The following is a 72,089-nucleotide window of genomic DNA, read 5'->3' as shown; positions in this document are numbered from 1 at the left end:
GAGCTTACAGGTAACAAATTTAGTTTTACGTGCTGCACTCAAATCTGAAATCATTATTATAATTTTTTTTGTTGGCTTCGGTGGGCAATCATTTCCACCACTAAATATCATTCACAGATGTAACAAATGTGCAGCCGACTGAAAAGGTCACTGTCCAAAACTCAAGAATTGCGAAGAAGAGGAATCTTAACCTGCAAAATATCAGGTCATTCCTGTTTTCGTTAAGTTCAAATTATGATTTACATGTATAGCGCTGTACTTATGACGTATAAAAAAACATCACAGTTTTTTTAACTTATAGGGTCGAAACATTTAGGATCACCTTATGGGGAGAAGCTGCAACGAGTTTCAAGGACATCGAAATGCAGTCACTTCTACCACCCATATTCGTTGCTTTAACAAGCCCCAAAGTCAAACAACACGAAGATTATACCTCAACCTGCTTAAACCTTCAATTTGTTGATTGTTATGTTTTATCTATAGGAAACCCTATTCTTGGAAGCATGGGATCAACTGTTTGTGTTTTCAAGCCGAACATTCCACAACTCTCCTAATACAAACAAAAGTAAATCAACAACCCTCCTTTAATAACTTTGGCGTTTATATTTCTGCGATTGATCTTTCTCAACCTAAACATGCACGACACAGGTTTGGACATCTAAGATCACCTATTCAAATCCTGCGCACCTTAGCTGAGATGTATGCATACCGTGTTGTCAGTCCTAATTATGAGTCCAAAACAATTGATGAGTTGCTTATGCTTGATCCTACTTTACACAAGGTTAGTCTCTTATCACCAACCTGTTAACAAAAATCACATCTTTTTTAAGAATAAAATTTTAGTGGTCCTTCTTCCTTGGTTATCTCTTGCTTTGTTTCTTTATTCATTTATATTCCATGTTTACAAGGTGATGGTTAAATGAATTTCATTATTTAAGAACTGTGTGATTCCATAATAGAATACAAGTTTTGCATGCGAGGCGATTGTCGTTAGATTCGATTTGACTAGGGGTTGGTGGTACAAGTCGTGCCCGTCCTACAATAAAGCTGTCAAGAAAACGTCTGGATTGTTTGAGTGCAATGAACATGGTTTGTTAAACAGATTACCCGAACCATGGTAATTTTCTTTTACACCTGTTTTACATCTAACTGTTATATTAAGTTGCTTAGTCATTTTTAAATTTCTTGTAATTATAAAATTGACGATTGATGATGCTTTTATACCTATCATCTTTTGAGCAACAACAAGATTTAATGCATGACAAAGCTTGCGTTACGTATGTCTTTGCACTTAATAAAGAGATTGGTGTGCATGTGTTATGAAATTGCCTTTTTTGTGTTTATCAGTCGTTAATTTTGCTATATTGAATAATGTCTTTCGGTTTATCTTTATACTTCATGACTCAATCTACAACCTCTTGAATTGACTCTGATATACATATGGATGGAAGTGTCTTTGGTTGATAAAAGTTTTGGAATACTCATGGACTTTTATTCGAAGTTGTTTTTGTAAAGAAAGCGTCTTTGTATTTGGAGTTCAAATTGTTGGACTTGCCGTAGATGTCGGGCCATCGAACCTTCATCATTGCATGCAAAATTAAAGCAAAAATTAAATTAAATTGCATTTGTTTAATGCATCCCATCTGGAAAGTAAGTGTCTTTGATGATTCTAATGGGGTTGGGCCATCAAACCCTCATCACTCATGGATATTTATTAATGTGGTGCATTTTTTGTGAATAACAAGAGGAAAACATACATCATATATGTGTTTAACTGTTCTAGGTCCTTACATTTGTGGTTGAAACTATTTAAATAATTCGTTGTATGCTACGTTATCCACAGTGGTGCATTGAATTGTTAAACATTCAATTCAAGGCTTTCCAAAAGGGTATTTGGTGTTTCCAAAGTCTTGTTGATGGAGTTTGATGTGGGGTATGCATTTTGGTTGTTGGTTGCTACAAAAATTAGGGGATTCCTTATTCAACTATTTACACGTGTTTATAAGTTTAGGATCCATAGAATCCCCTCAATTTGAAAAGGTATATTGTTGCAACTATTTCAATCAGATCTTGAACTTCTTCTGCTCAGTTTTACAACTTTATTATTTTCATTTGCTTTTTGTAATTTATTTGTGCTTGATTTATTGAGAAATATTGAATTCAACTGCTTGACTGATTATGGATTTGATTACTTCAGTGTCTTTAAGAGTAGCAGATTGAATTGATTTCTGGTACTCTATATATGTCCCACACACAGTGTCTATGCATAATTGTGTGTCAGTGAGATCAGTTTTGGTGGTGTTTGGTACCCGAGAATGTTGCAAGAAAAAAATGTGCAGAAAAAGATGAAATTGGAATCTATGTTTGTCTAATTTTTTAAGTTGTACTAAAATCCAGAGGTTTATTTAACCGTCCATATATTTGTTTGGAGTCTGCCATGGTTTTGCATTTAGTGTGCATCCTTGAACTGAGAATAAGAAATTTAGCTTAAGAAAGTTAACATAATTACTCATATTTCACTGTGAATAAGAAATTTAGCTTATGAAAGTAAACATAATTACTCAATTTAGCTTATGAAAGTTAACATAATTACTCATATTTCACTGCGAATAAGAAATTTAGCTTATGAAAGTTAACATAATTAGTCATATTTCATTCTACAGAGTAAAAGATGATTATGGGTTTGCCTTTTTTTTTGGTTTACATTTATTGTAAAACTTGCAATGTTTTAGTTGAGTGATATCTGAATTTGTGTTCCATCACATTGTAAATCTAAGATCAAGTGGCATCAGTTCATTCATTTTGTTCCCATTTTTCTTGGTGGATTATAATGCAAATCAGTTTTTTAAATGAGATGAAAAGGGGCCCAATCTAAAAAAAGCCTGAAAGATGTGATGGTTTCCTATCTATGAGGATGTGAGAGAATATGAAAGTTCAGTGAGTTTTCTAACTATGCTCTTAAATGAGTTTTGTAGTAAGAAGAACACCTATAACTTGGTTTTGTGAAGTTTGAGAACCTCCCCACAGATTAGTTTAGGAACAAATACATCCGATGTAACCCTTACCCTTCTACCGTTTGGGTAAACTTTGTTTTCAATTGTTGTGATGTCTATTGGGACATTGGTTTTTTGTCTTAATTTTTGATTGACATGCTTTTGGCAATCTCTAGTTTCATAATGTTATTAGTAGTAATGATTACCTAACATGAAAATATCTAACCCTTGCATAGGTTCAAAATCAATCTTATTGTGGAAGATAGAACGAATCAGCACAACTTCCTCACGTTAGGAAGGCACGCCGAAAAGTTACTTCGTGTTTCTTGCCACACTTTGGTAATAGAGGACATATATGACGGTCCTTTTGTGGTGCCACCAGCTCTGAAAAAATTGATGGGCGAGACAGAGATTTTAGCCGTCTTCCAGGAATCAAAACAGTGACTTCCAGAAGACGGACTTTATCATTTATGGACTACTTTAAGATCAATTGCCCTTGAACCCAACAATTTCCTTAATTGACCTGCAAACGCATGCTGCCACCGCAAGAAAACAAATTATGAATGAAGCAACCCCCGCCCCGATGACACCTTCCTAGCTGCTAGATCGACAACCCCAATCAATTGCACTTGCCAAGACTTCAAAGAGAGCGTTGTTCCTTGATCAAGCAGACAAATCTGACAGGTTAAGTTTTCCTCTCGGTTATCATCTCATGTGTAAATCTTAATGAATATGCTTGCTTATCTTAGGTATACATATATGTTATGCTGCTTATCAAAAACTATTAGTCAATCTTTTCGCACTGCTCTTTCACACTCTTTTCCATGCCTATTATGATTCTCTATAACCTTATAAATTGCACCTTCATTCACAGCAAAACACTCGCACCGGGCAAACGGAGACAACCAATTCTGCTAGAATTGCTAGAGAATTCCATAAACTAGTTGTCCCTAAGATTGAGACAGCGGACAAGGAGCCGATAGCTGCACTCAGAAATAAAGTCTCAAGCCAAAAAAACTATAGGAAAATTACAATTTGTTTTTTGCATGCACGCCTGCATAACATCTGTCATACCAATGTTTGCTAAACTATGATTCATGTTTTTTACTATAGTGTTGAAGATGTCCGCCCACCAAAAAAATGAATAACCACAGTCTTCATTATCAGTTGCTACAAAGCTGCTCTCCATTTTTTTGCCTTTAAACATGTGTGGTTGAAAACTTACTTGCTGAAACAACAACAAAACAGTTTTTTGGGGTTTTTGTTAACTACTTAAACAGGTGCCTGGCCTGCAGGGCATGTATTTTACCACCTTAACTGGAGGGGCAAAATATGTGGAGACTACATCTTCCTTCTGTAACTTATGGAAACAGGCATCTTGCATCTTTATTGCTTTGAACATTAGTGCTTGAAAGATTAACTGCTGAAACAAAAACAACCCACATTTTTTGCTTTTTTTTGTTTAGCTATTAAAACACATCCAAGCCTACAGAACATGTATTTTTCCATCTTAACTTGTAGGCCAATATATGTGTTAAATGCATGTTGCTCCTGTTTCTTAGGGAAAGCCGAACCAGTTATCTATAGACACCGTTCACTCATCTATCCTTTTTATTCGTTCATGATTATGTTGAATTTTTTTTCAAGTTACATGTGTCTAATTCATGTGGTTAAGATTGGTGCATTCAAGTTCCGCAGCAACACGCGGGCATTTTATCCAGTTAAAGTCCTATTGTAGTAGATAAGGTTCGTTTGAAGTAATTGTAGAAAGAATCATATTCTCAGATAACTAGTTTCCTCATATAATCACTTTGAGTGATTTTTTTACTATATATAAAGCGTCTTTCTAACCAGAAATGATTATAGTCCATTTCTTAATCACTTCCATACGAGTTCTAAATAGTCAGATAGTTTTGCTAAGTTATCTAAATATACCATGAAACTTAAATGATGTTTTTTTATCTTACAAACGAGTTTTCATATCAAAAGAAAAATAGTAAGGATACGATACATTTATGTAAGTCCTATCTCTATTAAAGACGTAGTACCATATATTACACAGAAATATGGTTTCCCATATACTACTATAAACACTAAGAATTCAAGTATTAAGGGCAACCCAACGTTCAATGCGGTACATTTTAGGTGTAACAAACCCTGAAAATTCTACAATTAGTGACTTTTGTGAAGGGGGCTTGTGAATAGGGGGTTCAACACTGGTCTTTGGATCTAAACCAATGGACCAGATGACAATGAGGATTAACTTACAAAGAAATGGGAAAAATCCAAAGTTGCTGAATTGTGGTCGTCGTTATGGTTGCTGAATCGTTGTTGCGATATTTTCAGTGGTGGTTATCATGTCTTCGGTGGTGGTGGTGGTCAAGATCTACGACTTGCATATTTGCATAAAACAAAAATTACGATTGTTGTAGCAAGAATCTGCCATCTTCAATCTTGATAAATTTGTACCTACAAAACAATTAACACCTTGATTAAAGACCAAAGCCTCATGCACCCACAAGGTGGGGTAGGGGGATGAGTTTGGCCAATGGATCTTCGATGCCTAAGTTAGTAACTCTGAAAAGTGTGAGCGTTTAGGGTTTGTATACATAGCAAAAAACTTACTAAATTTGGTGAAGATGGAGGTTTTTATACAAAGACTGGTGGCCCATAGTGTTAAGATCTTGCCCTACACATGACAGCATCCTATTGGCCAAGGTGTGCCATCCATTGGATAAATGATGAAAATGATTCTTAACATGTTAATTAGGAGATAATATCTTAGGATGATGATGGAAGCATCCATGGTTGAGTGTGGTAGGGATTCCTTACTTGGTAGAGTTGAACCTCAATCGAGAATGCATAAAAAGTAAGATTTTGTAATTAATCTTATCTTTAATGCCTTTGACTTTCCACGCCATGAGCAGGGGAGTCTTGACCAGTCGTAGTCAGTTGTTTAGACCTTTAGGGATGCTGAGTTGCGAGTATGATATTTGAGAAACCTGCCCATTTAATAAAGGCAATCTTGTCTTTCTTGAGAAAAAGTTCACGTGTCATCTTATGCATTTTTTGGTTCCACAAATAGCCCCACACTTGCTGGGTTGCAAGTAGAAAAAGGCAGTAGGTGTAGAAATCCCAAGTTGCATAGGTGAGCAAATAGTTGGTTTCCAATCTGATGTAGATCTTCAACTTAGACTTGGAAATAGAGTCTTCTTAGGAAAGGGAAACCAATTAACGCCAAAACCTATTTAAGCCTGCCTTAAACAGAGGGTTAAATCGGGGCTTGATGGAGTGGCTCGGCGAGGGTCGAGGAGGTGAGAAAACGTGGCTGTGTAGTCACGACTGCTATAAGGAGATTAGGTAGCTAAGGGAGCTACCTGATTGGCATGGCGTGATTGGCTAACTAGGGTTAGAAGTTGGCTTGGCTCGGGCCGAGGAAACTAGTGTGTTTGGGCACAGAGTTTAGCATTAAGGAATGGCCAGCGTGAAACTGGCCCTCTCATTGGATTGGGCTACTGGGCACGAGCCTATGTAGGAGAAGAAGGAAGGCGTGGGGCATGTGTCATCTCACTAGTCGATTGGGCCATGAGGCCCTCTTGGCTGGACAGGTGCAGGTTGCGTTCTAGAGGAGATAAAGGACTAGGTTTTGGGGTCTGGCATATGCTGCTAGGTTCATGCAGTCTTGCACCTATGGTAGGACAAAAAGGTGGAGGCTAGGCCCTCTGCGAAGGGTAGTGCACTAGGTGTTGGCCTGGTGTGCTGCCCCTTGTATTTTTTTTTATTTTTTTTTTTAATTTATTTTCTCCTCTAAGCTGACTTTAGAATATTTTATTCATGTAGGATTCATGAGATGTCTTCCTCGAATAGCAAAAGTGATGAATATCCTCTGCTTTTGTAGCATCAAGGCATGTCTCTTGGAAAGGTAAGCTAATTTAGGATTGCTTACGTCAAGAACAATTATAATGAGTTGTTTACGTCTAGCGGGTGAAGGATGAAAGCAACCATAAACCATGCAGTGAAGCAGCCAAAGCTAGGAAGAAAGATATCAAATTCCACCTACACTACTTCGTGTTGGGATTTACCTTTTCCATGCCTCGCCTCTTCCAGGAGGTGATCTGCTCCATGAAGTACGCGTCTGCTCAATGCTCCCCAAATGAAGTTCGCGTAATGGTGGGTTTTTGAACTTAAGCAGGCTCTTTGATCTCGGCTTAACCATTAATGAATTTTGGCACTTCTTTGAGACTGGCCATAAGGATGGCGTGGGGCAGTTGAGTCTCGCCATAGCTTACTTGATGCTTCGAGCAAAGGTGATCCTAAGTGGGCAAGGGGCACCTTGAAGATCAACGGAATGTCGAAGTTCAACTCATTGTCTGAGTTGTGCATTCTGACTGAATTTATTGATGGTAAGTGTTTCATTTTTTGTCTGTTTGGATTTCTTGTTGAGCTATTTTTTACTCCAAATTTATTAATCGTCCACTTTACTTTGTGTAGATTTAGAATTTGGCTCAACTCTAAGGACTACACCTGATATGAAGAAAGTGCATGTCGCCCTGGGCATTCTTACTAAGTATTGTAGGTGCACTGGGTGCTTAGTCCTATTTGTCGGGAGAACATTGGACTGTTTTTTAAGGTAGAGATTAAGCGAATCAAGGAAGAAGCGCTTGCTCATCCGATCGCGGTTATGGAGTCTACTGTCAATGAAGGTGGAAAAAAGAGATTTTCTTCACTTGTTCGAGAGCCGTAGGTTATGAAAAAGCCAAATATTTCCTCTGCTACTTGTGAGGGCTTGTCTCTTGCTGAAAAACTAGTCATTGATTTGACTTCTCCCAATAGAAAGATAGAGACTGTTGAGTCCGAGTTTGCGAAGCCTACCGCTCCAAAGGTGACCACAATCATTACTGAGAGGATCGTCCAATGTAGAAGTTCTGTGGTGCCCCATGTGTCTAGGTTTGCATTAAGACGTCCGTCTGGAGCTAAGTTTGCTTTGGCTTTCGAGAGGCTCGCTGCTATGAAGAGAAAAAAAGTAGATTCTACTACTAAGGGGGCGCCCATGCCTGCTTCTCCTTCTATTATTGCGTCTAATTCTCCTGCAAAAAAGGCAAAAACAGCTCATTTGTGAAGTTGTGAGAATCTTATGAGTTTGCTTCAGGAAAGTTCCTGAAGATTTATGCGCCGCTGAAGGCTGACCTACTTAAGGACCTTGATGCTTGCGCCATGTTTGTTAATAATGTTGGGAATGAAGATTGCTCAGATTTCTTTGCGAAGTGTCCTACTAGCTAGAGAAGGGTTTTTCTAGCTACTATGCAGAAGATTTTGATCCTAGCTATTAAGTTCATGCGTCTTTACTAGGATGCTACTGTTAAAGCTGTTAAGAAGGTCGAGGTGGCGATGGTAGCTCAAATTTGTTATGTTGTTGAGAAGATTGAAAAGTTAGTGTCTAAGGTCATCTATTTGAAGGGGTTCAATGTCTTTGCCCCTATTTCTTTGCAACTGTAAGTCGTTTGCTAAGAAGTTAACGACTTGAAGGTTAGGCTTGTTTCTTCTCAAGGGATACTGGAAGTTGTACAGAATGATGCTTACCTCAATTTGCTTAAGATATAGAACCTTGAACATGTCAACTCAAATCTTCAATTTGTCTGTTATGCCAAGGATACAAAACTTATCTCCATGTACAATGAAGTGATTTGTGTCTAGAAGGTTGCTAGTAAGCTTGAGTCCAAAGAAGTGGAGCAGCAAGGTGCGTTGTATGCTAGTGAGAACATAAAGAATGAGCTAGATAAAGTGTCCACATTAGCCTTGTTGAAAAAAATAAGCAGCTGAAGAGTGAGAAGGTCAATCACGAAGTTGCACTTGCTCTAGGTCAGGCTGATTTCTACAAGTTAGGCTATGTTGACCATCTCTAAGGTAAGACGTTGGATTATGAGTTTCTTGAGAATGACTTCGAGACTTTCTCCATTTCTCCAGAAGATTTGCTTGACTTCTCTTTAGGTTGTCGTTGGTGGAACAACTGAAGGTCAGACTGCTCAGGCCAAGGCAGCTGAAGATAAAGTAATGGAAGGTGTTACTGTTGAGAGCAGTGCAGTTGTTAAAGGTGTGCTAGCTAAGGAATCAGTGATCATTCATGCTACTGATAAATAGTCTTCTTTGTTAGACTTTTAGAAATTTTCTTTTCTTTTCTTTTTGGTTAGCTTTGTTTGGACCATGTTGGCCTTTGAACTAGCTTATTAAGTTGCTAGAAATTTAATAAACTACATTCTTCGCTTTACTTCGTCTTCATAGCTTTGCCTTGTCTTTGCAAAACTTTTATCATAGGACTAGTGGCTGGTCGAGCTGCTTCAAAGAAGTAGATGATTAGGTGTCCTCACTTTAGGCGTTAGTCATGGCTTGAATGCTCTATGAGGCTTTTTCTTGCCTGAGATGACTTGTGAAACTTTTAACTGTAGAACTCGCAGTCAGAGATGTTGTTTGTAATAAGCAAGCAAGTTCGCGTAGCTACTACAATCATGAACTTCGACTTGACAATTTGTAAAACTTTTAGCCATAGGGTTGGTAGTCGGACGCACTGCTTTTAAATAAGCAGACAGGTTCGCATAACCATTATGGGCATGGGTTTTGGCTTAGAGATCTTACAAAGTTGTTAGAGACATGGTCAGCAGCCGAACGTTTTACTTATAGAAGCATACACCTCTACGTGACCACCTTGGTCGTGAGACTTAGCCTTTTGAAGATTTGATTCTTTAATCCCTTGAGCTGCATGGCCTGCATCACAACATACTAAAGATTTATGGGACAAAATTCGCTAACCAATCACGTCATAAGTGTGCAGTCGTATGGAATTTCATGGGCAATGATTCAAAGTATACATTGCACTTTATGTAATCAATTTCATAGGTTGCGTAGCCTCACAACAATTTTGGAATCAGTGTGTAGTAATCCAAGGGGCTATTTTACACTAGGCAATATGTAGTAACCCAAGGGTCTGTTTTGCATTTGTAAACTGCGTAACATGTCGGTAGCGGATAGAGCTTTATATGAACACGAAGATTCTAACTAGTCACTGCAAAAATGTGCAGTTGTGTGAATCTTCATGGGCAAAGGTTCTGCACTTAGCTTCTCTTTCCGTAGAGACCCAGGTTCCCACGAAATCAAATAATTCAATTAGCTAGGACTTGAAAGAGACTATCATGGCCAATTTTAGGAATGACTTCTTAAATCTTCATTGAGAATAATGATATGTATCAACTTTACGAAAGGTAGAAACTGCATAACAACTGGGAAAATCATTGTTTGCGAGGTCTTGTTTGTCGAGCTACTTAAGTCTTCAAACTTATTTGGCTTGAACAGGGTTTAAGGAAAGATGGGGAGCTCACGCATAGTCATTTCTCAGGTTGTAGGCATTCCACTGCTTCTCGATCGCCTTGTTGTTTATAATGGTGAGGGTGTAGCTGCCATTTCCACCTACTTAGCTGAAGTTGTACAACTCTTCTCAGATCGGATCCATCTTTTTAAAGCCTTCCCGTTGGGCGATGATGAAGGTTTTTATGATGACCAAATCTTTGAGCTGGAACTGCTGAATTTTCGCCCTCCTATTGTTGCTGGAAATGAGCTATTGCTGGTAGGCCACGGTGCAGGTTATAACCTTCTCGCATACTGATGGCTTGTATTTATAAAAGCAGAAACCCTTCTAGGCTCCAGTTGAGGAATCCCTTGGTCTCTTCTCTGTTTCCAAATCAATTAAGTCTTCCCTTCATCTTTCCATGGCTATAACTACATGTTTCCTTTTTTGTATAACACCACAGGGACTACAAGCCATGTGAAGGCTGTTTGAGCACATTGCCCAAAGTTTCTCCTTTCCGAGACCAAGTCCTACAGTGCCTTTCCTAGATCATTTCCCATAACATGACATATCTTTGGTGACGCTTCTTCTTGCTTTCTCTCCTTTTTTTCCTGTGTGAACTTGGAAAAGAAAGATTCTTTTTTGCACAAAAAAGGAGCACACGACTCTAGGTAAACATGTAATTTGTTCTGATTTGGTTAGCTCAGTTTTGGGTTTTGGTCAGTTCCAAAGTTTTCTAGTTGGTTTGTAAGGGAAATGGGAAAGATAAAGCTATTCTTCTCAAGCCTTCCTACTGAAGCCAAAATCATGGGCTTTGACTTTTGGTTCTCCCAAGTAGCCCAAAAGTCTTCCACAATTTTAATTCAACGCATGCCTGGTGAATTTTCGTAACCATCCATACCACGAACCACTCGGCAAGCCCCGTTATGTTGCTGACGTCATTTAAGTGTGTCGCATATTGGGCATGACTTGTATTATAATATTAATGTATTAATATCATAATACAGCTTGGCATGGTAGATATGCATGATTTGCATGGGCTTGCCGTCTAATAAACTATTATTTTATTGACATGACATGATCGTAAATTGGCATATTCTCCATTTTGTACTTTGTGTATAGATTTGAGCTCGGCTTGTGGCGCTTCCACAACTATTTGGCCTTGAGATATGATTGGGCTTCTAAGTGACATTTTTGGGCCCCAACACCTATAAATAAAAGAGGTTTCGCAAAAATAAAGCGATATTCAACTGAACACTCAAACCAATGCTCTATGCGAAACCATTTCACATCCTAAGAAAAATAGTAACTGCTCACTAACCTCCTCCCAATTGGCATATAATCAGTTTGGTTAAACAACACTTTCCTATCCTTGTTGGTTTCCTATACAAGTCTTAGTCGGCGAAAATTTTCTGATTCTTTTGCTGAAAGAAGTCACTTCATCAATCTCTTAGCGGAGTAAGGTGTTCTACGATTGACTACTCCCAAGTAAATTTAGAGTTTGGTATTCATCTGGCCGAACAACTTTCACCATAAGGACGCTAATTTCCTTTGAGTATTTTTCCCTTACAGTCTAATACTGATTTGGCACCCTTATATTCTCATAAATATAGTTGAAGCACCAAACCCGGTCCAGATGATCCTGAATCGTAGCGAGATTTGCAACCATATGTTTAGGTTCTAAGAACCCAAGGCCAAGAGTATTCTTTCCTCGACCATAGTCGCTCGGTCCACAAGTTTGTAGCGCGATTTGACACCACCACTGCATTCATCTTACTCACCCGATTCACCTCAATGGCGAGTTGGCACGCCTTCATCAATCACAGGCTTTTATAAATACAAGCCATCAGTATGCTACAAAAAAGGAGAGACCAAGGATATTATTACTAAGATGTATCCACCATGCCTTTGTGATAGTACAACGAGTTGTATTTGTAAACCTGAAGTTAGCATAGATGTGACTAGGATTAACATGAGAAATTATAGACCATGACATTTTAGTTATGAGTATCAAGAAAAGCATAATGTGGTAGAAGTTGCCCCAACCTTATTGTTAAAGTTTGGCTATATTGATAAAATATTTATTAACCATGTCTTCCAACTAGAATTATTTCCTGAAAAGCTTTTAAAAGTAGCATAAGATTATCTAGAAAGATGGAAAGAAATTTGCATAAGTTTTATTAGTAGTCCTCCATATTGGTATGTACATATGCATAAGGAGAAAGCTAGGCATATAACCATGATTAATGAAGAGTCCTTTAAAGTATCCCCTATCTCCTCACATAGATGGACCCCTTTATATTAAAATATTCTAAAATTTCGAGGGATCCAAATGCTAGTCTTAAATGAGTTTGAAGATTTTAGGTATGATATGATATTAGTAGCAGAAGAAGAAGAAATGTATATTTACAGTAAGACAAGGATCATCCATCAACCCTATTGGAAACCTCAAAATTTCAAAGAAGAAACAGTAGAAATGTACTACAAAGTGAAAGAAGATAGAGAAAGAGATGCACAGCTAGTAGAAGGCGATAAACAGTACTGGAATAATTTGATAGAAGAAGAGCTGCATAACATCGACAACATGATAGAAGCATGAAGAGCTGGTAGTAAATTAGTTGAATAGCATCATGTAAAATAATGTACTTCCAGGCAGAAATGTCAACATCATTGTGGACCCCCCAATAATAAAAATGGTATAAGAGTAAATAAAGAAAAGAGCTTGATCCATTATGGACTTTTCATACACAAAATGTTCTTTTAATTAAAAATAAATAATGTCAAACCATTTTCTTTAAAACTCTATATTAAATAAGAAGCAATGACATGACGTCCATCACATAAACATATACTAAACAAACTCACAAAGAAAATAGAATAGTAAAATACACATCGCAAATTAATTAAGTAAAACAATAAGAGAGGGATTGACTTGGAGTCTGGGATCCGACAGATCAAACGCCACAATATGTCTTGATGGAAAAGTTAGGTCCAAGTGTGGGGTAATTCTCCATGAAATATTGAACATATTCTAACAGATGCAATGGCTTATACTTTAGGGGGTGGTCCTTGTCTACAAGCTCATTGGGTACGCATGTTTCCCCTTCCTTGAATGAAAATAGAGCTAACGAGTGTCTTACACCATTCTCCCTCAAGGTGACTCGATGTTTACAAGCTTGAATTCTGTCGTTGCTCCAAACCTATGTCAACCAAAACCATAAACACGCCCGTTAAAATTTAGCACATGTTGGAACAAAGTATACAATGGTATCAATCGTAAGTTGAGCATGAGTCTCTCAATATTTTTTTCCTACCATAGTGGGGAGTTGAGACTGGGTGCCAGTAGATCAAATGATCACAGGCTTCATTATTGAATTCTAAAACTTTAATTTATTACCGTCACTTAGTACTACGGTCTAGCGGTATTCTTTTTCACTTGTAAGTGAACGGTATTCTTTTTCATTTGTAAGTAAGAGGTATTAAGTTCGTTTCTCGTCAAAGGCAAATTTGAATCATATTATTGCTAGCCTATTGTGAGACTAAACATATTCTCTCCGTAGATAATATTTTTTGTTCAAAAAAAAAAAAAAAAAAAAACAACTTTAATTTGTTACCAAACTCGTGACACGTATATCACATAATTTTGTGGCATACCTTAAATCCATCACCAGCTATAAAGATGAAGGATGAAGGCACAGGATCAAAAGAAATCCACTCATCGTCCTTTGACTTTATTTCCAGACCTTTGACATGATTTTGACAGAGTACGGTGCTAAAGCCCTTGTCTGTATGGCCGGGCATTCCCACATCAATTCCCCTTTTCTCAGGTTCATTGTATTTATTAAATTTGTAGAAGTAAACAGCTGATCGAATGTGATCATCATGGTACTTCTCCACTCCATAGTTTTCAAATACCATTCCTGTCACAGTATGATCTAGTTTTTCCATCACTTTTGCAAACAAATCAGCACCCTGACTGCCCAACAAATAATAAATTATAACAGTGTAAATGTGTAAAAATTAAAAAGAAAAAAAATAGATTTTTGACAATCTTCTTGGGATCTTTATGCTGGATTTCAGTTGAGATTTTATACCGAAATTGATCGTTTCCATTGGGCCAAAAGTGATGCGTAAACTTTTTAGTCTCTTCATGGTTTGTAGGATAACCAATCGCCAAGCTTTCATTAGCGGCGTTCAAAGATATGTAGCCCATGGGGAAAGGCCTTTCATAAGTAATTTGCAGCTTGGTTTCGGTTGGGAAATCAAACAACTCATCCAACGTACCAAAGAAGGGACTGCGAATCTCAGAAGGAATTAGGTCGGGTAGTTTTGCCACGAAACAGCCAAGCTCTTCAAGTGCATGACAAATGTCTTTGCGTAATGAGAGCCAAGAACTGGTCCCTGGCTTGAAGCAGTCTTCGTCGGAGAAATCTACCACTGTAAGTTTGGCCATTGTTTGAAAAGGTTTTGAGGGGTCTATGGTTAAGCTCCAGAGATGTATACACCTAGCCAACAAAAATGATACTTATAGAACAGCAGGTTATGTATTCTCCTTCACTGTCATATTTCTTTAATGTCTATCTGATGTGGGCGGGTTGTTCTTTATATTTATCATAATAATCTGCTCTCCAACTTGTTAAAATGAAATGGATTCATGACAAGCAGTGAAAGTGACTTTTGTCCTCTATTATTTTTTTTGCAGTAATCATTCGATTTCTTTTATGGGTAAATGTGGTAATGAAAGAACAGGTGAAGCAGACAAGAAATAATTAAATATAATAATTTCCCGTAACTTAGAGATTTAGTGATCTACGACCCAATTTTTATACTTTCCTTATATTATAAACAAGAGGTAGAGTTGAATTGTTGTATTTAGTGATATACGTCTCTACCAGTCACATTTGTTGTGGGACAGAGCTTACATCATTACAAATTTTTTAGTGAAACCTGACAAAATAGGCCTGTTTTGGGTTTACGTAGGATCGTGAGAGAGACTCTTTTATGTTACTGTTGACCTCTAAATTTACCAAATTTATGTGGAAAAAATTAGGGTCTAATTGTTATATTAAATCACATAGAAAATTAAGAAATAATTTATGCAATTATATATCAAATTACTGCATGCACATAAGTAACCAATGTTAAATGAACATGAGATAATGGATTATAAAAACCTGAAAATATGGTAAAGGCAAGTGTTGGAAACTCTGTCTTTAAGACAAGTTTATGACCCACTACGGTGCTCATAGTTGATCAGTGCTTGTCTTTCAAGATACAACGACCATGTCCTTGTAATAACAGCACTCCAAATCACAAGACTCCAATGAACTACGATTGTGTTGAAAACTTTCTCACATAGACTCGATGTAGGCTCTCTAATTTTTAGTGCACATATATGATGAAAAGTTGTTAAGTGATTATAGGGGCTTCCCTATTTGTAGAATTTGATATACCTCTTTTGAAAGAATGTAATCATTCATGAAGAGTTAAAAGTTGCAATTTTTTATTTGAATAAATACGTCTTTCCACCAAAAGGTATCACTTCTAATTTCCATTCAATTAATAAATTTAATGTTATGATAATAATAATAATAATAATAATAATGATAATAATAATAATAATAATAATATTATTATTATTATTATTATTATTATTATTATTATTATCATTAATTTCCAACAACTTACATGGCGCATAGACCGGTAACTAAGAGCTAACTATGTCCTTCCTGTGATTGATGAAGGCGTGCCAACTCGCCATTGAGGTGAATCGGGTGAGTAAGATGAATGCAGTGGTGGTGTCAAATCGCGCTACAAACTTGTGGACCGAGCGACTATGGTCGAGGAAAGAATACTCTTGGCCTAGGGTTCTTAGAACCTAAACACATGGTTGCAAATCTCGCTACGATTCAGGATCATCTGGACCGGGTTCGGTGCTTCAACTATATTTATGAGAATATAAGGGTGCCAAATCAGTATTAGACTGTAAGGGAAAAATACTCAAAGGAAATTAGCGTCCTTATGGTGAAACTTGTTCGGCTAGATGAATACCAAACTCTAAATTTACTTGGGAGTAGTCAATCGTAGAACACCTTACTCCGCTAAGAGATTGATGAAGTGACTTCTTTCAGCAAAAGAATCAGAAAATTTTCGCCGACTAAGACTTGTATAGGAAACCAACAAGGATAGGAAAGTGTTGTTTAACCAAACTGATTATATGCCAATTGGGAGGAGGTTAGTGAGCAGTTACTATTTTTCTTAGGATGTGAAATGGTTTCGCATAGAGCATTGGTTTGAGTGTTCAGTTGAATATCGCTTTATTTTTGCGAAACCTCTTTTATTTATAGGTGTTGGGGCCCAAAAATGTCACTTAGAAGCCCCATCATATCTCAAGGCCAAATAGTTGTGGAAGCGCCACAAGCCGAGCTCAAATCTATACACAAAGTACAAAATGGAGAATATGCCAATTTACGATCATGTCATGTCAATAAAATAATAGTTTATTAGACGGCAAGCCCATGCAAATCATGCATATCTACCATGCCAAGCTGTATTATGATATTAATACATTAATATTATAATACAAGTCATGCCCAATATGCGACACACTTAAATGACGTCAGCAACATAACGGGGCTTGCCGAGTGGTTCGTGGTATGGATGGTTACGAAAATTCACCAGGCATGCGTTGAATTAAAATTGTGGAAGACTTTTGGGCTACTTGGGAGAACCAAAAGTCAAAGCCCATGATTTTGGCTTCAGTAGGAAGGCTTGAGAAGAATAGCTTTATCTTTCCCATTTCCCTTACAAACCAACTAGAAAACTTTGGAACTGACCAAAACCCAAAACTGAGCTAACCAAATCAGAACAAATTACATGTTTACCTAGAGTCGTGTGCTCCTTTTTTGTGCAAAAAAGAATCTTTCTTTTCCAAGTTCACATAGGAAAAAAAGGAGAGAAAGCAAGAAGAAGCGTCACCAAAGATATGTCATGTTATGGGAATTGATCTAGGAAAGGCACTGTAGGACTTGGTCTCGGAAAGGAGAAACTTTGGGCAATGTGCTCAAACAGCCTTCACATGGCTTGTAGTCCCTGTGGTGTTATACAAAAAAGGAAACATGTAGTTATAGCCATGGAAAGATGAAGGGAAGACTTAATTGATTTGGAAACAGAGAAGAGACAAAGGGATTCCTCAACTGGAGCCTAGAAGGGTTTCTGCTTTTATAAATACAAGCCATCAGTATGCTACAAAAAAGGAGGGACACAACCACGTGGGGACACAAGTCAAGGGATATAATCCTATTATTATCACATGAGTCCAGAACTCATAGTAGTTCATACTACAGTTAACACAATTTAAGTGCAGTGCTTTGCATAATCAAAAGTATGATCTAGCAGTTTACTAAAAACTAGATAAAAACACTGAAAGGCAACCACCATAGGTGAATAACCTCACTAGCTTTAATGCTTCCTTGTTCTCACTATGTCCTGAGGGGTCAAAAAAGATAATTGAAAACTACATAATAGATGTGGAGCAAAAAATAATCTAAAAAATCGAGGAGATGACATGTGAATTTTTGGACAATAATGACGAGATTACCCTCAAGGCACACCGGAATTCCCATGCGCATGCAACGGACAATAACGGCTCCATCAAGGAAAAGTCAATGGTGATCAATATGGCATTTATTTAAATCCCTCTCATCACTCCCCATCAATTCCTTATTGATTTTATTCAAAAGGTAACTCCCAAAACTTCCTATTCAATTTAGGAATAATGCCATGTTACTTGATAGATACTATTTCACATAATATCTTGCAATTATTCACCCAATTACACCATATATAAGGTTGGCCACCCTCCTATAAGCACCCCTCTTATCCCACGAAAATGGTAAACTATTTGCTACGCACAAACTCCTAAATACATTCTTTTCAAAATTCTAACTTTGCCATCGGAGATTCTTCAGCCAAAGCACCCCCTCCCCAAATTCATCATGGGCCAGTTTCGGCCTTAATCGAAGGTGTTATTATTTTGCAGGTGCGTACGTTCTTATTCCTAGAATTTTTTAATTCTTTGAAAAGACGTAGGAGAAAAATACAACAACGGGAAATTCAAAAACCACGACGCAAATCAAATGATGGAGATTGTGATGTAGCCCCACCACGACGATCCACAAGGCTCAACGCAACGCAAAAGGAGTAACTTTGCCACCATGGAGTACCACCACTGCGATAGTGGGGAGTGAGACAGCTCCATGGCAACAAGGAAATGAAGCAACAACTGCTGCCACCTTGTAACAACAAGCCCAGACCAGTGCCACAAGGCAACCAACCCAACGCGAGGCAGCCCAGATCTAGCAAGCTTAAAACGCTACCATAGCAATTGGGGCCCAAAGAACCACTTAATCAGTTGCATCTGCGGTAAATGGAGCAGCCTAGCACTAGCGGGCCCAAGGCCAGCGCGAACCCAATGCACCCACTGCCCAAGGCCAAGCAGGCCAGACCGCACCGTGCCTATGCGTCCACACTTGGCTTTTGTGGTTTACCTAACGATATCGACCGATCCAATACCAGTTTAACCGCACCGGCTTTAGATTTTTGAACCGACAATTAACTGGAGGTATTGTCACCCTAATTTTTTTTTTACATATTTCACATTTCGCGTCTCAAATTTTGCATATGGAGTCCATTACACTTCTACCACCCATTGAGAAACTTGTCATCCAAGCTATTCCATCTTGCATGACGAACAACACTTGTCTCAAAAAGTCATAGAATTGATGAGTGCTCTCGCGCAGTAGACGATCTTGGTGAATCAGCTTTTGTAGCGTACCAACATGCAATGTGCCCCAGACGAGTGTCCTGAAACAGGACAAGGGTAGACGATGATCCTCTCTAGCAGCGTCCTGGCAAGCAGCCTCTTGACCAGCCATGAATCGAGTGTTCTAACAGTGTATGCTCCCACATGGGCCCCCAAGATAGTGTATAATCTCGTCTTAGTAAGCAGAGGAACGTGCATTCCCAGTTAGGCCTAAAAACAAGCATACAACCATGGTTAGGGCTACACTCGGATAATTAATAGGGACAACCTTCTAGGAGAAGTGTTCGTTCATAGTTAGGTCCGCAATAAGCATTCTCCACCTTACATCAGAGTAGGCAGTACAGCGGACAGAGAGAAGCAGTCACTCAATCCAGCTTAAGTTTAACCGGTAGCTTGCGAGTAATCCACTTGCTTACCAAGAACATACCACATGCATCGCAGCCATGACATAGAAGAGCCGAACACAAAGAACAACAGCTTAGACCAATAGGTTATGATTGGGGGCAGCGCAGAGGCAAATTAAAAAGAAAAATGTTTAGGGGCTCCTGACGGAACGATTATGCGATTTCCAGCGCAATGAAGCTACTGACAAAGCGCTCCAACGAGACATAACCATCGTAAGCAGGTCATCTTTCATTGAAAAGATCTAGCATACAGAACCATCCCACGCCGAGCATAGTGGTCCAATTCCTCTTGCTGCACACAACCTAGCCCTAGCTGGCCTTAGCTTCGTGCTCACAACCATGCCTACCTGTTCATCGGCTACCAACCGTCCTCGATCTATCATCATGGCTCCTTACCATGTCGATCTTGCACCACAACTCACAGTCGTGCCAATCTTGCCTCACAATCGCATCGACCAAGTCCACAACACTCCAAACTTCATATCCAACGACGGAGCAGAATACAAGGCTTTACTAGCAACCCTTGCTAGCAAAAGACTTGGCCTTGAAAAAGCATGCAATCTATTCAAATTCACATTTGATTACCAATTGAGCCTCAAAATGGCACATAGCACAACATCTATGATGACAGAATACTTAGAGAAGGTCTAGGAGTAACTCAATGTGATTCCCACTTACACCCTTACATGGATTCCACAAGTAGTTCAAAGTCTCAAGCAGATCGTCGAACAAGACTTCAAAGGCTAAGGATTATTCAGATGTCTAGCAGTCTAGCTTTGTTTAGCTGCACCCATAATAATAACTTCCATGCTCTCCAGCACGAGAAGGTAAACCAAACCCCCCAACACCTATCTCGTAAGCTTTTCACTACGAGAGGGTAAACTAATTCCCTGACACCGATATGGGTAAGCTCTCCACTGTGAGAGGATAAACCAATCCCTCGACACCCATCTAGGTCTGCTCTCCAGTGCGAAAGGATAAACTAATTGTTCTTCCATGTGAAAAGGTAAACTAATTCCTCGAAACCCATCTGGGTATGCTCTCTAGTGCGAGAGGGTAAACTAATCCCCCAACACTCATCTGGGTAAGCTCTCTAGTGCGAGAGAGTAAACCAATTCCCCATCACCCATCAGGGTAAGCTTTCCAGTACGAGAGGGTAAACTAATTCCCCGACACTTATCTGGCTCTACTCTTCAACGGAAGGGCGCAAACTGCTTATGAATTTCCACACAACTACTCATTTTGATGCGATTAATTAACCATTTTCATATTTCATGGATCTTTATCATGTTATGATATAGGCCACACAACTCAAAAGAATATATTAGACCATATTCATGAATATTAGCAAAACAAGACAGAAAAAAATCAAGTCGGATACCTTGTAGCGGTGTTCGTAACACCACATCATGACATCGTTAAGATAGGTACGGGCTCCTTTAAAGTTAGCAGGGGCAATAGTGGTTTCGAGTAATGTACGGGCGTAATCCGTAGTTCGAAGACTACTGGCATTTAAAGGGAGAGCAATTTGGTCATTTGAAGGTCGGATCATAAGAAGAGGATGGGTTGTCTCCTCGAACCTTGATGGGACTATTCACAAAAAATCATTACGATTGAAGAATTCATTTGAAAATACTTGCGGCGGAAGGACAAAATTGAGGGCATGTCAGCTTTGCTCAGCACAGACGGAATACTTGATTGAAGAACCGAAGAAGCAAAATGGGATTCTAATGCTGATGAATGGGACAACACCATTGGAGGAAACAAGGAAATTGAAAAAGGCGGTTCATCAACCACGAATGCAGGGGCAGAGACATTGGGAGGTGGCAATGCGAGAGCAATTGTGCATCATCTTCTCCAAAGAGGGATTTCTTCTTCCTTTTTAAGACTTTTGGAGGGCATGTCGCTAATCATCAGTTGAGGCTGAGGAGTTGCAATAATTGGATAAGAAGAAGAGCTCCTATGATATTTTTGCTTTTTTGGGACAGGTGATAAACTGCCGCTGGATTTAAGGAATGAGTCATTTTGTGGGCATTGCTAGCGTCAACCCACTCTGGATCCTTTAAATGAAACTTAGAACAATGAAAAACATCAATGTCTTTCCCAGTCTGAAGCGTCTAGTAGAGAATATACATTTATAGTTATGACAGATAGCCAGAATTTGCATTGCTCGACGAATCAAATTTGGATGGCTCACTCCAATATCAGGCAATTCGTCTTTGAAGTTAGAAATAGTCGAATGGCCAGAATGGATCCGAACTCCGCTAATGTCTCCTTTTCATGCTCCGTCAACAACCAATATGTCCTCAGACCAATCTTTATTGTGACAGAGGATGTCCTGAATATAAGTCTTCCAAGCAAGACTAGCTCTGGCCATGAAATAGTAATGGTTGTCTAAACTCGACCTAATACTATGCAGTATCCTAAACTCAAAGGTATCTAAATCACCTCGAACCACTGATTTAATAACTCGAAGCAGGTAAGGAGCCTGAAGGCGGCACGAGAAAGATTAAAATTGGCAATATTGTAACACAGCAAAATGCCCTTCATAAAAGTAGAAAGGGGAAAACACAGGCCCAAGTTCAAAAACTAAGGGTAGATTCTGGTACAGGGATGACTAGGATCAGACAACGATGGTATATCAATGTAAATATTATGTCCAAGTTCCCACCAAACATTGTAATCGCCCAGAATGTCATGGTGCATGTCGACGAAATATTCGCCCTTTTCTTGGTTGTGAACTCTTGGTAGAGGAAAGTTGTATGGAGAAACCTTGATCGATTTAGATTTCTTACTCGAAGATGTCATAGAAGAATTATTCAAAAAGGTTGAAGAATTTTGAAATAGGTACGAATAAAGATTGGAGCCTTTTTTGACGATGAAGGTTTATGTTAGAAGAATGAAGAAGGATTTAAAGATATATAAGCATCGTTTGGAGAAATCATCTGACTGTTGAATTCTGAATCGACTTGTTTTAAGTTATCTTATTTGACGGTTAAGATAGACAACATATCAAAAGAAATCTCTTGTATCCAGTGCGCAGACATCAGACACGACGTTTCATCATTGCAAATTTTATGGCACGCTGCATAAAGGTACACACCTGATCTGAAATGGTGTCACATCAAAGTTAATAGTCACCTCGCATTCATGAAGACCAAACGGTACGTATTCTAACTTACTCTGAAAGGCATGGCCTTTGGTAACAATCCATCCTCAAGGCAAACAAGTTGCCTCTCAAACGGGTTATTAGGGGCAATTGTGGAACTATGATTTTTCAAGGCCGGAGTAAGGTTGATCTAAATACTACTGCCTCAGAAGTTTGATCATAGACTTCCCATCTTTAGGGGAAATTGTATCAGGCGGAATAGGATGCCATCATCATTCTGTTTTGAGGCACTAGGTAGAGCTTAAGCAACTCTGCTAGATGACCATGCTTATTCCACAAAACACCTGATTTGATCCGAATACGGACTCAATCAAATCATCTAAATCTTGGAGTCCTTACACCCTAAGGATAGGCGTGCGCCAACAGTAATCACACTCTTAAGAGAATGCAATATTTACTTACTAGATATCCTCTCGGATTCTCCCAGCTTAGAACAAGGATTATATCCTAAAAATGTCTATTTCCCACGGTATAAATACACCTATCTATGGTTCATCTACGGTAACATAATCTATACACTTCAATTCTCTTGGCCACTACTTGATCTCAAATCATTCACTAACTTAACCCCCCGACCAAAAGTTTGGTTACAGTTGTTTATTGTTTTACAGGTTGTTCCAGACTACATGGATCTGTGCTCAACCACTACTTACAAAGGTGCACAGATTTGGTTCCAACACTCAAAAGTCTAGTCGTGGACTCAACAACTTCGGGTGGAGATGGATTAGATAGACCATCAATACCACCATCACCCTATTCTAGGGTAATAGACGAAGTTCGAGCGGCTTCGTTGGATTGACCATGCTTGTTTAGCAAGACACATAATCTAATGGATATGGACAAGATCAGATCCTTTATGTCTTGGATGTTCTGCTACCTAGGAATTGACGTGCACCGCAAGTAACCACAACTCCTAAAATGGTGTAATATCTACTTATACATACATATCCTTTTGGATTCTCCCAGACTAGAACGAAGATTTTATCCTAAAAAGATCAAACCTTTGAAGACATAAGCAATTAAGACTAGCCGGACTTGGTTAGCTCTGAATGACGTAAGCAGTTCAAAGGCCATTTCGAAGAAGTTATTTTGGGATAATCCACTCATGGTCCATTGGTAACTATCCATCTTCAAAGTAGAGTACACTTTTAGAAGCATATTTAAGGGTGATTGTGTGACCATGATTTTCTGGACCCAAGACATGTGGTATCTTAGGTGGCAAGAAAGACCGAAATGCCTATAGCATGTGATAATTAGGTGAATAAGCTGAAAGGCCTGAAGTAGATCAGAATAGGTTAATTTTATAATAAAGAAGACTAGCCTTAGTCAGATCTGAGTAGCCTCAATCAGATCTAAGCAGCCCTAGTCAAATCAAAATGGCTTTAGTCAACTTGGAATAGGCTTAGTCAGATCGGAGTAGCCTTAGTCAAATTGAACTAGCCTTAGGTAGACGAGGTCAGAATACCAAGCGAAGTTAGACGAGGTCAAAATACCAAGCGAAGTCAAACATACTAGGTTTAAACTCATTGAGGACATTGTCTCTCAAGTAAGGAAACACTAATTAAAGTCAAATTAGGATATCTTTGGGATTAGGCAACATAATTAAGATTCTAGTAAGATTGTGTATCTTTATCCAAGATTTCCTCCAAGATAGTCTCTTGATTTAATGGAGATTGCTCTCCCTACAAGGACTCTCAAAATCATTATAAATACACTGGCTTGGGTATTTATCAGCAGATGATCACTTTATTCTCGGCAAGACTACCATAGACAGACATATCTCCCTTTACCTATCTTTCTCTCAGACATATACACACTTATGATTGTAGCATGTTTGTTTTCTTTTGCATGAATTCATTGTTGTGCTTGACGTGTTGCATGGAAAAAGCTCACTAAGTCACTCAAACTTGGCATAAATCAAGAGCATAGTGATGCATCATAGATGAATGAGGGATTATGAGTGTATCGAAAAATTAGCCCCCATGTCCCTAGCATTTCCACAACTATTATGAGTTTTTTGTGGATCCTTCCGGCATGAAATGTATACATCATTAGTGGCGAACATTGATGTTTCACCTATCATCATACTTGGTTTAGTTCGACAATTTAATGGTGCTTGCTAATAAAGAGTTATTATGCTAGCATGAGCATTATAAACTTTAGGCACCAACTAATGTACCTAGAATCGTATTTTAATAAAACTATGTGAGCGAACTGAAACCATCCTACTGTGCAATTTAGGCTTTCCATGTGATCATGTGTAAATATATGCAAGCATATATATGACAAATGCCATGTTACTAACACAACATTAGCATATCGAGCAAAAAATTAGCTTTGCCTAATACAGTGTCATTTAAGCATGTTATCTCTAATTTCTTGAATAGGATAATAGAATGATTTCCCAAGATTGTTGCATTGAGCAACAGGTAGAGTCATTTAAAGTACCTAGCCTTTTCAAGATGGATAACCAATACGCTTATGCAGTGTTCCATAACAAGCTAACAAAATATAGGCAAACATAAACATAACAGTTTAAAATAGCATGGCAAGGAAATTAATTGATCTTGGATGAGATGAGAGAAAATCATATCTTGCTCGTCCAACCTGAATGGTGGAAAATAGTAGGCATAAGCTTTAGTACCGCTGCCTAGACTCTAGCAGTGATACAGCAAACGTCGAGCATGGGCAGTTGCATGATGGTGTCAACCTCTTGGAAAGAAACCCCAAGCATGTGAACAAAAATGACTAAGGAAATGAGGATGATGGTGTCCTTATATCTTGCTGTGGAAAGTGAATTATTTTGACTAGAAAATGACCAAAATGAAACTGAAGAAAGGATGTTCTTATCCTTAGTTTCCTTGGCAACTTGTGCATCTGAAATTTTTGAAAGCTAGGAGCCACTGCAAAAGTAATAACCTAGTCCCTTGTGAAGTCGCCATTTATGTTTAGGAGGGTTTTGTTGAAGGGAGTTGATAGGCTTGTGTTGTAAAGAGATGAGCTAAAACCCTCACATCCCCTATTTCTGAGTTAGTGAGGTCTAGGCCCAAAGCATTCTGAAGGAAAAGCAAGTCCTAGGGAATGCTTTGTTGGCCTTCTAGCAACTCCTAGGTGCTTGGTCTAGACTGGTGTTGTGTTGAGTTCTTCTAGCATTGATGAAGTGTCTCCATAGGTAGTCAGATGTTTCATTTATTGATGATGTCTTTCCCTCGGCACTGTTGGAGTGTTTCCTTAGGCGCTGATTGAGTGTTCCTGCGATAATTCTAGTGACTTTGAGGAGTATTTGTCATACTAAAAGACACTAGGAACAACTATGTAATCACAATAAGTAATGACTCGCACGAATGATGCGTGGAAGCTAAAAGCCCACTAGTTTGGCGTGGGAGAGAGGTTGTTCTTAGCTGTATGGTTTCAAAGTAGCTGATCTAGGGTTTCTAATGGTTTTATGGTTTTGTAGAAGTTAAAGAAGCTTATTGAAAGGCTCAAGATGAAAGTAAAGTGTTGGAACAAAATTCGCGCACCACCGTGTGTGGAAGAAGTGCTTTGAAGTAGATTACCTACAAAATGGTAAACAACCATGAGCAAACCTAAGACCCGATATGCTAGCCAAAAGCTCTCTGAAGGTCGAGTTAATGAACAGTTTTAAACTCAAGCAGTGGCAAAAAGAATTCAAGTGTTTAGGTTGCGTTACTAGAGATGAACCCTAGACGAGTGTATTTATACCATGCGAAGAGATACCTTTTTAGGATATAATCCTCATTCTAAGCTAATAGACTCCCAGAAAATATCTAGAAGTATATATTGCATCCTCTTAGGAGTTATGTTTACTTGCAGCGTACGCTAATCGCTAGATTGTAGGAGCTCGAAGACTTAAAGGATCTATTTATGTCCATATCGCGTATCTTGTGGAACAAGCATGGTCATCTAGTGAAGTCCCTAGGACTTCTCCTTTTTCCCCAGAACAGGATTATGGTGGCACTACTGCTCTATTTGATCCAACTCCGCTCAGAGCTAGTGAGTCCATGACTGGACTTTTGAGGTATTTGTATTCAGACCAAGCTTACTTCAGCCCAAGAAAATCCTGATCCACATTTGCCCCTAACTAAACATCTACAAGGCAACTTGTACCCCTCGAGTATGGATTGTTATCTAAAGGTCATGCCTTTCAGAGTAAGCTAGAATACATATCGTTTAATTTTCTACTTTTTTATGTGATCCGACTTTTGGCATTAAAATGGTGGAGTTTCGGATCTAGACGTGCGCCCTCAAGTACTATGCTAAATCCCCCAAATTTTTCCCTATAACTTTCCACTAAAACTAGGAGAAAAGCCAGACCTTCATTGAAAATCATCAAGATCTTTTGGGCTAATGTGGAGTATGGTGGGAATTAGGTCAAGATATTCACGCTGCACTATAATAGCATTTGATCCTTAGTATCTCTGCACCAGGATTTATCCTTAGTTCTTGGACTTGGGTCTTCGTTTCCTTCTATATGATTTCTTGAAAAGCATCTAGTTGTGCTGCAACATAGCCATTTGTAATCATTCCCCAGTGTTATTCAAAGTTATCACCTGCTTCGGATTACTAAATCAATGGTATGAAGTTGAGCTGGGTATTTAAGAATTCAAAATGCTGCACCACCTCATGATAGGTTTTGACGATCACTACCACTCATTTGCCAGACCTAGCCTCGTCTAGGAATCATACATTCAGGATGTTCTTTTTCAAGACAAGAACTGGTTTAGGGACATCCTAGTTATTAATGGGAATTAGGAGAGAGAGATAGATGGAGTTAGGGTTAGAGTTCTTTATTCTCGCAATTTGGAATATAGCAACTAGGTGGAAGACATCCAGGTATGCCATCCAAAATTGATCCACCGTGAAATGCAAATTCCTGCCACATGTAGCAACTGGAAGTGGCTGCTCTCACCTAGACACTTAACCAATATAGGAAATGATCCTACCATCAATCACTACTCAAAATTCCCTATACCGAACCCAGACTGGGTCGAAACCCAGGATGTCCAAAGATGAAATCGATCCTCCCAACCGAAAATTGGTTCGTCTTCTAGCCTAAAAAAGTGGAAACAACCCAAGAGCTCCTCCTCACAACTTTGGTTGTTCCTTCACAACCTCAGTTACTGATCAGGGAAACAGTGCCCGAAGGCCTCGAAGAAGAGGAAGAAGTCATCCTTCGAAAGAAAAAACGCACAGCGTTTCCCACCTCTGCAATTTTCAGGACATCTGCTTCATTACCCTTGGTGAGCGAACCACTAGCTTCATCTTCCTTTCTTTTAAAACCAGCACCACTGTAGTCACTTGAGCACAAACCTAAACTTTTGTCCTCAACGTTTCCACTACCAAAGTTAAGTAGAGTCGCCACGTCTACTCCTACATCATCATCTGCCCATGTCCTTTCATTAAAAATATTGTTGAAGGTTCTTTCAAAAAATAATAACTCTTCACCTATAGCCCCCAAAGAGGTCTGAAAGAATGGCATAACCTCCTCTTGTGATTTGGTGTTCGGTTAATCATGTTGTCATTCCTTCTGGTGCTAGAGGCCTCCAAAATATAGACTACACTCGAGCCCCTCTTAGAGCTGCAATTTTCCATATGGACTATAAAGAAATATGCATGTCTCTCAGGGACGTCTGATGCGATGCTATAGAAGTCGCTATAAGGTGATTTTTCGTTCCTTTGTTTCCTTTTCGTGAGTATATTTCAGTATAACTATCTTTCCTTATAACTTATGTTTATTAGGCTAATGTATTGATGGAAGTAACCCTATTTCATCAAGTGAAGCGAATCTAAGAGCTTGAATGGACATCATGTTAAGAGATGGAGGTAAGGTTGGAGTTGAAGCAGCGATTGTCGTCCTTATTATAAGAGCTTAAGAGGATGCAAGCCGACCAGTAAGATTGAAAGACGCCCATTAGGCAAAAATACATAAATACATCGATGTTGTTATGTTTGAGGAAATGAAGGCCATGCATTACTAAGAAGACCTTATGAAGGTGAATGACGAATTGAGATTGGAGCAGCAAGCTAGGGCTAAACTGGACCGGGCCTTGGCGGATTTGAGGGATGAATTAGAGCATGTACAGACTTTAGGGCAAAGTGTTTGGGCTACGGAGCAGACTGCTGTTTAGTTGGAAGTTAAATACCATCGTCATGAGGTTAACTAGAAAGAAAACACTCGCATCGGGGACCTTCAACAGCTCACTGACATGCACATCTCTAAAATGTCAATTCTCCGGGAAAACCACCAGAATGGGTATCTTATTAGTTATGCTCGATGAGATCACCTTAAGGGTTGAGACCTTTTGAAGATCTTGGATGAGATTAAACACATGGATTTTCTTGTTCTAGAACATCCGTTGAATGAAATTTTGGACTTAGAAGCAGAATAAGAGGAATAGTCTGATTTTGATGGCAATCCAGCACCCGATGCACCTATAGATTCTTCAACCCCCACTGAGGGAAAGTAAGTGGCAAAAGAAGACCAGCCTTGAAGTTTCCTAGTCAAGATATAGGCTTGTCCCTTCTGTGATTCAAACTTTGCTTTTCATCCAATATACATTTTATAGAAAAGTCCCAATCCGATAAATTTATCTAAAGTAAATGAAGTTTATAAGAGAAATGAGTGACGAAGTGGAATCGAGTAAACTTGTGGGCTCGAAACAGAGCTCAAAAGCCCCCTGACAATGTCGATTCGGAAAAAGTTTAACCTCCCAAACTTAGCATTCATAAAATATTTTCATCGCGATTTCTGGTTACCAGGAATTAGACATCAAACCCATGAGAAAACTTATGCTCTGCACTCATTGAAACACATTTATTGGATTCAGAGTTTTGAATTGTACCTGAAATTTACTCGTAGATAGGGGTTAATTATTCTATGCCTTGCCCCAATTCTTGGGCCAAAGGCTTCAATACTTGCAATATGGTGCCAAGGAAAAGGGTCTTCTCTAGCCCGAGTTGCGTGTCTATTTCTAGTTAATCTTAAACAAAAATTCTTTTGCAGGCTTGGTCATCAGCATGTAGGTTGAAAACACTTTCGGATTTTTTTGTCAGACTCTACGCGTCGGACCTAATCGTTTTCGATTACACAACCTTGACTGGCTTGGTCAAAATCATTTTCACATATCAAAACTCCAATGGAATAAAGTTCCTCTTAAGTATTTCCTAGTCCAGATGCCCCCTTCAGACCTGCTAATATATGATGCTTTAGAACATATTTTTCTTAGTGTGTTGGTCTAGGATAAACGTAGTAGTACTCGGGGACGGAGTTCAGAGATAAACGTAGTCGTACTCGGGGACGGAGTTCAGAGTACACTTTCAAATGATTTTCGAATCGCCCTTTTGACTATTCCCTTGAATGGCTTAGAGCCTGTTATTGAATGTTATAACCCACAACTTTGTTAGTTGCATAAACTTTCTTGAGGTCTGATGGTGTATTGAACTTTCGAGTCAGAACGTCATGTGCCCATGCTCATAGCCTGCTAATCGTTACCACACTTATTACAGTTCATAGTCTCCCAAGTTGCTAATCTTTCAACATAGAATGGGCTAAAAGAGACTCCTCTGACAATGTTACATTGAATTTTAGAGTTGTATTCGTGTGAAGTCTTCAAAGTTTTACGTTTCGAGTAAGTTATTCCCTGCATCACCGGAAAGAAAAGAAAGAACGTAAATTGAAATCAAGAAGGGTAAAATTTCTTTATTCATGGAAAAATAGGATTAATTAACAAGGGGTGTGATTGAATCCAGAAATGATTGCCTACATATCTTCGGGAAGGATAATCAAATCACTAGTGTAATTCTAAAGAAAAATGATATAATGCAAGAATTACATAAGGGATCACTTTTGACGATAAGCCTATGGTAAGTCGTTGGGTGATAACTTTTCCAAGAACTTGTCCTCACGCAGACAGGATGCTATTAAGTCTACAATGGACATCTTACATATCCAAGGAAGGGAATCAAGCAGTATGTAGTTCGGATGGTGCTTTACGTAGACCACTTAGTGAGCTCTGCTATGGGCTCACCTCTTGCTAGTAGGGGCTCTTCCTTCCAACATCAGTTCTTCAGTTCCCTTAGGGTTCGATCGTCTACTGTTTGCCCTTATGGATGGATAGCAGGGCAAGAGATTATCACCCAAGGGAATCTTATTTATGCCATGTAACCACTCTCGATCAAGGATGGCATTGTAAAGAGATAGGCAATTCATAACATGGAAAGTCATTAAATTTTCAGACTATTTTGCTTGTAAGATAAGTTGTATTATACCCATAATGTTGAGCAGAGTTCCATCAAAGGCTTGGATAATAACCCTTTTAAAAGTTGACTTTCCCGATGATGCTTATCCTCTTAGTCAAGCCCGTGAAAAGATGTTTCCTTCTGATCCATTATCTATCAAAAGTCGGCCTACCATGGCATCAGAGATTTACAACTTGATGATGAGAGTGTCGTCTAGGGGAAGGTGGGCAGTTTTTGGTATCATGATAAAGATCACGGGAATCTTTGGTTGGTCTCTTTCACGCGCTGTCTTCTTCCCTTTCTATGCTTTGTGGAAGCGTTCTTGCTTTCCTCCTATACGGTTGACTCGGGGAGCCGACCTCCTTCCAGAATATCGGGCCAAATGTAAACCTTGTGTTCTCTGTGGCTTTCCATGGGGTGGTTTTGGGATGAGTTCTCGAGTCAGTATGTTTGGACCTTGACTGATCATCTTTGAGGTTACTTGGTTGGCCGAATTTTTGAAATGGGCGAAAGCGTCTTCAATGTTTTTCATCCTCTCGTCTAGCTTGGAGAGTCTTGCCTATTTCCTGGATAACAAATTCTTCCAGAGATCTTTCATTGATGCACATATCTTCAACGTGTCGTCCCAGACTTGATTCATGAAAAAGACGTTATCAAAATTCAGGTCTATGACCTGACCATAAGATGATTGTCTGAGTAAAGTTTCCATAAGGTTGAGTGATCTAGTTGAGAGGAATAACAATTCACTCTCAATGAAAGTACCAATTGTTAGAATCAAATTCGCGCACCATTGTGTATGGAGGAAGTGCTTCAAACCTGACTACTTGCAAAACAATAAGTGTGCCAGCCAAAGGCTCTTTGATAATCAAGTTAAAGAACAATTTTAAACTCAAGCAGTAGGGAAAATAATTCAAGTGTTTAGATTACATTACCAAATATGAACCCTAGATGCAATGTATTTATACCATGGGGAGAAAGACCTTTTTAGGATTGAATCCTCGTTCTAAGCAGGCAGAATCCCAGAAGATATCCAGAAGTAAATAGTACATCCTATTAAGAGTTATGATTACTTGTGAGGCACGTCAATCCTTAGATTGTATAAACTCTAAGACTTAAAGGATCAGATTGTGTTCATATCTGGATCAGATTGCACATACTACGGAACAAGCATCGTCATCCAGCAGTGTCGCTAGGACTTTGCCTTTTGCCCCAGAACAGGATGATGATGGCATCTCTGCTTCTTTTGATCTAGCTCCGCCTAGAGCTGGTGAGTCCATGATCGGACTTCTGAGTTATTTATATTTGGATCAGCCTTACTTTTGCCCTAGAAAATCATGATCCCACATTAAACTTATCCTTAAAGAACTAGGGTTTCTTACACTTAGAGAAAGCTTGCTCTGCATGGTGCATTCTTGCACTTGTCATTCTTCTTCCCCTACGTGGTTGTGCCTCTCCTCTTTTATAGCATACTAATGGCTTGTGTATATAGAAGCAGGAAGTTTTCCAGGCTCCAGCTAAGGAATCTCTTGGTCTTTTCTCCTTTTCCAATTTAGTTAAGTCTTCCTTTCATCTTTCCATGGCTGCAGCTTCATGTTTCCTTTTTAGTATAACGCTACAGAGGCTAGGAGCCCCGTAAAGATTGTTTGAGCACACTGCCCAAAGTTTCTCCTTTCCTGGACCAAGTCCCACAGTACCTTTCCTTGATCAAGTCCCACAACACGACTATATCTTTGGTAATGCCTTTTTCTACTTTCTCTCCTCTTTTTCCTTTGTGAACTTGGAAAGGAAAGATTCTTTTTTGCACAACAAAAGGCGCGCGCGACTCTAGGTAAACATGTGATTTGTTCTTATTTGGTTAGCTCAACGTTTTTTGGTCGATTCCAAAGTATTCTAGTTGGTTTGTAAGTGAAAGGGTAAGGAGAAAGCTATTCTCTCTCAAGCCTTCCTACTGAAGCCAAAATCATGAGCTCTAACTTTTAGTTCTCCCAAGAAACCCAAAAGTCTTCCACAATTCTAATTTCACGCATGCCTAGTGAACTTCTCTAACCATCCACACCATGAACCACTCGGCAAGTCCCATTACGTGGATTGAGATCATTTAAGTGTGTCGCATACTTGGCGTGACTCGTATTATAATATTAATGTATTAATATCACAATATGGCTTGGCATGGTAGATATGCATGATTTTCTTGGACTTAAGCATCTAATAAACTATTATTTTGTTGACATAACATGATCGTAAATTGGCACATTTTTCATTTAGCACTTTATGCATAGATTTAAGCTCGGCTTGTGGTACTTCCACAACTATTTGGTCTTGAGACATGAAGTAAACTCTGTCCCACAACGAATGTGACTGGTAGAGACGTGTATCACTAAATTACAACAATTCAACTTTACATCTCGTTATAATATAAAGGAAATTACAAGATTTGAGACTCGTATCACTAAATCTCTAAGAATCGAGAAATTATTATATTTAACTATTTCTTGTCTGCTTCACCTGTTCTTTCATTACCACATTTACCTATAAAAGAAATCGAATGATTAATGCAAAAAAAATAATAGAGGACAAAAGTCACTTTCACTGCTTGTCATGAATCCATTTCTTTTTAGCAAGTTGGAGAGCAGATTATTATGATAAATAACAAGAAATATGGCAGTGAAGGAAAATACATAACCTGCTGTTCGATAAGCATCATTTTTGTTGGCTAGGTATGCATCTCTGGAGCTTAACCATAGTGCCCTCAAAACCTCTTCAAACAATGGCCAAACTTACAGTAGTAGATTTCTCCAATAAAGACCGCTTCAAGCCAGGGACCAGTTCTTGGTTCTCAATACGCAAAGACAAGTCTCATGTACTTGAAGAGCTTGGCTGTTTCGTGGCAAAACTACCCGACATAATTCCTTCTGAGATTCGCAGTCCCTTGTTTGGTACGTTGGATGAATTGTCTGATTTCGCAACCGAAACCAAGCTGCAAAGATTCTCTCTTACGATCCTACGTAAACCCAAAACAGGCCTATTTTGCCAGGTTTCACTAAAGAATTTGCAATGATGTAAACTCTGTCCTGTTAGGTTTTTTCCATGATGTGAGTAATAATAAAACCATAGTTTAGAGTATGTCAAGCAAACAAATGGACTTATATTAATATTGGACTTGTAGTAATTTAATTATGATAAATTACAGAGGAGGGAAACAATAGAACTCAAACTTTTGAATTAGAGTTGGTTTCAAACTCTAAAAACTGACATGTAACTTCTGCCACAATAGGAGGGGCAGTTATCATTTTAGACAATAAATATAGCTTGGTCCCTCTTCTCATATTACCATGTTCATATAGCACTAGTCCTACTGAAAGTGAGAACTATTACGAATCTAAGAGAAGAGAAGAACCTTGCTGCTAGTTTTCATGGCGAATCCTGCAAGTAAGCTTATTGTCTTGTACACTTAAATGGAATACTTTTACTAAGTGATAATTTTGTGTTGATGTAGTTTACGGTTTGGTTGATGATGTTGATAAACAATGAATGTTTACATGTGGTATCAGAGCAGGTCAATCTGAACCATAAACTCACACTGACAATGATATATTTCAATTTAATTCATGATCCGCTGCAAGATTATTAAATCTTTCCTTGTGTTTTATACTGTAACCAATATTACTGCAATCTAATGAATTAACTGCTACAATGAGCATTCTGTGTCATTATAATTTTTTCTCAATTGGTTGCTTGAGTTCCAATCAAATGAGAACAAATTGAAATTGTTCATTTGAGGGCAATATATAAATATTTATACTATCAGTTGATGAATCTGCAAAACGACATGAATGAGTCACCAAAGTGATCTGCATACTATTAAGGTTTTACAGTTTCAATGTAGTAAAGTGGTTATAATTTGTATGCCTTATCAAGTAGAGAACTTTCCAAAGAAATAATCTACTGGGACTAGCTATGAATTATTGTACAGTGAAACATGGAACTTGCAATGTCTGTAACCCTACTTGCCCAAAGGCATTGTATTTACATAACTTCCAGTGTTTATGTTTTGCTGTGCATGATTGGAAATTCATCTTTTGTATATATATAGACAGTTTCTTGCTCAAAAAGTGTGACTGGTTCTATAGTTGTTGTATGACAAAGAATATTAAGTTTCTTTTCTTTGTCACAAAACTCATGAATTTCGAATCAAATTTCTATAAAAAATTGCAGGTTTCAATATGCTCAACTTGATGAACATTGAGAAACTTAACGGCAATAACTTTAAGACTTGGAAGCAACAAATTGAAATGCATCTGGGGATGCTTGAATTCAGCGTTGCTTTCTCCCAGCCTCAACTAACAACCTTGACTGAAGACAGTACTGCTGCAAAAAAGGAGACATTTGCCAAATGGGAAAGGGCTAATCAAATGTCACTGTTAATAATGCAAAATGCAATGGAGGAGCATATTCGGGGTGGTATTCCAAAGTGTGACTTGGCCAAGTTGTACATGGCCAAGATTGAGGAAAAGTTTAAAAGGTCTGATAAGGCTGAGATTGGTGTTTATCTTTCAGAGTTAATCAATGCTAAGCATGATGGCGTTGGGAGTGTTAGAGAGCATTTGCTCAAACTTGTCAACCTCTCTAACAAACTGAATGCAATGGACATTGCCATAACTGACCAATTCCTTGTTCATTTGGCTTTATTCTCACTGCTAAATGATTATGAGCAAATTATGGTGAGCTATAATACTCAGAAGTAAACATGGAATATCAATGAACTGATTTCCATCTGCTGTCAAGAAGAAGAGAGAATGAAGAAGTCAAAAATTGACAGTGTCAATCTGATTCACGCTAGAAAAGGAAAGAATAAAGCTACTGGAACTTCTAAGTTTGATAAAGGGAAATCAAATTACACAGGTTCCAAACCAAATGCTGCACAAGGGTCAAAGAAACATGGTTCAACTTCTGCAGGACCTAATAAAGGTGATACTCCTTCCACGAGTTCTGGTCTTAAGATAAATAGACCCCACTTCAAGAGGTGTCATCATTGCAATTCTTTCGAGCACTTAAGGAAGGATTGTGCAGAATTCAAAGCATGGCTCATTAAGAAAGGGATTTCAAAGCCAGGAGAGCCAAAATAAGGAGCATTACAGTGTTTATGTTGGAAATGGAAGTCGTGTCAATGTTGAGTCTGTTGGTCAAGTTATGTTAAAACTCTCTTCAAGTTATGTTTTGGTGTTAAATAATGTCCTTTATGTACCTTCAATGAGAAGGAATTTGTTGTCAACTACTAAGTTTGTACAAGATGGTTTTTCATATGTTGGTGATGACTTAAGTATTCGTTTTTATTTAAAGGATCAGTTGGATAATCTGTTGGATTATGCTTCTCTTAATTCTAATCTTTGGCAAATCCAGTGTACCTATTTTCATGAATGTCATAATGTTAGTCATTCAGCCCCAAAGAGAATGCTCACTAATGATAATTCTTCTATGTTATGGCATAGGAGACTTGGGCATATATCTAAGGAGAGAATGATGAGATTGGTGAAATTAGGTTCATTGCCAAATCTAAGTTTTCACGACTTAGAATATTGTATTGACTGTTATAAGGGTAAAACCACTTCATCAAATAACAAGTCAAATTCGAAGAGAAGCAGTGATCTTTTAGAAATTATTCATACTGACGTTTGTGGTCCATTTCCAACTAGAACAATGTATGGCAACTATTATTTTGTGCTCTTTATAGATGATTTCTCTCGGTATACATATCTTTATTTGATTTCTGAAAAAACATAGGTTTTGAATTGTTTTAAAATCTTTAAACTTAAAGTGGAAAAACAATTGGAAAAACACATTAAGGTTGTAACATCAGACCGTGGAGGAGAATATTTTGGTAGGTTTACAGAAGCTGGCCAACAAAAGGGACCCTTTGCCATGTATTTGCAACAAGAAGGCATAGTTGCTCAGTATACTACACCTAGCACACCCTCCCAAAATGGAGTTGCAGAACGTAGAAATCGAACCCTAAAGGAGATGGTTAGGAGTATGTTTTCCCATTCACAACTCCCTGAGTTTCTTTGGGGAGAGGCTATAAGAATAGCTAATTACATACTAAATTGTCTACCAAGTAAAGTTGTTTGTTCAACTCCTTTTGAACTTTGGACAGGAAGGAAGCCCAGTTTTTCACATTTCCATACCTGGGGTTGTCGATGTGAAGCTCGTTTATATAATCCCCATGAGAAGAAATTGGATATGAGGACTACAAGTTATTACTTTATAGGGTATCCTGAGAAATCTAAGGGCTATCGTTTTTATTGACCTAATGCACACACTCGTTTAGCAGAGAGCAACAATGCCAAGTTCATTGAAGATAGTGGAGCTTTGTACTCACATTCGAGGAATAGTTATGTGTTTGAACAAATGGAAGAGAATAATCAGTCGTCTACAAAAGGTACGAGTGTTCTAACCTTGCCAACAACTATTCCATCAAATAGTGCACTTTCACAGGTCCGTGGGAAACTTACTCCAATGCATGAGCATCAAGATGTCGTTCACAACATTGACGAAATGTTGATCCCTCAAGCAATTTCAAGTCAACACGCAGTAGCACCACCAATATCAAGTGGACATGCAGAATCATCTAATCCAATAACATTGATGCAGGCAGCTTTTCCTCTTAGGAAATCACAAAGAACCAGAAAGTCAGCATTATCAAATGATTACGTGACCTATTTGAGCGAGGTAGAGTATGATTTTGGTGATGTTGATGATCCCCCACGTATAATGCAGCCATAGAAAGTCCACAAGCCTCCTTATGGCATGCTGCCATGCAAGATGAGTTGAATTCCATGAAAGCAAATTGTGTCTGGAGCTTGGTTAAATGAAAAAATGATATAAAGGCAATCGGGAACAAATGGGTGTTTAAGACCAAAAGAGATAGCAATGGGAATATTGAACGACATAAGGCCAGGTTGGTGGCTAAAGGTTTTACACAAAAAGAGGGACCAGACTACACAGAAACATTTTCACCTGTTTCCACCAAGGATTCCTTTAGAGTTATCATGGCTCTCACAGCTCACTTTGACCTTGAGTTGCATCAAATGGACGTCAAATCTGCTTTTTTGAATGGCAATCTTGATGAAACCATTTATATGAAACAGCCACAGCGATTCGTTGAAAGGGGGAAGGAGAGTTATGTATGCAAGCTCAATAAGTTGATATATGGACTTAAGCAAGCCTCTAGACAATGGTACAAGAAATTTGATCAAGTAGTGACTTCACTTGGCTTTGTAGAAAATAAAATTGACAATTGTATATATATGAAGTTGATGAGATCAGATTTCATTTTCATGGTTTTATATGTTGATGACATACTTTTGGCTAGTTCAAGTGTTCAATTGCTTAATGAAACCAAAAGTATGTTATTCAACTGTTTTTACATGAAGGATTTGGGTGAAGCACACTTTGTTTTGGGCATTGAAATTGTGAGGAATAGGTCAAGGAGAACCATTGGTCTTTCTCAAAAGAACTATATTGACAAAGTTCTTAAGAGATTCAACGTGGCAAATTGCAGCAATGGTGATGTACTTATAGGCAAAGGAGATAAACTTTCCTTGGCTCAGTGTCTAGTTACAAACCTTGAGATTGAAGACATGAAAAGTAAGCCTTATGCTTCATTAGTGGGAAGTGTGATGTATGCACAAGTATGCACTAGACCAGACTTGGCTTTTACATTGAGTGTCTTAGGGAGATTTCAATCGAATCCCGGTGTGGCACACAGGAATGCAAGAAAGAAAGTTCTAAGGTACTTGAAGAAGTCCCGAGATTATGTTTTGGGGTTTCATGGAGTAGAAAATTTGGAAGTGGTATGCTACACTGATGCCGACTTAGGTGGTTGTGTGGATGATAGGATGTCAACAAGTGGATATATTTTTATGATGTGTGGAAGAGCAGTCTCATGGAGGAGTAAGAAGCAAACTACAAGGGTTGTGTCAACAATGGAATCGGAATACATTGGTTGTTTTGAGGCAATGAAGCAAAGTAATTGGCTAAGAAACTTAATTCGTGAAATGGAGGTTGTAAGGAGCATTGAAAAGCCTTTGAAGATCTATTGTGACAATGTTGCAGCTATTTTCTTTGCTAAAAACAATAGAAGATCAGAGGCATCAAGGCTCATGGACATCAAATATTTGAAAGTACAAGACAAGGTCAGGGAGAAAGTAATTGAGATAGAACATATTGGGACTTTCAACATGATTGGAGACCCATTGACAAAGGCCTTACATGTGACAGCTTTCCAACGACATGTAACTAATATAGGTTTGCACGGATGTCTTGATAATGTTTGAATGTGGGAGTAAGGTATGATAACTTTACTTATATTGATGATTTGATGTTTATAAAGCTATGTTGTTTGGTATAGCTTCATACAACATTTCTTATATGCAATCTGCATTTTTGGTTATTTCATGTGCTTCATGGAATGTTACGTAATGCAGAAATAATGAAGGATACGTAAAGGTATCAAGAGGACCAATCGAATGTGGGAGCAATACTGGTACCATTTAGCTCTCTACTGAAGCTCTCCAATTTTGCGATGCTTTCACTTGATTTGATCAGTTTGTAATTCTGGAGTACTCATATGATGTATTATGTATGAAGTTTTCTTGAGTTCAACTGATGAGTTATTGTGGATGATTGTAAAAGTCATTATGATTAATAAAAGTCAGTGATCACCTTCGTTTGCTTGAATATATATGTTGTGTATGGTTTAATTATACTCATGTGGGAGAATGTTAGGTTTTTTCCATGATGTGAGTAATAATAAAACCATAGTTTAGAGTATGTCAAGAAAACAAATGGACTTATATTAATATTGGACTTGTAGTAATTTAATTATGATAAATTACAGAGAAGGGAAACAATAGAACTCAAACTTTTGAATTAGAGTTGGTTTCAAACTCTAAAAACTGACATGTAACTGCTGCCACAATAGGAGGGGCAGTTATCATTTTAGACAATAAATATAGCTTGGTTCCTGTTCTCAGATTACCATGTTCATATAGCACTAGTCCAATTGAAAGTGAGAACTATTACGAATCTAAAAGAAGAGAAGAACCTTGCTGCTAGTTTTCATGGCGAATCCTGCAAGTAAGCTTATTGTCTTGTACACTTAAATGGAATACTTTTACTGAGTGATAATTTTGTGTTGATGTAGTTTATGGTTTGGTTGATGATGTTGATAAACAATGAATGTTTACATGTTCCACAACAAATGTGACTGGTACAGACGTATATCACTAAATTGCAACAATTCAACTCTACTTCTTGCTTATAACATAACGGAAAGTACAAAAATTAGGACGTAGATCACTAAATCTCTAAGTTACGAGAAATTATTATATTTAATTATTTCTTATCTGCTTCACCTGTTCTTTCATTACCACATTTACCTATAAAAGAAATCGAATGACTAATGCAAAAAAAAAAAAAATAGAGGACAAAAGTCAATTTCACTGCTTGTCATGAATCCATTTCTTTTTAACAAGTTGGAGAGCAGATTAATATGATAAATATGAAGAACAACCCGCCCACTTCAGATAGACATTAAAGAAATATGACAGTGAAGGAAAATACATTACCTGTTGTTCTATAAGTATCATTTTTGTTGGCTAGGTATATGCATCTCTGGAGCTTAACCATAGAGCCCTCAAGACCTATTCACACAATGGCCAAACTTACAGTGGTAGATTTCTCCGATAAAGACTGCTTCAAGTCAGGGACCAGTTCTTGGCTCTCAATACGCAAAGACATTTGTCATGCACTTGAAGAGCTTGGCTGTTTCGTGGCAAAACTAGCCGACATAATTCCTTCTGAGAGTCGCAGTGCCTTCTTTGGTACGTTGGATGAGTTGTTTGATTTCCCAACCAAAACCAAGCAGCAAATTACTTATGAAAAGCCCTTCCCCATTGGCTACATACCTTATAGCGCCGCTACTGAATGAATCACGATTGGTTGTGCTACAAACCCTGAAGAAACTAAAAAGTTAACGCATCACTTTTGGCCCAATGGAAACGATCAATTTCGGTATAAAATCTCAACTGAAATCCATCATAAACATCCCAAGAAGATCGTCAAAATGCTACTTTTTCCTTTTTAATTTTTACTCATTTACACTGTTATAATTTGTTCTTTGTTGGGCGGTCAAGGCGCTGATTTGTATGTAAAAGTGATGGAAAAACTAGATCATGCTGTGACAAGAATGGTGTTTGAAAACTATGGCGAAGAGAAGTACCATGATGATCACATTCGATCAGTTGTTTACCTCCACAAATTTAGTAAATACAATGATCCTGAGAAAACTGGAATGGATGTGGGTATCCACGGCCATACAGACAAGGACTTTAGCACCGTACTCTATCAAAATCATGTCAAAGGTCTGGAAATAAAGTCAAAGGACGATGAGTGGATTTCTTTTGATCCTGTGCCTTCATCCTTCATCTGTATGGCTGGTGATGGATTTAAGGTATGCCACAAAATTATGTGATATGTATGTCACGAGTTTGGTAATAAATTAAAGTTTAAAATTGAATAACAAAGCCTATGATCATTTGGTCTATTGGCACAAGCACATGCTCAACTAATGATTGATATTCGTCAAAAAAAAAAAAAAAAACTTACGATTGATATCATTGTATAATTTATATTGCAACATGTGCTAAATCTTAGTGGGTGTGTTTCTGGTTTTGGTTGACCTAGGTTTGGAGCGACGACGGAATTCATACTTGTGAGCATCGAGTCACTTTGAGGGAGAATGATGTAAGATACTCGTTAGCTCTATTTTCATACAAGGAAGGGGAAACATGCGTACCCAATGAGCTTGTAGACAAGGACCACCCCCTAAAGTATAAGCCATTGCATCTGTTAGAGTATGTTCAATATTTCATGAAGAATTACCGCACACTTGGACCTAACTTTTCCATCAAGACATTGTGGTGTTTGATCTGTCGGGTCCGAGACTCCAAGTCAATCCCTCTCTTATTGTTTTACTTAATTAATATGCGACGTGTATTTTACTATTCTATTTTCTCTGTGTGTTTGTTTAGTATATGTTTATGTGGTGGACATCATGTTATCGCTTCTTATTTAATGTCAATTGCTTGTTGGATACAGTTCTAGAGTAATGAGAGTGTTTGTTTAGTACATGCTTATTTCATCCACCTGGTGGCATTGCTTCGTATTTGTTTCGTATATGTTTATTATTCATGTGAGGAAGACTACATTTTTTAAGCCACATTGTCCTTTAGTAATTTTAGGCTTTTACGTAAAAACGTAAATTTTCAGGTCAAAGTGTAATACACAAAAGTATCAAAATTTTATGTAATTGCATAAAAACTCTAAAAGTACGCCCATTATAGGGGTGGCCGGATTTGGTGTGTATGTAAGAGAAGTTGAGCACATTTCAAAAATGAAAAGTGATTGGTATGGTGTTGAGTGAAAGGTGAGGTAAGAGAGGGTGAGCACATTTCAAAAATGAAAAGCGATTGGTATGGTGTCGAGTGAAAGGTAAGGCGATGAGTGAATAGTGAAAAGTACCAATCAATTCATATCAACTTCAACAAACAAATTTCAAACACAAATTCAAAACAATTTTTTAATCAAACACCCAAACTTTATGTTTTTGTTATGAACAAGAAGAACAAAACAAGAACATTGAAGAACATCCCTGAAAACCCATAAAAGCTCCATGAAAAATTTTCACCTAAAACACCCGAAGACCTCTCAAACTTAAGGTAAATAACATATTAATATACTAGGGTACTTATTGGGTTCCTAATGTCACTTTAAAACTCTTTTCACATGACAAACAAGAACCCAAAAAATCTACACATGAATTTGGCCAAATTTCCCAAAACAAAAGGCACCAAATTTTAACTCCAAAATTCATGCTCATATGAACTACATCTACAACATTTGAGATGACAAATTTTTAAACAAAATTTTGCATTCAAAGAAGCAAGAACATGTTTGTAATCATTACAACATTCAAATCAAAGACTATGAACAACAAAACCCAAAAGGGTTCACCAACTACTAGACCTAGGCTCATGATACCACTTGAAGGAAAATTTTTAGAAAACTAAGTTCATTAAGCAACATAATGCATGCATTCAACAATTAAGTGGCGGAAGTATGCTTGTATGCACTTTAAAACAAAGCTTGAACCAAATCCAAAGCCTAATAGTTGTGGTGAACCAAGACTCAACTCAAATCTTAAAGAAATGAGAGATTTCTTTATACCTTTGGAGTTCCTCTTTACAAGAGCAAAGGCTAATCACCCATGGGAGAGCCTTCATTCCTCTTCTTGAGTTGAATTCCATGGTTGCCATCTTCATCTTGTAGCCTTCTTGGATTCTTGGATTTAGATGCCTGACTGATTCTCCAAAAGTCCCCAAAGTTGGTGACATCTAAGTTTCGACAGCTAGGATAGTGAAGGAAGAAGATAAGTATGGATGACGAAAACACCAGTAATCTTCAACCATAGTGGCCGGCCTCTTAGAGAGAAAGAAAGAGCAAAATGTTCTCTCATCTTTCCTCAAAGAAACCCTTATAAGGGATGGAGCTATAAAGTTGCTTTATAGTCATTCCAAATGAGTGGAAAATTTGTAATAAGTCCACCATCTCCTTCCCTCTCTCTATGGCTGGCCATTCTAGTTAACTTAGGGTAATTTGCTCATTTTGTTTTAGTTGTCACACAACTTAAACCTTATGTGCCTTATGGATCGAAACCCCTTTGTGTCCCGAAACTCGAAACTAACTTAAGGCCTAAAACAAACCTTTCACCCTTGATTAACTAACTTTTAATTAATCATTGTCATGTACAATTAAACTATTTAATTTTTCTTACCATATTCGTTATTTCCTTCAATCGTTACCTTACACAGTGTGCGATCCATTATGTTCCTTTTAGCTAGGTAATGGGCGATTAAAACTCTTACTAATCAATTATGAATTGAAACTTACTTTCAATTCTCCCTTTAGCGGTTATACATCTGCAAGACTTCCCCAAGCCATGAGTGACACCTAGCAGTATGTCATGGTTACCGAAGCTAATCAGAAAAGGTTGGAGAACCTATTCAGTTTGGGATTAAAAATGCAATACGGTCTTTCTATAATACAATACTCTTACCAAATTGTTTGGTTTGATAGTTTATTTATGTCTACTATCCAATGTGATTCACTTACTTATATGATTACCTTGAATGTGATTAGGAATGACTTCCTAAATCTCATTCATACTCTCGCCAGAGGTTCTTAATCATATCATAGAGTATTTTCCCTCAAAGGTTTGAAGGTTAGAGATCCCTTGTTGCGCATTCACCTGCCTCTATGGTTAAATGGCTTAACCCTAACTATGTCGTGGACACCCTTTGATGGAATGCCCTTAACACAGTCAAAGATCAAGGATCTAACATAAGACAACTATGATGCCAGGTCAAAGGACTACTTTGCATTATCCCAACTATGAGTTCTCATGTGACCTGATTATGAGAACTCTTTGTTGGTCGCGTTCAGTAGACTCATTCTCTTTTCAGCACCTACATACTTGTCTTGGTGTCAGTCACACCAATAGCATGTGTTGATCTTAACGGACCGTCAATACCCAATTGACAATCCTATGACCAACAACGTTTAGGATGTGCGTACGAAAGAGAATGGTCTTATGAATCTAACTTCTTTATATTACATTTTCCTAATTACATATTCTTTGGACTTGTTGTTTAAGTGTATAACATTTATATGAGACAATTTTAAATAATAATCTTTGCCCTTATATTAAACTAGTTCGATTTAACATGTGAAATGTCCGTAATATCATCATATGATTGAGTTTAGGGCATATTTCCAACAGAAATGAATGCACAAAAGCATATGGCACAAAACTGAAACATGAACATGGAACACTATTAAATCCATATATAGGAACAACATCACAATGCAATAGGAAAAAAAAAAGGGGGGGGGGGGGGGGAGAACTTTAACGAAAAGCTCCCGGTACTGTTCACTTTAACGAAAAATCACATTTTTACACTAAAAAGTCAATCCTGGTACTATTTACTTTACCCTTTATTTTGTCCTTATCGTTAAAATTCAAAGTTTTCAAATAATTTTCATTAGTTTTCCTAAAAAAAAATACACCATAATCTACACCAGCAAGAAAGTTTTGATTCCAAGTATATATGATGAAATAATTAACAAATGCAAGACCAAATCTTCTCATAAAATCAATAATAACTACCAACATGAACATAAGATTGCAAACATCAAAAGGACATCAGAAATGTTTTGCATCTTTGCAGGAATACATCGGAAGTGATTGAATTTACCTTTTTCCTTTGATTAAGCTGCACCTTAGCAACAAAGCATCCAAGGGGTTTCTAAGCAGCAATCCAACAGGCGCATCTAACACCTTAAGTTGAAAAGAAAAAAAAAACCAGACCCAGATCACCAAAAAAAAAAAAAAAAAAAAAAAAAAAAAAACCTAAATCCCACTTAAATCCAAACACCTAGATGACCAAATCCCCCAAATATCACCAACTAATGATCAAAATCTAAAACCCACAACCCAAAACCCTTAAGAATTGAAAACCCACGAACCTGAAAAGCGCAACAGGCGACGTTGAGAAGGTTGGCGACCCAAAGAAGGGCATAATAGAAAATCATGATGTATGATCCTCCATTGGAGAGCTTGATGACATTTTTCTTGGCGTGGAACGCCACAGTACACCACAAAAATGGCTGCGAGAACTAGGCCTGGCAATTCCTGACACAATTCGATAACCAAACACGACACGACACGAAATTAACAGATGTTCGGGTTGACACGATAATGAATGGGGTTGTTATCGAGTAATCTGATAAGCACCTGTTAAGATAACATGTTGGTTCGAGTATACACGTGAGTAACACAATACACGATAAGCAAAATATTAATTTTATAATTTTATAACCCTAAAAAGATACTATAATAATTATATATATATATATATATTAATTTAACACTTTTATTGTGACAACCCGTTCCAAATTTTACGTTTTTATTTTATTTTAAAAGCGTGAATTTACGAAAATGCCATAGAGGCAAAGATTTTGACTTATGTTGACCATCGTCTAGAGAGACGTATGACTTATTCTTTTAACATATTCTCGTAGTACTCGTGGATGTGAACGCATAGGCGAAAGCCATTTGCGAGTCCGGATTATAACGGTATAGTTATGGACGTTTGAAAATGGCTATTTAAAGTTTAGTTATAAATTATTTGAATTCCCACCTTGTGGGAAAGTCGCCAGTCTGATTTTAGGCACAAGTAGGAAGGAACCAATTAAATTAGAGGGAGAGGGTGAGACCCAATCAGAAATAGAAAGAAGAAAAGAAAAAAAAAAAAAAAAAAAAAACCCCAGCTTTCCCGTGGGTTTTTCCAACTCGCGACCACCCATTTTCCAAGGTCGATTCCGGCCAACTCTGGTGGTGTTTTTCGACGCCACCACCACCATCTTGAAGCTCTCATTCCCCTCTACAAAACCCACCCAAGAACTATCTTGATTAACCACGGTATGTGGCGGTTTGAGGCCACGAAAGTTGGCGGTTCTCACGGTGCTCCGAGCACCCTTTTTGATTTTCCGGCAAATCGGCAAAGTGATGGCCGATGCCACCACTTGGGCTTTGTAGCCCATGATCCCAGGAGCAAAGCCCAACCAACCTTGACCCCGTTGGACCACTGTAGAAGACGAATCGATATCGGGAAGTTTTAGGCACCCGCTGGCTTTGTGGGCAAAATTGACCATTTTTCGTCCACTTTTGGACTTTGTGTCAGGGACCAATCATTCAGGACGCCTCGATGCGTGAGCTAGAGAATCATAGCGTGGACTCCAGGTGAGTGCATCTTTTTCTTTTTATCGTACATATTATTGAGAGTTCTATCGACACTTTTAAATTGATTAGGTATATTACTTTCATATATAATTATTGTGAATGCTTGAAGTACTATATGAACTACGAATGGCTTGATCCCTGTTTAGGGTACGTAGGCAGTCTAACGAGACGTTAGATGCAGCCATAATATATTTGAGACAAAAGCCTTATTTGGGAAATTGAGTAATGCAAAGGAAATTGGTAAAGGCAAGTTTTAGCTTTGTGAATTAGTTAGTTAATTAGTGTTAATTGGGTTGTCATGGATAATTATCCCTGAAAATAAGTAGTTCGGGAGTAGGACGTTATTGATTGTACATTTCACACCGTATTGTTTATAATTGAAAATGCTACAACATGGTTAAGTATTAGATTGCATCATGGTATATCCATATGTATACTACTTGCATATAATTATTGGGAATGCTTTCAAGTGCAAAGGTGAACGCAGGACACCCAGGTAAGCTTCAGGTGAGTACATGTTGATGTTAGTGATGGTAGTGAGTACGATTGTGTTGAGATATAGTATAGCTCATAAACATGCACCCCGGTGTTAGTGCTCCCGCTCGTGGCCAGCGCACAGTCCTTCACGTGATGTTCACCTCCCGCACCTTACGCTCACCTTGGATCCAAGGTAGGTGCATAGTCCTGTCGTACAGACCACTTTAGGTGGTTCCAACTCGTAGATGACCCGCGATTATTCGCCCAGCCTTCACGTGATCGTAGCACTTGAGCGTACTTATATTACACCCAGGCTTGTCGTACAGACCACGTTAGGTGGTTCCGACTCGTGTGCAGGTATAGTTAGTGAGATGGAGATTTGAGCTCTAGATTCAGCCGTACAGGTCACTATAGGTGACTCCGACTTATATGCTAGCCATGATTGATGAGATATGGATAAGTCGTACAGGTCACTGTAGGTGACTCCGACTTATATGCTAGCCATGATTGATGAGATATGGATAAGTTGTACATGTCATTTTAGATGACTCTGACTGACATATCATTTTGTATTGATTAAGTTCATTTGGCCTACTTATTAATGCATGGTGGAGTTGATGGCAAGCCGTGGTTTTGGTCATTTCTGAGTATGGTTTGGATATATGTATATATGTTGTACTGTCCTATAGAAAACGATAAGGGAATTACTGTGAGAGGTTATTACTGTTTGAAAGGTAATAGTTTTGGGAAACTTGGTTTTACAGCTTACTCACACTTTCTGTTTTGTACCCCTTCAGGTTTTAACTGCTGAGTTCGTATCGACGAGGATATATATAGCTAATCTTAGTTTTGGTGGCTACTTTTAAGGGTATGATTCTTATCCACACTACTGTACTTTACTTATGCTCTGACATCACGTGTGAAATGGGTTCGCTCCCACTCGTAGCGCACTCTAGTATTTAGACACTTTTAGTTCAAATTTATGCACATTTTATACACTATCACACTTTATGGCTTCGTCACCTTCCAGGTGTCGACCAACACAGCTCGATTTGGGGTCCTAGTGGACATTCCGAGTCGGGGTGTGTCAGTTTGGTATCAGAGCATAAGTTGGGCAGTATTGTGTTCATCACACGCATGATGTGAGCATTCTTGGTTCTTGTGTTTAATGTTCAATTGATGCCATATGGAAAAATATGCTAACTTTTCTTAAGTTTTGGACAGTTATGTTGTCTTCACGACATTTTAGATGATCATTTTGGCAATGTCCTTAGAAAAAACGAAGATTTCCCTTGAGGGGGAAAGTTGTAGATTTGAGGCAAGTTGATGGCCTAAGATAATGTATTGATAATCGTGTATCACCAGAGATTTTACCAAATAATTCCATCATCATTCTTCCGTTGTTAGAATTGATCCTTTTGAGATTGGAAATCTCAGCTAGTTTTGAGTTCTTGGTAGTATTGTTAGAACATCTCTTAATAGAAATCTTGCGAAATCCCATTTTTGTTAGGACTCTGGAAATGTCTCATGTGGCAATGTGGTCTGTACGACAGGACTGTGCACCTAACTTGGATCCAAGATGAGCGTGTGGTGCGGGAGGTGAACATCACGTGAAGGACTGTGCCCAACTCTGGGCGGGAGCACTAACACCGGGGGTGCAGGTTATGAGCTCTCTATACATCGCAAATCACTACTAAACATAAATATAAACCATAACTTACCTGGCACTTACCTGTGCGCCCACAGCACCAAGCATATATATATATATGCAACTAATAATGCATAATTAAACGGGCAAACATAATGAATGGCATATAAAACATATAGATGCTTCATTTCACTTTCTAGGAAAAACACAAGTATATAGGTATATAAGGAAAACCAAAAGCCCACTCACTGGTATGTAGAAGGGTCGTAACCCCCTTGCCTTGAGTGACTGCGCTCATCCTCGGAATAGGTCTCACCTATATGCGAAACAACTATAAAAACGTTAATTTTAAAGCACATAACCAACATTATGAAATAACTTCTCATACAATGCTCAAATGGGGTGTATGAATACACCAACGTGATCTCCTCAACCTCACGAACATCTCCATATTTTTAAAATAATTTTTTGACACCGCACGCCCCCCACGCACCGGCCAAGGCACGGCCACACACGCCGCCCACGCGCAGGCACGTGCCTAGCACACTGACGGCATCAGTTAACGCCATCAGGAATATTCCGTTAACTCTGACGGATTCCTTCAACGCTGTTAGAAATATTCCGTCCAAACTAACGGAATATTCCGTCGTATTCTTCGGCCAAACTCCGGCGCCATCGCCGTTGCCGGAAAACCGGGGAAACTTCCAAACTTTGTATCTCACTCGTTTTTCACCCAAATTTCACGAAATTGGTACCAAAATGAAGCTTACAACTAGAGGAACAAATCCTTACCACTTTTAAGCACTAAAACCAACGGAATCTAGCCGGAAAAACTCCACCAAATCCGGCCAAACCTGTAACTCACGATCCCGACGTCCAAAACCTTCAAACGAACCACCCTAAGCCTCCTAAGGACCTCACCAAGCTTCCTACAAGCTTGAAATTCCCAAAAACACAAAATTAATGTGTGCATGAACAGTACCCCGATTTGAACATCTCGGGTTTGACGTGAAAATGATGGTTCCCTTACCTGAAATGGGTATGGTTGAACTCCTATGGACTTCATGAGCACAAATATGTAGTTTTCTTCCTCTATCCGTGATGTTTTCGAGCACAATGGGTCTTGTCCGTACGTATGGTGAAGAAAAGAGAGAAAGAAAGAGAGAGAGAGAGAGAGAGACAGGGATACGGGATAGGGAAAGGATGAGGGTGAGTGTGGGTGTATGTGTGTGGTCCAAAACAGCCAACCAAAACCCCCAAAATAACCACACAACGAAACAAAATACTAGGGGCAAAACCATCATTTCACCCCAGTACGAAAAATCTAGGACACGCTGTCACATTATATGTACAAAATAAATAAATTTAAATCTACTTAATAAATATATATACACACACACACACACACCCCATTGAACTTGATGGGATACGAATTCTACGAAACTAATTTCAACGATCCAACCGTCAAACTTGTTTGTATATGCTTCGAGATCACATCAGCAAAAAATCGCAAAAAACAAACATTCAGAGATCAAGTAATGGGACAAAAAATTTCGATAGTTATGAACCAAAAATCACGATTTAACGGTTATTTTAACTCTGATTTTGATCACAGCTACACTTCTTAACCCTATATGAATACAATGAATGAACTCGGTCTTCAATTTAAAATATTTACACTAGTGGATACCACAAAATTTTATGTTATACTTAATGAAAGTATGAATAAACTCGTGAGTGTTAGTGAATCTATTGTTTTGATGGGATACACATTCTACAAAACTAGTTTCAACGATCCAACCGTCAAACATGTTTGTATATACTTCGAGATCGCATATGCCAAAAATTGCAAAAAACAAACATTCAGAGATCAAGTAACGGGACAAAACTTTTCAACGATTATAAATGAAAGATCACGATTTAACGGTTATTTTAACTCTGATTTTGATGATTTTTCACAGCTACACTCCTTGACCCTATATGAATACAATGAATAAACTCGATCTTCAATTTAACATATTTACACTAGTGGATACCACAAAATCTTATGTTATACTTAATGAAAGTATGAATAAACCTTTAAGTGTTAGTGAATCTATTGTTTTGATGGGATAAACATGTTTGTATATCCTTTGAGATCGCATATGCCAAAAATTACAAAAAACAAACATTCAGAGATAAAGTAACGGGACAAAACTTTTCGACGGCTATCAACGAAAAATCTCGATTTGAGTCCGTTGTATGTGGACAGTATACCTCTAACTCATTCTGCATACCTTTTAGACTTCCAAGTAGCTAAACAAAAAAAGTTTTCCATCTTGTTGCATGCTCATGATATCTCTTTTAAGTTGGAACACACGGGCTACATTATTCTGATTTCCATACATTTCTTGCACGGACTTCCATAGCGGAAATGATGACTCAGAGTAGCTGAATATCTCAGCTATCTTTCTCTCCATAGAATTGAGGAGCCAGGACATGACCAACAGATCCTTGCTAAGCCAAGATTTATAAGTGGTAGAGGAAGTATTAGGAGCTTCAATACTTCGATTTATGAACCCTAGCTTTGATCTTCCTCCTAGGGCAAGTGAAACTACCCTCGACCATGGTAAGCAGTTGAACTCATTTAGAAGCACTAAACTTAACCTTTGATTTGGATTTACATTAATCTACGGTTGATTTTAATGATTGGCTCCAGGTGAGCTATCAGCATCGGACTAAAGGATGGGGTTTTCGTCAGCTTTGAAAGAAAGCTTGAAGAATAAAGCAATGAATATCACAAAGACAGGTTATTCCTACTCTGATACCATGTTGAGTTTTAAGTGTTTGTTTGTATTATCTTTCATAGAGAAACAACAACACAAGAATAAAAGATATATAGGGCAAGGTGGATCAACACACTGATCACCTTTAAATCACTCCTACACGACAACTCCATAAAATAGGGAGCAGAAAGAAGGTAAGGCAAAAAGCTTCTAACCACCCTACAAGTATGGGAAAGAAGATACAAGATCTAACTAGAAATAAGGTGACAACTACACCCTAATCATCCACCTAACCAATAGCTTCGGATACCCACTCTTGACTTTTATTAGACGATATGGGATGACTGATACTGCATACTGATGCTGCCTAGGACTGATGCTGCATATGGAATACCCAATACCCACTCTTGACTTTCAATAATTTCCTCAAACCTACCCTTAAATTTGCACCCAACCCTTTCTCTTTCTCTCCCTCAAATCGTGTTGTGAAGCCCTCACATCATACCCTCTCTCTGCAACCAACCCCTATCTTTTTCTCCCCCAGTTCGTGCAGCCCCTACCGACACCAAAAACCCCCCCAAGTGGAAAATAACCAAACTGACACGCCTCAATCCTGATATCCTCCAAACACTAGGGTGACGAAGCCATTTTAATATGCATGTAAGTTATGAAGAAAGGATGAACGTAAATAAAATATGTAAATTTAAAATATAATGAAATATGCAAATGCGGGAACGTGTTCAGAGCATACAACTAATCAATAATTCTACGAAATGAATATTATATAACAATGAGATAATCTCTACTAATTAACAAAACACTCATTGTCAACCAAAACCCTATGAAATTACCAGTTTAACCCTCTAATTAAACCAAAACATGAATAAGAAATATGGGGCAGAAATGTAATTTCACACAACCAAATTTTGCTGTTTTTTTTTTCTTTCAAAACCTCACCTACATGTAATCCTAACATATCTCTAATTAAAAATAAATAAAAATAAATAAATAAAAAATAAAAAATAAAAAAACTTCCCAATAAAAAGTTTTCTCACACACTTTGTGTGTGCCCATATGCTAGTAATTAATAATAATAATAATAATAATAATAATAATAATAATAATAATAATAATAGTAATAATAATAATAACTCGTAAATCATAAAACAATGTACTTAACTAGGGGTATCATTATGACAGCCCGTCCCGAATTATTTTTTTATCGACAGTGTGAAATGTCTATTTTGCCCTTGAACGTTGTGTGACGTGTGTTATTGGGCTAAGGAATGGGACCAATTATTTCATATCGTACCTTGTTGGATCCATTTAGAAATTGGTATTGTTTTGTATGGATTTGGCATGCAGCCCAATTAGAGCTTAAGTGCTTTTTAGGTGCCCAATCTGAACACACATACACACACTCGCACACACGTGCAACCTGTATCTTTCTCTCTCTTTCTCTCGAACTCTCTTTGTTCTACACTGGTTGACCAACCTCCTAACCTACGTTACTCTCACGGATCGAGTGTTTGGAAGGTACCATCACTTCCCTCGTGGTCTCACAAACTTGTACATACCAGTTACGCGAAGTAAGGACCTCGAGAACCCCAGAACTTTGAACTCCGACGAGAAGTCGATTTCGCTTCGACGTGATCGTCGAGGTTATACCAGATTTTAAGAATTACAAAGGTAATCATTAGTCTTCTCTAGCATGTTAGGTTAGTTTTGGTTAAGTTTGGACGTCGAAATGAGCTTGGTTATGGGTTTGCAGGATTAGCCGGTTTTCAAGGATTTCTCCGGCCATTTTCCCGTTGGTTTTAGGACCTTTGAAAGGTAAGAACGTGTTGTACTCCTATAGAGCTTCAATTTGAGACAAATTTTATGAAATTTGGTTGAGAAATGGCGGAGATATCAAGCTTTGAAAATTTTCCAGTTTCTGGTGATACAAACGACGACCGGTGGCAGAGTCCGGCGATCCACAGGAGAAGAAAGGAGAATATTCCATCAACTTTAACAGAATATTCCTAACGGCGATTAAAAGGTGTCAGGTATGTTTAACGGAATATTCCACGAAATATTCCTAACGGTAGTTAAGTTTCCGTCAGGTTGGCTGAGAGTGGGGGCGCGTCTGGCTGTGCCTTTGCCGGCGCATGGGTGGTCCAAAAATTATTTTAAAAATATGGGGATGTTTGTGGTGTTGAGTAGATCACGTTGGTATATTCAAACACCCCATTTGAGCAATGTATGAGAAGTTATTAGCCAGTTTCGTTTATGTGCTTTAAATTAACGTTTATATAGTTGTTTCGCATATAGGTGAGACCTACCCTCAGGACGAGAGCAGTCAATCGAGGCTTGGGGGCTACAACCCTTCCACATATCAGTGAGTGGGCTTTTGGTTTTCCGTATATACCTATATACCTGAGATTTTTCCCAGAAATGCCATGCGTATTGATTTATACGTAGATCATTGAATTAATATAGTGTGCATATTGTGATTTGACGTGGTGGACGCTCACGTAAGTACCAGGTGAGTTGTAGATTGTTTATGTTACTTGATGATTATGTGAGATGTGTTGAGAGCTCATAAACCTGCACCTCGATGTTAGTGCTCCCGCCCAGAGTTAGGGAATAGTTCTTCATGTGATGTTCACCTCCCGCACCATATGCTCACCTTAGATCCAAGTAAGGTGCACAGTCCTGTCGTACAGACCACTTTAGGTGGTTTTGACTTGTGTGTAGGTATATTTGTTGAGATGTGGATTTGAGCCGTACAGGTCATGTTTTGTGACTCCGGCTAGATGGATGAGCTCTAGATTCAGCCGTACAGGTCATGTTAGGTGACTCCGGCTGACATATCATTTGCATTGATTTATATCACCTGGCTTACAAATTTTATTGCGAAAATATTTGACATGGCATATTTATGAATTTTGCTATTCTGAGTATGGTTGTGGTATAAATATGTGTTCTATTTTCTGGGAAATTATACAGGTTTTACGGCGAGGGGTTACAATCTTTGATAAATGAAATGGTTTTGAAAAGCTTTGTTTTTGCCCACTCACACTTTCTGTTTTGTGCCCCTCCAGGTTCTAGTTAAGAGTGCTTTTTGGTGGCTTGCGAGGAATCCATGACAACTCTGACAGTCACCATTGTAGGTTTACCTTTGGTGTTGTGTAATTAGTATTCGTCCTGTTGGACTGCACTTAGGCTACTTATACTCTGGTTGTGAATTCACAATTATTTCGTCTTGCACCTTATCTTATTTAGTGCTCTAGTTAGTTTGGTTTTTATTTATTTGCATTTCTTATATTAATATTGCTTCCGCACCGTGCACATGGCTACGTCACCTTCACGTGACGACCAACACGCCCTATTTTCGGTTGGAGTGTGTCAATCATAGTCGCCCGAAAGCATAACCATCACTCGAGGATGAAGCTGTACAACACTGAGTTATGTCATTAAAGAAACATGGTAGGTTCCATCACCCAAAGGTGAAGTTGTACGACTCTGGGTTACGCTAGAGAAGATATATACATAACACACTGACACTAGCTGTGGCTAGTGAAGTTGTCTGACACTGGTTTTGCTAGTAAAGTTAGGAGTATGTCGTAAATATCTCACTGTTCATCCAATTGTGTCTTATGGCCATGGCCATAGACAAATACAAACTCATGTTGTGTATATCTGTTGTATGATTACCCACTAAGTAAGCACCGAAAACATAAACATAATCTTTCCAAATCATAGCATCGGAGCTCAAAAGCTCAAGCATCATATCATAAATCAATAGGAGCATTCTAGCTCAAATCATTATCATAAACTATAATAAATCAATCATGTGAAACCATAAATTCATATCCTTAAATCCATCATATATCGTAGGGCATAAAAGTAATAGCTTGTAAACCTTTTATAAAACATAAGTTCGATACATCATAAATAATGCGTAAAACATGAAATCATGAAATCATGCTTTTCATGAATGCAAGTCTAGTATTTAATAAAAATCATGCAATTTAAGAAGGTGTCCACTCACAAATACTCCGTCGCCGAGGAGCCGTGCAAATTAGAGAGGACATGATTGCCACTAACAAACACATCTAAGCACATAAAGGGACCAATTAGTAAAACCCTACTAAAATGATTGAATTTGGGAAAACGGAGCCCAAATTTGGAATCAGGGCATTGAATTAGGCTAAGAGGGGTCCCAGGCAAATTTCATGACAAGTCAACGGTCAACCCAAAAAGTCAACTGAGACGTTGAGTCGGCCAACTACGTTAAAAATTCAAAATTTCACTAAACAAATACTAAAAACGGACTCAAGGCGTCGAAATTCTAAAGAATATTCCATCCGGGTTGGCTCATAGGGTCATATCTTGTTTTGGGTTGCAAGTTAGATTGACCCGATTTCAGGCCTTGAGTGGGTTGGTTTCTGCAAAAAATGGCCGGAAAACAAAACAGAATTCGATTAGCTCCATATTGCAACCCTAACCAACATCCCATATATGGATTTGAAGCTACAGAGGAGAGGAATAGAAATATACCACTGGTGTTCCGTGGCCGAAATTGATTGAAAACCGCTCGAAGGTCGTCGAAAAACTTGGTTTGTCACTTTCGCAATTTCTAGTTGGAGATGGTGGAACTAGCCGGTGAGGGGGGTGTGCTAGGCTCGGTGTTGCTGTGCTTCATAGACAAGGAGAGAGGGACAATGAGGCTTAAGAAGGAGAGTCGCAAAAGGGAGGGAGAGAGAGAGAGAGAGAGAGAGAGAGAGAGAGTGAGAGAGAGAAGGCCCACAAATGGTGGTGGTTGGTAATGCATGCTGAAAAGTATGGCAAGTTGGGGGTCTTGGGCCTCGGCTCGACAGAGAAGGAGGAGGAGTTTGAGAGAGTGAGGGGGAAAAGAAAGAGAAGAGAGTGTCGAGAGTTTGGGCGAGGGGGAGAAGGGGGAGGGGGGAAGGACACGGGGAGAGGATGAAAGGTTGAGTGGGATGTGGGTCCCACATGGCACACAAAACTAGCCCATAAAAGACAAACATGAAAATATCTCCTAACGTGAAATTACCAATTTACCCTCAACATTCCGAAAATTCGTATAATTAAGGACGAGTTGTTGCAATCGAACTGCCCCCAAATCATGTCCGTTTGATTTGGATTGAAGTAGGCAAAAGGGTAATTTCCCCACCCACTTGACAGCCCACTCCGGGCCCAAAATGCACCAGCCCAAACACTTTTTTTTTTTTTGAAGAAAGGCCCAAAACCAAAAAGCCAACGACAAAATGGTGAGTAAGTAAAAATGAAGCCCCAATTCAGTCAAGATGAATAGTGCATTTAAATATTTTTTTTTCCCAATTTTAGACTTAAGTAATTTATGTAATGAATTTAATTAAATCAGAAATGAAATATCCACTTTACCCTCATGTGTATCGCGTAGAGCACTTAGCGCCTGTTGACAAGATTGTCCTTTTAGTCATCAAAAGGTGCTTTTACACCCCTGATCAGGGTTTTAGAAGCAAAGCGAAGAGTGAGTGAGAACCGCGGACGGGGTGGCCCCTCTATCTCTCTCACTCTCTCTCTCTCTCTCTCTCTCTCTCTCTCAACCGTCTCAGTCCCTAGGGTTTGGTAGCAGCTGGAATAAAAAATCGAAGGTACTCCTTATCTCCTCGACTTCTTCCAGAGCTTGATAATTTTATTTTCTTGTATTTGTGCGCTTGTTTAACGTGTTGGTACAAAAAATTCTGAAGCTTTTCAAGTTATTTCCTTTGTGTTTCGTATGTCGATAGTTTTTCATTTGTGGAAAAATCAAAGGGTTTGATTGATGCGAGCAGTAATCTGTTTAGATAAACAAGTTGGAAACCTAATCACCGTTGTGTCTGGTTTCATGTATGTGTGTGTCTAGAAGTTACTGGGTAGGAGATATGGTCGTTCATATGCTACCAAAGCATGCCGCTGCAATGATAACTTCTGTATGTTTTGTATATCCTGTGTATAGGAAAGGTATTATCACTGAGCATATAATCTACATCTGTTGTGAGTGATGATTAATGAATGACCAAAACAAAAGACAAAATAATAATGAGGTATTGTCTAGAAAATTTCCCAGAAGCGAACTTCAATTTGGTGTTGGCGGTACCTGCTGTTTGTGTTTCGTTGGGGTTTTTCTTAAAGAAAATGAGCGATATTTTGTTCTGTCTAATGTGCAGGAAATGGTTTCATCTGATGATGACCGATTGGCCACTGAGGCTGTGGAGAAAGTGACAGATTCAGAGAAGAAGAAGAAGAAGAAGCATAGGGACAAAGACAGCGATTTTGACAGAGACTTCATGATCAAGCCCCAGGGCTCAACTCCCTCCTTGGACACCTCTCAGTGGCCCATCCTTCTCAAAAACTATGACCGACTCAATGTTCGAACTGGACATTACACCCCTCTACCCTCGGGGTTCTCCCCACTTAAGCGGCCTCTTGCCGAGTACATCCGATATGGTGTTCTCAATCTTGACAAGCCTGCAAACCCCTCTTCACACGAGGTAGTTGCTTGGATTAAGCGCATCCTTCGCGTTGAGAAAACTGGCCACAGCGGTACTCTGGATCCTAAGGTTACAGGTAATCTCATTGTCTGCATTGACCGAGCCACACGACTTGTCAAGTCCCAGCAGGGTGCAGGGAAAGAGTATGTTTGTGTTGCCCGCTTGCATTCAGCTGTGCCTGATGTTGCCAAAGTGGCTCGGGCCCTTGAATCTCTTACTGGGGCTGTCTTTCAGAGGCCACCTTTGATATCAGCAGTCAAGAGGCAGCTTAGGATTAGGACCATCTATGAAAGCAAACTTCTTGAGTTTGATACGGATAAACATTTGGTTGTTTTCTGGATTTCTTGCGAAGCAGGAACCTATGTGCGGACACTCTGTGTGCATTTGGGTCTGCTGCTTGGTGTGGGAGGTCATATGCAGGAGCTTAGGAGGGTCAGGTCTGGGATTATGGGCGAGAAAGACAACATGGTCACAATGCATGATGTCATGGATGCTCAGTGGGCTTATGACACTAATAGGGATGAGAGTTACTTGAGGAGGGTCATCATGCCTCTTGAGGTTCTCTTGACCAGTTATAAGAGATTGGTTGTCAAGGACTCAGCAGTGAATGCCATTTGCTACGGTGCCAAGTTAATGATTCCTGGGCTGCTTAGGTTTGAGAATGATATCGAGGTTGGAGAGGAACTTGTGCTGATGACTACCAAAGGAGAAGCCATTGCATTGGGAATTGCCGAGATGACCACTGCTGTGATGGCAACTTGTGATCATGGTGTGGTGGCAAAGATTAAGAGGGTGGTAATGGATCGGGATACTTACCCAAGGAAGTGGGGATTGGGACCAAGGGCGTCTATGAAGAAGAAGTTGATTGCCGAAGGGAAATTGGATAAGCATGGGAAGCCCATTGAGAATACTCCGCAAGAATGGATGAGGAATGTGGTTTTGTCTGCAGGTGGGGATTCTATTGTTGCAAGAACTGCTGCTGCGCTTGACACTGAACCTGCTGTGGCAGAGAAGGAGACCGCTCTCGTAGACAAGGAGAAGAAGAAGAAGAAAAAGGACAAACATAAGGATGAAGAGGAAACTAAGGAGGGGCGTAAACGCAAACTAGAGGAACCCACAGAGAGCCCTGTTCCAGTTGCTGTAAAGAAAAGCAAAGGCGAAGAAGTAATGCCTGAAATTGAGAAGTCCGAAAAGAAAAAGAAGAAAAAGGACAAAGAGAATGGCACTGTGGATAACGTTGAAGCTGGTTCACCTGAAACAGAAAAGTCAGAGAAAAAAAAGAAGAAGAAAAACAAAGACGCTGAGGACAATGGTGCTGTGGCTTCTGCCGGCGCTGGTGATGGTGAGGCTGATAAGAGTGAGAAAAAGAAGAAAAAGAAGAGGAGTAAAGCAGATGCAGAAGATTAGAGGGACTTTGGATTAGAATCCTTGAGTGGCAGAACTTTTCAATGTATGCCTTTCTTTTATTCCATCCACAGTAAGAGTTTTCGTAACTGACTTCGGAATTTTCATATCTCATATGTGTAATTTTTAATCGTTTTCCGCAGGACTAATTTTTGTAGTTTAGGTAATGTACTGCAGGCTGTTTTTTCTTGGTTCAAGTATTTTCAATTCACCATTTTACTTGTTTCCTTTGCTTGTTTCTACTTTCTCCCTGAAAGAGGAAAATATGAATGAAAATACAGTTGCTATATGGTTTATGGGGTCTAACAATTTAGTTATGCTACTGGTTACAGTTGTCTACCCTTTCAGAGTGACCCCAAACTTCAGCAGCATCACTGTCCGAGTCGAGTGAATTCATGGATGCAGGTATGGCTTCAACTCCTAATCTGGTTTCAGCTCGATATGTTGTTCTCCTTTTTTTCGTTGCACCGCTCTTGAAAGGACATTTCGGTAGCAGTGACAGATGATGCTCATGAGTAATTCAGTAGCCTGCTTAAGACTAACTCAGTTCCATCAAGTACCATATTATCCATCAAACCAGGCTCTGTCAAATGAGGTTCATTTGTGTTTTGGTGACCGAGATTATTACGAGGTCCCTCCGAAAGGATTTTTGGTGAAAATATTTTGAAAACCAATCCTTAATAAAAATCTAAGTAGATCCTAAAAAGATATTTGAAGTGCTTCTTGTAAGAAACACATATCTGATGCTTTTTTCAAAAAAAAAAAAAAAAAAAAAAAACACTTTAAAACCTAAAATCAATTTCACCAAAAAGATTTATTCAATATAAAAGCATTTTACACGAGCCCAATTAAACATATTTTTTCTCTTGTAATTCCTTGGAAGTCAATTTGCCTGTATTTCTTTGCTCAATTAAACAATAATATTATGAGAGTTTTAACGAAACACTTTCGGTACTATTCACTTTTGACAAAAGTGACATTTTTACTTTAAAAAATCACACCTAGAACTATTCACTTACAGCACATTTTTGCCCTTTTGATTAAAACTTAAAATTTTCAAATCATTTTCATTAGTTTTCCTTAATATTATACAAATAACAGATATTTAATCTAATAATTACAAAGATTATTTAGAAAATAAAAACAATTGACAGATTGATAGCATGGAACAGAAGAACCGAGGGAAAAGTTGATTAAAAATCTCAAAACGGATCGAATGACTAGTGATTGCGTCCCTTTACGAGCAGTTTTAACTCCTCGTACTCCACGGCCAGGACCGGCCATAGTGATTCACTACTTGTTCACCCTTTGCAGGCAAGGCAGCTGCTGCTCGAAATGAAGCGCCGCCATACACAAGATGCAAGCGGCAACCAGCTAAGGCGATTCGATCACCAGAAAGAAGAAAAGTATAACATCACCCATTAAGGCCCTGTCATAACTTTGAGTGCTGTCTCCAGGGGCATCCGCCTTCAAAAGCCTGCTCTAACACATCTTCCATTCGCTTTGCCAGTATTATCTGTTATGGGAAAATATCACAAATTATGTTGCGACCATAATCACACATCACACCTTCGGAAACCAAACACGGTATCTACAGGCAACAGCCTGCCGCCAAATAAAACCAAAATTACCTCAAGACCGGAAAGAACCGCTGATGGTACTTCAGTTAAGTCCTTCAGATTCCTCTCCGGAAGAATGACTCTTTTAATACCACAACGGTGGGCTGCCAATACCTACAACAACATAGATTCAGATGATCAAACATAGCCTCTGGCTCATTACTGATATGCACCAAGAAAATCAAGCAGACAATTTTGCTGCAGTTTTTCTCACATGTGGTTTGTAGGTTCCTTTAAATATTATATAAGAAAAAAGGTGCTAAAAGTGTTTTGGGAATGACACAAGTTTCTCGAAATATGCTTAAAACGTTTCTCAAAACCTTTCTAAAAAATGGTGTAAACATTGACGATCAAGAAGCCCAATTAAAGACAAATGAGAATGAGCATATTCCAACAAACAAACCAATCAATTTTCCATCAAACATCCCACTTCGCTAGATGACGGTTATTGAAAAAGATACTAAATGGAATGACTCTTGAGTCGTATAGCCAGGAGATTTAAAAATGACAGGTACTAAGAAAAGTGAAAATCTGTATGCCAAACAAGTTTGGTGATGGTATACTACGTCTCTACAAAAAAACAAGGTCACATTAATGATAACGCCAACATGCCCAACAGGATACAAGTCAAAACACCTGACAGGGCAGTAATTGTAGTAAAGCATGAATATGACTAGACTCCAAAACCATTCAGTTCATATAGCATGTGTTGTACATGCAGACAGACTTACTTAAAGAGTCACGGATTATCATAACTAGATTAGTACCATGAGGAGAGTAAGCATACCTTATCCTTGACACCACCAACAGGTAGTACAAGACCCCTCAATGTCATTTCTCCAGTCATTGCTGTATCTGCTCTTACTCTTCTCTGACTGAACAAGGAAACCAGTGCAGTTACCAGAGTAACACCCGCTGAGGGTCCATCCTTGGGTACAGCCCCAGCAGGAAAGTGTATGTGAACATCACGACCTTCCAAAAGATTGGCTGCCTCAGCTGTTGACAAGTTAAGATCCCTTGCCCTGGCTCTCACCTGAGACATAAGTAAAATCCTCAGTATCAATAAATCATAACCTTAACTTTTACAGGGCAGAAATGTTTGACTCGTGATGAAGAACAGGCATTAATAGTAATACTTCAGATAAATAAAATTAATTAGAAGGCAAATATTACCCATGTCAATGCTATTTGTGCTGATTCTTTGATAACATCTCCAAGTTGACCAGTGAGATGTAATTCACCCTTTCCCCCCATTGCTGTAGCCTCCACAAATTGGACCTCTCCACCAAAAGCAGTCCAAACAAGCCCAACAGACACACCAGGTGTTGCAACTCGTTCTGCAGCTTCTTTGTCATCAAACTTTGGAGGCTGCATTACAATACAAACAGACTACCTCAGAATCTCTCAATCAATATTACATGTCAAGCTGGAATCTCTTGAGCAATACGATCATGTCAAGCTGAAAATTTATAACATGGTAAAACCATGATACGTTGATCATGAAAAGTATTCCTTGAACCCAAAACTCGCTTCAAAAGTATCCTACATATTCATTTACATATACATTTTGACATTATAAGACTCGTCAAAATGGTACAGTATCAAATCCATTGACAAGTCAAACTAATCGAGTTTCTAAATTCCAAGGAAACACTGCTAAGTCCAATTATGAAGCAACTTTTTTTTTTTTTTTTAATGATTTTAAAAAGAGAATAATTACCCCTAATACTTTCTCCAGCATATCCTCATCCACAGTCAATGGCGAAGCAATCTTGAAAGTGCTTGATATCTCATGATTATTCACACCCATCGGAATAACCTCCATTTCCAATTCAGCTCCATCAGCAAGTCTGTTTTCGAGTAGTGGTGAAGCAAGCGATTGCACATCTTTGCTCAGAGAGACAGCTTGTTCTTGCTCTGCAACTCTTACTGCAGCTGCACGAGACAGGGCAGCCAAGTTTCTCTCCAGATTCCGAACACCAGCCTCTCTAGTGTACCCTTGAATGACAAGTTTCACCATGGCCTGCCACAGTAGGCAGACGACTCTCAATGTGACATTCTCATATACACCAACATTGGTCATGAATGTAACCGTTGTTTTGTGAGTTGTGACATAAAATTTGATACTGGACGCCAGAAAGAGGGTGCCTATTTTAGTATTTTTAGATCTAAAGAAGAAACTCTGGAGAAACCACAAGTTCAACACCATTACTACTTGATACAAGGCCAGAATGAACTTACCTCTGGGATTCTAAGAAATTCAGAATTCAAACCATGCTGATCAAGAACTCGGGGAATTAAATGGTGCATGGCTATCTTCAGTTTTTCTTCAGGTGTATATCCAGGCAACTCAATAACTTCCATCCTGTCCAAGAGTGGCGGCGGAATAGGCTGCACCCTATTTGCAGTTGCCACAAAAATCACCTTTGAAAGGTCGAAGGGAACATTCAAATAGCTATAGGTCTTGAATTAAGGAACCACTTTCACGTAGAAATCATGCTTGCAATGGTATTTGAAATGGATCTAGGAAAAGCAGCGTCCTTACTTTTCTAAAAGAAAAAAAAAAAAAAATATCCCAGTAAAACTAAGCAACCAAGTGACATTAAGCCAAGCAATCATATCATGGGCCATTTTGATAGCAACTATATCTTCATTTTATGTAAAAGAAGATTTTCTGCAAGAGTTAAGCGTAAGATATGCATATAGATCAAACCCAAAATCACTACAAATTACAACATGAGGACGTTTTCAGATTAATTAAATAAGAATTTGACCGAAATAAGGCATAAAAAGAACAGGATACTGATCATTGAATGTTTTATTTTGTTCAGGATCAAGAACCTCCAGTAGAGCTGAAGCTGGATCACCGCGCACATCAGAACCTGTCTTGTCAATTTCATCTAGCAGCATGACCGGATTGCAAACAGCTACTCTCTGGAATACAAAATAATTAAGAATAAATTTAGCATAAGTCCTACTACATCAATCCTATACTCTGCTGGGGGTGGGTACGGATACGTAGTTTTTGTTGTTGTGTTCACTAAGCCACATACAAAAAGAAAGCACAAAAGAGGTTTGCTCAATTATGAAAATTGTTTGTTTAAAGGCAGTGACAAATGAGATAGACAAGCATTATCACTTATCAATTACAAAAGACTCTATTTTGTCTTTTTTTTTTTTTTTTTTTTAATGGTTCGATACACTTAAGAGATAGCATTTTATTTATGAGCCATGACTGATCACACCATAAGTCCATGAAAATGTTTACTTGAATGAAAGTATACCTTTAATCCATCAATGAGTCTACCCGGCATGCTTCCAATGTATGTCCTCCTATGTCCTCGAATATCAGCCTCATCCTTAACACCACCAAGGGATATGCGTATAAATTTTCTGCCCAAAGCAGCAGCAATAGATGATGCCAAAGACGTTTTTCCAACACCGGGCGGTCCAACAAAACACAACACGGGACCTCTGGCATCTGGTTTGAGCTGCAACACATAACTAACATATGAACATTAAATTTTAAATACAAAATACTCAAATAATCAGACAAAAACTACACAATCATCCACCTTGCGAACAGCCAGATACTCAATAATCCGCTGCTTGACCTTAGTTAAACCATAGTGATCACTGTCAAGACGTTCTTTTGCAGCCCTTAAATCCAATTCATATTCTTCACTGGCCTTCTGCCAGGGAAGATCAGCAAGAAGGTCTAGGTAAACACGTGAACTAGTATATCCAGGTTGTTGGGGTTGCATCTTTTTCAGCCTCCTGAAACATGAGGAGAAAATTTTAATATAATAAATGATATGAGACCCACTAAACTCTAAAACTTGAAGTAAAAGACTCTGTACTGGAACAAAACAATGAAGGCAAGTAGACCCTCTTGGCTTTACAACCAAATCTAGATCCAACTTTACAAAACCTAAATTCTTTAATCTTAGTACCACTGACGCCCAAGAATTAGTGGCCCCAGACATTGTGTAAAGCTGCATATTTGGAAGTGGCTTCAGATTTTAAGTGCACTATTATACACTTGGGGATATCTTTTTTACTATCTTAAGAACAATAAATTCAAACCAACTTTAACATGCCAACATCCGCAAAGATGTCAAGATAATATGATACCGGGCACCAATAATTGTGAGATCAGTCCATTTTCTCCAAAACCCTTGTTGGAAGACACTTTTTTGTAAGAGGAATCATAATCATATCTTACTCGATATTAAGATTACATCAAAGTTTTAGTATACTAGTATCTATAGTATGACAATTTTTTTAGTGGGAAACAAAAGGAAGAGACTACTTTACTGGCACACTGGAATGCAGTAATCCTTATTCCTTTATACCAACCAAATCATACCTCAACTCCCTCTGTGCGTGCTTCCAAATGTTTGAAGGCATTCCTGAGCTTTGCATCTTTCTTTCCAAGCCAACTACATCATCTTCATCATCATCATTGTCGCCAAGCTCCTCTTTTATAGCTCTCATCTACAATACATTTCATAGAGCAGAAAAGGAATTGGAACAAAAGTCAGTCAACTAAATGATAAAAGAAAACAGTATGTGTGTCCAATTCAGAGGAAGGTTTATTTAGATTCCAAAACATCTAACATGTAAATCTACCTAATGTCCTCAATAATATTTGTTTTTTTTAACATCCACATGCATCATTGTCCATGATATGAACAGAAAAAAATACAAACTAAATATCTTGCACCCCTTAGGAGAAAAAAGCACTACCAATAACTCTATAAGTAAAAACTATAAAGTAAATTTCATCCACTCAAGAAGCCTCTAACTTTCCACGAATAACAAAAGATGACTTGTATGCTTTTCAAACTTTCCATAGCTACACACATGACAAATCAGAAATACCTCTGAAATAATTATCTTTTTTTTTTTTTTTTAATAAAAAGCCCTATTAGATACCCAAGTCCTCCAGCACTACAATATATTGTGCCAACCTAGAAATTTTTACATGTGCATGATTAAAGCTAACTTGTCAACTGACATATATTTACATTTAGAACTTGTTAAATTTTTCTAGTCTTACACACAGTAAATTAGAAAGACATTGCTTCATTCTCACAATTCTTTTGATTTTATTTATATATATAAAAAAAAAATCCCTCATTGAGTTTAAACATCATAAAAATGGAATGTTTTAAAAGGCTCGCCTCAAGGCGTGCCTAGGCGTCCTCTAAGGCTGGGCGTGAGGGTTGCCGCCTCTGTTTTGAGGGAGTGGGCGGAAGACTTCGCCGGAGCTTCCTGGGCGCGCCTTAGGGTTTTTTGTTTTTTTTTTTTTTTTTTTTTAAAAAACTCCCAAACCCAAATTTTGGGTAGGGTTTTAGCTGCCTCATACCTCTTCCTTGCACTATTGTCTCTCTGCCTTTTTTTTCTGATTTTTATTTTTTTATATAATGGATGTGTGTGTTGTCTGCGTGCATTGTTATATGTGTGTTCATTGTGCTTTTCATCCTCTATTATATATATATATATATATATATGTGTGTGCATATATATTTATAATATATATGTGTGCTCAGGGTGATTATTGATTAATAATCTTCTTTTTTTTTAATATAATATATGTGTAACCTCAGTGTATATATTAAAAAATTTAAGTCCTGTAAGGCTTCGCCTCACGCCTAGGCCGCGCTATCCCTCGGATGCCTCGCCCACACCTCATGCTTTTAATACATTGTAAAAATGTGAGGGCAACTAATTTGACGGATAAAAGCTTTTGGGTTGCTTGAGAAAATATAACTATTTGGCCCACCCTCACCACAAAATTAGCACATTCACCTTCATTCATAAATTAGTATTTTAGAAGGAAAAAAAACAGTTTAATAGTTTCCTGTAAAGACCAAATTTGCACATAATCAATTAGTTCAGGAAAATTCTAACTGAATTGCTTATTCGTTCCACCCAAAATTTGCTAAGGCACTTCAAAAATAACAAAACGCCTGAAAATACTACCAAACAAAATTCTAAAAAAAAAACAGAACTAACAAGAACAATACTTTTATCACTAAAAACCTGATTACCCTAATATTTCACTCCCTCAGAAAATCGAAGCTGATGTGAGAGTGCAAACCTGCTGACGCAAAAGAAACTCTTTCTGTGATTTTGACAATTGACCCTCAACTTTTTGTGTAATCTTCTCTGCTACATGTATAGACTGTCACAAGGTAACATCAACATGACTGCTTAAAAACTTGTGGAAGTATAAAGATGATAAGATGTGACATGCTAAACTTCAGCACCAGTGAATCAATAATTACCTGCAAATGCCTGTCAACTAGCTCAGTAGCTTTGGAAAGTCTTACTTTCAGATCAACTGAATCCAACATAGACAATTGCTCCTCAAAACTTATCTCAAAGCTAGCAACAAATATGTCTGCCAACTTGTGAACCGGAACTGTCTCCAGAAGAACTTTTGTTCTTCCCCCAGTCTTTTGTTTCTGCAACACAAATGAAATGGGAGTTACCAATTTAAAAAATAAAAGGCTACAAAATTTTTTTATCAGCAGAGTTAATACTATCAGCAATAACATGTAAATATGTATATGGATATGTCTAACAATATCAATATTTGGCTAGAATATATAACATAAGCCTAGTTGATGCTCTTCAACTAAATTAAGGAATTTCAGGCAAACGATATTCCCTACAAACCTTAAGCATGAACCACAACAAAAAACGAAAAACAATTTGAAAGACAGGAAATTTGTCAACCAAGGGCACTCAGCCTCACAACTTGAAAAGGAGGTCAAAATTTTTTAGAGAGGGTACATATACATACATACGTATTAGTGTGTCGAGTTTTGTAGTTTCCTATATGTACCTACATGACTTATTACTTTGAGTAAATTTGGTATGATACCACCGAGCAACTCAGAACTAAATATTCACAAAACACCAAACAAAAAAAGAAATAAAAATGAAAAAGGCAAGACTCTTCGTGTCCACGTGATTTTATTCACTTAAAGATGCTAACATCACAAGCATTACCTGCTCAAGAACAGAAATCAGCTCCGTAGCAGTTGCTTTGAATTGGCGAGACAACGATACGAAGTCCGGATCTTGCTCCACTTGCTCCATTTCTCATTAAGATAAGAAAGATAAAGCAACTCAACGTATTGGTAGATAAGGGCACAAAAGTCACCTAAGATTCTACATATAATGTGATCATGACAAACTCATCACAACCATAAAGCACTTTAGGGACAACAATACCTCAAATAAACCACATGACACATTCAGATCAATACATTGGAAGATACAAGAAAATTTACATATTTTAAGGATAAAACATTGAAAAAAAAAATTATTGTTTAGAGAGGAAAACATAGTAACCAATGATATCTAACTAGCTCTTTGTGAGAAACAATGATTCAGGAATTTATACCTTTCACATCGAGGACCTTCAATAATCACTGACAGATCAGTTATGGGGCATGCCTTATTCAGTCAGATTCTCAGGAACAATATTAATGTGGTTTGTGTCCGTGTGCGCATGTGTCTGTGTGCCTGTATGTGCGTTCGCGCATGTGTGTGTGTGTGTGTGTGTGTGTGAGAGAGAGAAAGAGAGAGAGAGAGAGAGAACTTTCACCAACAACCATAGTCATGGAAAGCATGTCGCTAATGAACTAATGAACCAGGACCAAATACATAACGGAATGTGATATACGTGCAGAGGTAACATTAAACAAACACTTAAGATTTGAAGTCTGAAGACAACTTCATGTTACTGTAGCAGAAAAGAAAATTCAAACCAAAGAAACAGATCTTGGGGCAATAATGTAGCAAACTAACCAATAAACCCGAATATCTTCTACTGAAAAAAAACCCACATACTAAATTGACAACATACCAGTCTTTGTCATTTCAAGTGGAGAAATTCGTGCAGTATAATATGTTCCTCTTGTGCTAAGTTCCTGGACGTTGAATCTACACAAACCTTCAAGGACAACTACATACGTAACCCTCCCACTTGGCTTCTCAACTCCTCTTGAGAGATGTAAAGCCCGTGCAGCAACTCCCCTAAGGATATCAATATAAATTTTAATCAACATAATTAGTTTACAAACACTGTAAAAACAGAAAGTCAGTGAAATGTAGGATGAATCCAAAAACCTTGTAAATGGCCCATTCCAGTGTTAAAGAAAGTTAAACTGATTGAAATAAAGAAAGTCGCAGTGCATGACATAATTACATGGACTGCCATGTTATCTGTAATGTTAAGTTGTAATATAGCATAAAACCCCAATGCACAAGAAACAAATTTAATACCTTGAATGCCAATGAATAACTTCCTGCTGATTTTTTCCATCAAGCCTGTGAGAATCAGATGCACCAACTTGAACTCTAGAGCTTCTTTCACCAGAATCAGTTCCCACACCTAAAAGTAGACACGTTCCCAACAACAATGAAAAAAACCTCTTAGATGTGCCATTAACTAAAGGCATCCACCCATCCGTATCAAATTGTGAAATAAGCAGAATCACCTTGAGACACCACAGGATCCACAGTCGCTGCATCAGCAGCATCTCGAACGGGAAGAATACCAATTAACCCCTTCTCTTCGCGCTGCCACAACTCTTGCTCCACCAATTTGACACTACATTAATCAAATTCCCCAATTTTATCAATTCCATAATCAATCACTCAGAAATTCACAGTTCAATACCCATATAATGATCAAAACCTAGAAAAAAGAAAAAAAAATTCGCATTTGAAATTACTGCTGACTAAGAACACAATATGCAACATTTTCAGTCGCGGGAATGTTTGAGCTGAGCTGAGTAATTGCAGAGCTATAAAGTTTGAGCTGAGCTGAAACAGCTATCAATTCCAGTAGATGCAAAATAAATTCTCATGAATCAAACAGAAACCAATCAATCAAAAGAGAAAGATTTAAGGCTGAAAGGTACCTGCTGGGTGAAGTGCAGCGAATTCGAATGATGGCGCCGGGTAGGAGGACCTTGTTTCGGAAAGGAAGGATGCCGAGGCGAGTGGGAAGCTCCACCGATTCCGCCATGTTTGCAAATTGCAGAGACAGAGAGAAAGGAGGAGGTAAGAGAAGGGAAGGTGGGGTATGCAATGTGCTGGAGTTTGGTTTATTAGGCTTTTTATTGGTTCGCTCAGAATTTCTGTTTTATTTCAAAACGGCGACGCTTTGTGTTCAACTTTTAATTTGGTTTATATTTCTCTCCTGGACCTGCTTAAAATACTTCTATTTTGTTTTCTTTTGTTGTGTGATAAACCTTACTTATCTCCAAACAACAATAAATGTCCTAAAAATCCAAACATATTTGTTGCCCAAAAAAGGGCAAATTCACAATAGAAAAAATAAAATAAAAATCTTGCAACGGTTTTTTTTGTTTTACCCAGTTTGTAACTCAGAGCATCTCTAAAGAATATGTTCAAATGTTCAAATCAGTATTAACAGTAAATAAAGCAGCAACAACGTTCTCTAATCTAAAAGTCATATTTGATGTTACATGACATGGATTGGCATCCCTTTTTAATTGACTATTAAACACATTTTATTAATTTTGTTATTGTTTTTTATTTTCAAACATTTATAATAATGCAAGTTTTATTTGACATATCGGGTAAAACCAAAACTTTAAAATATGTCAAAGTACCGCATTAGTTGTCAAATTTGAATTTTATGTTTAAAATTTGACATTTCCAAATCTTAAAAAAAAAAAAAAAACTAGGAACGGCTTTCAAGTTTGCTCAATGTGGAAAGATGATTGTGCCCTTCACTAATATTTAAACACTCTTTGAGCATCTTTAAAAGAGATCAAATATAATATGTCAAAAATTTATTTGCTTGTTGATGTGACCAATTCAATATAGATGTTAAAGAGAGGATCTCCTCCAGATCCTCACAAACCAATTCAATAGATGTTAGAGAGAGGATCCCCGGGATCCTCCAATCACATATGTTCATCGTACATCGTGTAGTTAATTTTCATCAGATACTGTTTATATTCAATTTTAAATAAAAAAAATTATAATGATATATGACCGCACAATATACGATGAAATGATGTGATTGGAGAATTCTCATAATCCTCACAAAGAGGATCCTCATTCTAGATGTTAAATCTTCTTTTTCTGTTGAAATGTTAAATCTTCTTCATTTTAAATGAATGTGTCAAATATTATTTTATTAAAATATTGGGTCCCATATTTACATTAACTATTAAAAAACAATTAAAATTGATTTTAGTTTTCATCTACTAGTTGTTAATGGAACCCATGCATTAAAAACTTAAATTAAAACCATTTTAACTCCATATTTGTTTGTGAGAGCTAGAAAGCAACTAGTCAAATGAACTGCCATGTCATATGTGACATCTCCCTTGAATATGGTCTTAGGGCCCAAAAAATTCAGCAAAGAATTCAATTATATTTAGAAGCTCAATCATTATATATTCATCACAAATCATGTTGGAATTGGTACCAGGCAGAATATTCTGAAATTAAAAACACGGTATGATAGACTGGTTAGTCAAACTCATCAGTCAGCTAAGTACAAAACCGTTAATCAACCAGCACAGTTCAAGTAATACAACTTAGGCTACTAGAAGATATTATAGTCAACCATGGTCTAGTTTATTACTTATTGATACGTTGTGTGAGCATGGCTACAGGCATATAATAGTTAGCAAGACTAAGTGTGACAACCTGTCCCTAAATTTCTATGTAAATTTCTCCCTGAG

At 38.2% G+C, this 72,089-nt stretch overlaps 3 protein-coding genes and 2 pseudogenes across 4 annotated transcripts; 3 read left to right on the top strand and 2 right to left on the bottom strand.

The window, feature by feature from the left end:
• Nucleotides 1–13,038: 13,038 nt before the first annotated feature.
• LOC137730684 (deoxypodophyllotoxin synthase-like) lies at nucleotides 13,039–14,861 on the bottom strand. Its single transcript, XM_068469650.2, has 3 exons — nucleotides 14,424–14,861; nucleotides 13,984–14,305; nucleotides 13,039–13,529 (listed from the first exon to the last, which is right to left on the bottom strand). The coding sequence occupies exons 1-3, from the start codon at nucleotides 14,780–14,782 to the stop codon at nucleotides 13,284–13,286; spliced, it is 927 nt and encodes a 308-aa protein (XP_068325751.2). The 5' UTR covers nucleotides 14,783–14,861; the 3' UTR covers nucleotides 13,039–13,283.
• A 20,347-nt stretch (nucleotides 14,862–35,208) lies between these two features.
• On the top strand, nucleotides 35,209–36,111 carry LOC148690200 (uncharacterized; annotated as a pseudogene).
• A 4,586-nt stretch (nucleotides 36,112–40,697) lies between these two features.
• Nucleotides 40,698–42,148, top strand: LOC137730731 (putative 2-oxoglutarate-dependent dioxygenase AOP1; annotated as a pseudogene).
• Nucleotides 42,149–57,298: 15,150 nt separating this feature from the next.
• Nucleotides 57,299–61,619, top strand: LOC137730563 (H/ACA ribonucleoprotein complex subunit 4). Of its 2 annotated transcripts, XR_015957650.1 has the most exons (4): nucleotides 57,299–57,439; nucleotides 57,995–59,768; nucleotides 60,055–60,127; nucleotides 61,037–61,619. XR_015957650.1 is itself a non-coding variant. In XM_068469546.2 (2 exons), exon 2 carries the CDS (start codon nucleotides 57,998–58,000, stop codon nucleotides 59,723–59,725), a length of 1,728 nt encoding a protein of 575 aa, XP_068325647.2. In that variant the 5' UTR covers nucleotides 57,299–57,439; nucleotides 57,995–57,997; the 3' UTR covers nucleotides 59,726–60,011. The 2 variants fall into 2 exon arrangements, 1 of the variants encoding a protein (XP_068325647.2); XM_068469546.2 differs by lacking the exons at nucleotides 60,055–60,127; nucleotides 61,037–61,619 and having other exon boundaries at nucleotides 57,995–60,011.
• LOC137730562 (lon protease homolog 2, peroxisomal) lies at nucleotides 60,748–70,464 on the bottom strand. Its single transcript, XM_068469545.2, has 17 exons — nucleotides 70,287–70,464; nucleotides 69,861–69,973; nucleotides 69,646–69,754; nucleotides 69,227–69,396; nucleotides 68,365–68,456; nucleotides 67,635–67,814; nucleotides 67,448–67,531; nucleotides 65,711–65,838; nucleotides 64,917–65,118; nucleotides 64,626–64,832; nucleotides 64,145–64,275; nucleotides 63,583–63,796; nucleotides 63,062–63,364; nucleotides 62,515–62,709; nucleotides 62,129–62,374; nucleotides 61,354–61,455; nucleotides 60,748–61,238 (listed from the first exon to the last, which is right to left on the bottom strand). Exons 1-17 carry the CDS (start codon nucleotides 70,391–70,393, stop codon nucleotides 61,155–61,157), a joined length of 2,667 nt encoding a protein of 888 aa, XP_068325646.2. The 5' UTR covers nucleotides 70,394–70,464; the 3' UTR covers nucleotides 60,748–61,154.
• Nucleotides 70,465–72,089: the final 1,625 nt, after the last annotated feature.

This window comes from Pyrus communis, chromosome 16 (assembly GCF_041283825.1).
Source record: "Pyrus communis isolate YQ-2024b chromosome 16, ASM4128382v1, whole genome shotgun sequence".
NCBI lineage: Eukaryota > Viridiplantae > Streptophyta > Magnoliopsida > Rosales > Rosaceae > Pyrus > Pyrus communis.
Note: the sequence above shows the minus strand (reverse complement) of the source record. Positions and strands in the feature narration are given on the sequence as shown.

Coding starts and splice junctions, on each gene's coding strand:
- LOC137730684 (XM_068469650.2), bottom strand. CDS start 14,782: ATGGCCAAACTTACAGTGGTAGATTTCTCCGACGAAGACTGCTTCAAG. Junction 14,306..14,423: donor AATGGAAACGATCAATTTCG/GTATAAAATCTC, acceptor TTTGTTGGGCAG/TCAGGGTGCTGATTTGTTTG. Junction 13,530..13,983: donor TAGCTGGTGATGGATTTAAG/GTATGCCACAAA, acceptor TGGTTGACATAG/GTTTGGAGCAACGACAGAAT.
- LOC137730563 (XM_068469546.2), top strand. CDS start 57,998: ATGGTTTCATCTGATGATGACCGATTGGCCACTGAGGCTGTGGAGAAA.
- LOC137730562 (XM_068469545.2), bottom strand. CDS start 70,393: ATGGCGGAATCGGTGGAGCTTCCCACTCGCCTCGGCATCCTTCCTTTC. Junction 67,815..68,364: donor TGATTTCTGTTCTTGAGCAG/GTAATGCTTGTG, acceptor TTTGTGTTGCAG/AAACAAAAGACTGGGGGAAG. Junction 67,532..67,634: donor TAGTTGACAGGCATTTGCAG/GTAATTATTGAT, acceptor ACCTTGTGACAG/TCTATACATGTAGCAGAGAA.